This window comes from Gracilinanus agilis, chromosome 2 (genome assembly GCF_016433145.1).
Source record: "Gracilinanus agilis isolate LMUSP501 chromosome 2, AgileGrace, whole genome shotgun sequence".
Taxonomy (NCBI): domain Eukaryota; kingdom Metazoa; phylum Chordata; class Mammalia; order Didelphimorphia; family Didelphidae; genus Gracilinanus; species Gracilinanus agilis.
Window position 1 is genome coordinate 651360343 of NC_058131.1, and position 72089 is coordinate 651432431.

The window sequence follows — 72089 nt, forward strand, 5'->3', positions numbered from 1 at the left end:
TTTTAAAATCTCTTTGATTTTCAATTTTCCTCTGAGTTTTTTAATTTGTTGCTTTTCTAGTTGTTTTTAGTTGTATTCTTTTTTTTTTTTAAACCCTTAACTTCTGTGTATTGGCTCCTTGGTGGAAGTGGTAAGGGTGGGCAATGGGGTCAAGTGACTTGCCCAGAGGCACACAGCTGGGAAGTGTCTGAGGCCAGATTTGAACCTAGGACCTCCCGTCTCTAGGCCTGTCAATCCACTGAGCTACCCAGCTGCCCCTTTTTAGTTATATTCTAATTAATTGATTTTTTCTTTCTTTTATTTATGACTATAATTAGAGATGTAAAATTTTCTGTAACGATTGTTTTTGCTATATCCCAAAAATGTTGGTATGTTGTACCATTGTTGTTTTCTTTTTTGAAACTTTCTTTTGTTTCAGTGATTTGTTCTTTGGCCCCTTAATTCTTTAGGATTAAATGACTTAGCTGAAATTAATTTTTTAAATTGTTTTAATTTATTTTCAGGGTCATAGTCTCTCTCCCTCTTTTTCCTTCCCACCTCCCTATATTAAGAGAGCAAGAGGGGGCAGCTGAGTGGGTCAGTGGATTGAGAGCTAGGCATACATAAAATGGTTCTAAGATAGAAGGTAAGGGTTTTTAAAAAAATAAAAAAGAAAGAAAAACCAAATTTTTTACAAACATGAATAGTCAAACAAAATAAATTCCTATATTAGCTATGTCAAAAAAATTTCCAATTGATTTTTAATCATTTTCTCAAAAATTCCTTATTGAATGTAATACTAATTGTATTGTAGTCAGTAAATTATGTTTTTATAAAAAGTATTTCTCCTTTTCTGCATTTGTTTGTGTTTTCTACTCCAAATACATGGTCAGTTTTTGTCAAGGGGCTATCTCTAGCTGAGAAATATTTTAACTCCTGTTCTCATTTAGTAATCATCAGAGATTTAGCATGTCCAGTTTCCCTAAAGTTCTTTTCCAACCCATAATCTCTTTCTTCTTCTCCCTTTTTTAAAAAACCATTACCTTCAATCTTAGAATCAATACTATATATTGGTTCTAAGGCAGAAGAGTGGTAAGGGCTAGGCAATGGGAGTTAAGTGACTTGCCCAGGGTCACACAGCCAGGAAGTGTCTGAGGCCAAATTTGAACCCAGGACCTACTGTCTCTAGGTCTAGCTCTCAATCCACTGAGCCACTCGGCTGCCCCCCTTTCTTCTTTTTCATACCCACCCAAGATTTGTCTACGTCTGAAAGGAGTACATTAAAGTTCACTGCTTTAATAATAATAACTAGCATTTATAAAACTCTAAGCTTTGCTAAGCACTTTACATATATTAAATCATTTGATTCATACAACAACTCTGAAAAGGAACTGCTATTATTATTCCTATTTTACAGAAGAAGAACTGAGGAACAGAGAGGTTCAATGACTTTCCCAGGGCATCCCTCACTCTTTCCTTACTTTTCATCCCCTTCATCCTCCACTGTCCAGTGCTAGAATTCCTTGTACTTAGGAAGGCTCCCTCACGCTTAAGCATCCCTCTGTCCTCTCTTTGTCCCTGAAGATTTTTCTGCTGGACTTAAAGTATTTCCATACCAAACTCATTGTGTATTTCTATGTGTTCAGCTTTCCCTATTCAGATGATCCTGAGTTTCATGAGATGCCCATTCTCCCCACCTCTTCATCCATTTTTGCATACTCTTCATCCTTGATATATAAAATAGTAAATACTTTCTCCTTCCTCCTCCTTTCCTCCCCAGTACCTCCCCCCTTCTAGCCCATTTCAGTATGTCCATGTCATTGGAACCCAACAACATCATGTTTCCTACCATTGCAGGCCCTCTGCCTTTTTCTATGGCCTCTATAAACCTTAGGACTCTGAGAAGACTGTTGTTTCTTCTCACTGTTAGAATGGAAACCATTCATCATCCTTTATAGCTTCTTCTTCTTGATCAAAGTATTTACCTTTCTGTGTTTCTCTTGATTCTTACCTTTACATTTAAAATTTTTTACTTCGTTCTGGCCTTGTCATCAGGAGTACTTAGTAGCCTTCATTTCATTCAAGATCCATTTTTAATTCTACAGAATTATTCTCAATTTTGCCAAGTTGGTGTTTGGAATATCTTCCAAAATCTTCTGTCCTTTATAGTGGTAACTACCAATTGTTGTGTGACCCTGACTGTGGCTTCTTGGTACTTGAATGAGGGGTTGGGACAGGGAGATTTTTAAGATGTTTTTTCTTGGCTTAAAAGTTCTGGATTTTGGCTCTGAGATTTCTAGGGATTTTCATTTTGGGGTTTCAGGAGGTGACTAATATTTTTGTTTTTACTTGACCCTCAGATTTTTATGGATCTAGGAGGTTTTTGTTTGATTTCATGAAATACAGTATCCAGATGTTTGGTCAGAGTTTTGTTGTTTTTTGTTTTTTTGGATACTCTTATCATTCTTAGATTAACTGTCCTTGACCTGCTTTTCAGGTATGTCGAGGTAACAGGCATTTATTTCTTAGATTCCCACTGGCATCTCATTTTAATCTTTGATTTTTTTGTTTTGTCTTGTTTTCTAAAAACCTTACCTTCTATCTTAGAATCTATAGCCCGTGATTCCCAAAGTGGGTGCCACTGCCCCCTGGTGGGTGCTGCAGCGATCCAGGGGGGCAGTGATCGCCACCGGTGCATTTGGGGGTGGTGAATAACAGTAAGGGGGCAGTGATAGTATGTGACAGGGGGTGCTAAGTAATATTTTTTCTGGAAAGGGGTCGGTAGGCCAAAAGAGTTTGGGAACCACTGATCTATATACTAAGAAAGATAAAAACTAGGCAGTTAAGGTTAAATGACTTGCCTCAGGTCGTACAATTACAAAGTGGCTGAGGTCAGATTTGAACCCACGACCTCCCATCTCCAGGCCTGGCTTTCTATTTGCTGAGCCACCTAGTTGCCCATCTTTGATTTTGTGTTCATGTTTCTTGTTGTCTCATGGAGGCATTGCTTTTTATTTGATCCATTCTAAGTTGGGGGAAATCAGTTTGGGGATAAGTTTTACTATAATTTGCCATTCACTTTTTTTGCATTCTTTCCCTGCTGGCTATCACTTCCTCCACATTACATTTTGTGTTTCTGTTACATTTTTTTGTACTCTTTAAGGCCAGGACATTGTTTTTTCCAAGCCTCTTCTAGGAATTATGGAGTTATTCTATTTGTTTTGGTCTGCTCTCTTGCTTTTGTTTTCTCTCTCTAGTGAATTTCCTTGTTTTGGGTGATTTTTCTCTATTAGGAGTTTGTGCTCAAGTCAGACTTGGCTCCTTTCCACTCACTTGGGTGGTGTGGGTAGGTCTTTATTCTGATCATGGTAGTTAAGACTCTGCTTTTTCTTCTTAAGATATTTTTGGGTCTTGGCTCAATCTCTTGTTGGTTCACCTTGGGTTTTGATCTTAGCTTGTTCTGCATTTCCTTCTCCTTGAAGAACCCCAAACTCAGAGTTGGCTCTGCCCTTTGCATCTGACCCTGATAGGTCCTAAGCAGATATTATTATGTTCCTAGTGGGCCTTCCACAAAACCCAGGTGTTTTGCTTCCCAGGTATTACACTGGCCCTATCTCTTGATGAGGCTCAAATGTGGCTACCTTAATGCCAGGCTTCCCAGATAATGGGACAGGCTTGTTTCCTGCCAAAATTGCTGCTCTGGCTCTGGATTGGGCACAAGTTACTTGGCATTGGCCCAGCTATGTTTCCAGTGTTGGTTTAGATGCAGACTGCCTGGACCCTAAGCTAGGTTTTGATATGTCCTTGTCACCTGCAGTTGGGAAAGTAGGCATATATTGTTTGTTAACTGTTGTTATTTTGAGGCAACTCCCATAGCACAGTAGGTAGAGCATTGGATATATTTGAGGCAGGAGAGCTATTGGGAAATTTTCAGAATAGTTCAGGCAAGAAATGATTGATTATAGAGTATTGGGTGTACATCTTGAGATAAAAGAAAAAGGAAATAAACCTATATATGCAAAATTATTTATAGCAATCTTTTGAGGTGGCAAAGAATTGGAAACTGAGGGGGTACCCATCAATTGGGAAAAAGCTGATTAGGGTATGATATATGATTGAATGCGATTATGTTTTAAGAAATGATGAAAGAGGAGGGTTTTGAAGAAAGATGGGAAGATTTTTGTGAAATGATACAGAGTAAAGAGAACAAAACCAAAAAGACAATTTTTACAATAACAGCAATATTGTAAAAACAAACAACTTTAAGAAACTTGGGAGCTCTGATCAGCAGTGACCAACTACAATCTCAGAGGACTTAAGGTAAAACAAACCACTTGATTGAGAAGTGATATACTTAGACTACAGATTAGGACTTGGGGGTGTGGATGGGAAATATAGCCAATGCAGGAATTTGTTTTACTTGATTATACATGTTTATTACAGGGTTTTTGTTTTTTCTTGCTTTCTCAATTGGTGATACAGGTGGAGATGGGAGGCTTGTTCTGGCATTTCCTTCTGAAAATAAAATAAAATTTAATATTAATTTTAAAAAAGACAATTCTAGATTGAACTAGAGGGGTAGGCATATGAGTAGGAAAAAAGGGATGAAAATAATCTCTTACTAGACTATTTTAAGACAGTCAATAAATATTAATTAAGCACTTATAATGTGCCAGGCTCTGTGCTACATGCTAGAGATACAAAGAAATGCAAAAAATAACCCTGTCTTCAAGGAGTTCCCATTCTAATGGGGGAGACAACACATTTTTAAAATGCTGAAAATTGAGGGAATATAGTAGAGTATGATGAAGCCAGAGGAGTGCAACTGAATAGGAAATAATGAGATCCTGCCCTTCCCCTCTTCTAAACTTACCTGGTACTGTCAAGGTCACATCCATTCTCCTCATCCACTTCACTGTTGCCAAGTCCAGACATTTCTCCCATGACCTCTCTTGTGTAAACTCCACTAACAGCCAGTACTCAGATGTAAGCTTCATCACCTCACACATCTAGACTAGCCTGCTGGTTTTGATCTCCCTTGGCTGCCAAAATGATCTTCCTAAAGCACAGAGCTAACCTCCTTACCCCAATAAACTCCAGTGGTTCCTTATTCTCTTCAGGATCAAATATAGTAATTTTTTTTTTGCATAAATTTTTTAAATGTGCTTTCAAAAATATATTTTATTTTCCCAATTACATGTAATAATTTTCAACATACATTTTCTGAAATTATAACATCCCAATTGTTTCCCTCCCTTCTTCCCTATCCTCCCTAGAGATGGTAAGCAATTTGATCTAGTTTATACATGTATCATCATGCAAAACATACTTCCATGTTGGTCGTTGTTATAAGAGAATATTCATATAAAACAAAAACCCTTAAATAAAAATATAAATAAACCAATGTGAAAAAATCATAGGCTTTGATCTTCATTCCAGCTCCAACAGTTCTTTCTCTGAAGTTGGATAGCTTTCTTTGCCATAAGTTCATCAGAATTGTCCTGGATATTGCTGAGAGTAGCCAAATCTTTCATCGTTGATCATCATACATTATTGTTGTTACTATGTACAGTGTTCTCCTGGTTCTGATGATTTCACTTTATATCAGTTCATGGTGGTTTTTCCAGCTTTTTCTGAAATCATCCTGCTCATCATTTCTTTTAGCACAATAGTATTCCATCGCCACTATATATCATAATTTGTTCAGCCACTTGCCAATTGATGGATATCCCCTTAATTTTCAATTCTTTGCCACCACACAAAGAGCTGCTATAAATATTTTTGTACAAGTATATCCTTTCCCCTTTTTTAGAGCAAATATAATAATATAATAGCTTTTATACATGCCTACTATGTGCTAGATACTATACTAAGCACTTTACAAATATAGTCCCTATATTTATAAAAACAAAAATCATCTCTTGGACTTTTAAAACCCTTCAACAGCTTGGGTCCCTTCTTATCTTTCTCTTCTTATATTTTACTCTCCTCTATATACTTTATGATCTAACATCACTGGCTTTCTCTTTTTTCCTTACACGTGACCCTCTCCCTCCTATCTCTCTGCCTTTCCTCTGACTGTTCATCATGCTTAGAATGTTCTCCCTCCTCACCTTCACCTCTTAGCATCCTTTAAGACTCAAATCCCACTTCTGCAAGAGAACTTTCCACTTCCCTCCATCCCCTACTGCCTAATGCCTTATATGTACATAATTGTTTGCAAGTTATCTCTCTCATTAGAATGGGAATTTTTTGATAGCAGAGACCTTTTTGTTTTCCCTTTATCTGCATCTTCAGCACTTAGCATAGTGCCTAACATGTAATGTTTGTTTAATAAATGCTTTTTAGCATTGAGAATGTTGATAGATAGGTTTCCCAGCCCTTTCTCTGATGAAGATATGATTAGTTGATCCCTAAAATGAAAAAAAGACAAAGCTGAGAAATAAAATCAGAAGCATGATAATAGAATTGAGATATAGCAACTGATTGGATATGTGGGTCATTTTTCACCTAAGTGCACTGCTTTGGGGTGGTGTCTCTGACATTGCCACCATGACCCATGAAGCTCACATACAGACAACTTCACTGTCCTGTAAGATCCCAACATCCTTGGTACTCCGCCTCATCATTACTCTCTGCCTTTCTGATTGGAGGTTGGAGCCATGAACTCCAAGCGTCCATTTAAGAAGAAAGCTCAGCTCAACCATCTCCTCATATCTTACCTGGCCGCAATTTGGGACTTCTCTGATTGATTTCATCACTCCCCTGGGAACCCACTCACTATTTTTCCACTTCCTTTTGTGTATTGTCTTTTCCCATTAGAGTATAAGCTCATTGAGGGCAAGCACTTTCTTTTTCTCATATTTTTATTCCTAGCACAAGGCACCTAAGCAGTACAGTGAATAGAGTGCCAGTCTGGAGTCAGGAGTACTCGTCTTCCCAAGTTCAAATCTGGACCCAGATACTTACTGGACAAGCCCTGTTTAAAAATATTTCCTTGTCTGTAAAAAGAGCTGGAGAAGAAAATGGCAAACCACTCCAGTATCTTTCCCCAAAAAATCCTAAATGTGGTCACAAAGACCAAAAAATGACTTAACAGCAAATCCCTCGCACATGCCTGCTATGGCAGACACTTAACAGATGTTGATTGAGTGAGGAGGTTAAGGGAGAATGAAAAGGTTGAGATAATTTTGAATTCTCAAAAGAAATATTTATATTTACAAATAGAATTTTGGACAGGAGGTAGGTTTTAGGGGGAAAAGATAATGAGTTCTGGTCTCATTTAATACTAGTGCCATCTCTTAATTGATTATCTCTAACTTATCTTGTTTGTGTTTTAATTATACATGGTAATTTACATGTTGTCTCCCCTCTTAGATTATGAGCTCCTTAAAAGCAGACTCTGCCTTTTGCTTTTTTTTTTTTTTTATACTCAGTGCCTGACAATAGAGTAGGTGCTTACTAGTTGTCTATGGGACATCCAGTTTGAAATGGCTAGTAGGCAGTTGGTCATGCAGAACTAGAGCTCAAGAAAAAGATTAGAACTAACTATATAGATCTTGGAATCATTTTCTTAGCAATGGTAAAGCTATGGGAGCACTCTACATTTATTTCTTTGTGTGCAGAAAATGTTAAATTTGAGTAATTTAAATAAAATTTCAAATTAAAAAGGCTGGAGAAAACAGCTCAAGTAGCAGGCTGATGTATTAGAGATGTTCATAAATATTAGTTTCAATATCTGACCATCATCTGTATTTTTAAATTCACTGAGCAAACTTATAATTGTGTCATCAGTTATAGCAAATACAGATTGTCCCTGTGCTGCTAGGTGCTTTGAATATTTTGTATATTTATATATATTTGTAATCATATAGTCCTCCTAAATCAGGGCGAGTTCTTTTGGTTGGTTGGTGGAATAGGAAAGCATGAATAGATTTGGTAAGAGCATTTTCAGTGTTAGTCAAATGAAAGGGTAAAACCTGCTGATGCAGTTCATCTTGTTTTAATAGATCTTTGACCCTTCAATCAGACTCTGACCATTCTAAAGATAAAGGGTTATGGTTGTATTGGTCTTCCTGAGTGAAGCAACCTTTTGCAGATTGTGAAATGGTATAATTATTAACAAGGATAATGGCTGTGTGCTTACAAGTTTCATTTAGTATTTCAGTGAGCATTAACTCTTTGAACATACCCAAAACATATGGAGATATAGCTGACTTATGAGAGCTGTCAACCACAATGTATTAATCATATTATTTTTATCAAGACAAAAGTATATAAACTTTTTTCTTCCACAAAGTTCACTGTTTCCATTAATAGAATAAAATGAAAGGGAAAACTACATCATCCATAAGAGTTTAAGAGTTCATTGGTGATATAAATCACCTTTAATAAACTTGATTTTAAATGCTTTATTGCTTCACACATCTAGATCAGTCAGTCCTGTATACATCTGGATATAATCTAGTTATATTTTAGGACCTTGCTTCCTCTTGCTATCCTTATCCTCTAAGTTTGAAGGTTTAGTTATACTGCCTATTTTATCTATATCTCTGATAACTTTCCTACTGATTGAAACTGAGAAAGAAACAAGCTAGGAAACTTCTTGGTGCCTGGCTTAGTTGAAGTATGTGGTAAGGTGGAAATGAGTCCAGGTTGGGAGTTCTAGTGTCAACTGACTCTGCACTAGTGTTGTTACCTTGGGTATGTCCCATAACCTCCAAAGGTCTGCCTCTCCATCTCTGAAATAGCAAGAGCACTTGTCCTACTTCCATCACAAAGTTGTTAAGAGGATCAAACATTAATAGAGTGCCCACCACTGTGGGCAGAACCCTCTGCCAGGTTCTGGGCAAGATACAAAGATGAGATAAGACATGACCACTTACTCAGTGAAGTTTACAGTACCATAAAGGGATTTGACACATCTAAAGATCATTCAATTCGAAATCATTCATCCTAAGTGCACCAGAGAGCTTCAGTCCTAGTGCCTACTGAGATTCAAGGAGACAAAGGTAACCGCCAGAAGAGGGAGGACATAGGAAGACCTCCAAGGAAAAGCAGCCTTTAAGAGAGGATTAAAGATGGACAGAAATTCAGCAAATGGAGGGGAGGGCAGATACTCAAGGCAGAGTGAAGCATTGAAGTATGGGGCATGATTGGTAGGTGGCCAGTAGTCCATTTTGTCTGGAGAATAGACTATAGAGAGATGGAAGAAAAGAAAGGATCCTAGAAGGGGAACAGAAGAGTTTTAACTTTATTCTGTAAGCAGTAGGGAGCTTTCATAAAAGAGTGACAAGCTCAGGTCCATGAGCAATCATAGAAGGTAATGGTAGGAAAGCATCTGTACAAAAGCCAGCTATTCTGACACTTGGATGGCTCTGTGGTTCAGTGGTAGAGATGTTTCTTCTGTCTATTCTGTGCCATGCTTGTCCCTGTCTTTGCCCACAGGGGGTCTCCCCAACTTACTGGCAGCCTCTCTTGCTTTCAGCTGACATCATGAGGAAAGTAGTACCCAGGCTAGCCATGGATCTCCTGCCCTCACCACATGACCAACCATCTTTGATCAGGCATTTCTCTAATGACATCTGTCCCTTGATTCTTCTTTGAAGTTCCTCATTTATTATGTGATACCATGAGCCTGCTTCTCCGTGATACTTATTTATGTCCTATAGGATCAGCTCCCCATAGCTTGAAGGCACTTTAGACGTCACTTCAGTCCCCTTATTTTATAGATGGGGCAGTGAGGTGGCACAGGGGATAGAGCACTTGGCCTGGTGTCAAGAAGACCTGAGTTCAAATTCTGTCTCAGATACAAAGTGACCTTTGGCAAGTCACTTAATCTCAGCCACAGTTTCCTCTTCTGTAAAATGGGGATAAAAACAGCACTTGCCTTCCAAGTTGGTTGTGAGGATAAAATGAGATAATATCTGTAAAGTATTTAGTACAGCAACTGGCACATAGTAGGCACTATATGCATGAAGTAATTATTATAAGGAAACTGAGAACCATGGAGGTCAAAGAACTTGCCCCATATTGCATAGATAATAGGAAATAAAGTGGCACTTTTTTTGTCTGAACTCTCTCATCTTAAAGTCTGTAGCATACTATGACTTGGAACCATACAAAAGCAGTAGAATATTAGTATAAAAAAGATGGACCTTAGTTTTGGACAGAAGTGTGGAGTCATTAAAAAACTTTGCAATTTTTCAAATGCAATCTACCCTGCTCCTCTCTTATTTTACTAAGCCCAATTTGATCATTTGTACTATTCAGTATGTAGTCTACTCCCACATTCTTTTCCAGCTAATCTTTCCTACTTGATGTTCTCTGTACATAACATTCTGTCTCTTCTGCCTTTTTTTGCATAGGTGATCCCCTAGGTCCAGAACATACTCCTTCCTTACTTTAGCCTCTTTAAATCCCTAACTAGGGTCCTTCCCAGAACAACTCGGATCCCACATCCTACATAAATGAATGAAGGAATGAATAAAGGAATGAATGCATTTACTATGTGCTAGGCATTGGATGTAAAGGCTGAGAATACAAAAATTAGAAAGCAAGATAATCCTTGCACTCAAGGAGATTGTAAGACAACATACACACACACACACACACATATATATATATATATATATATATATATATAATGGCTAGGAAAGTTTGGGACACTTAAATGCACATTCTCTCTTTCTTTGTCTTTGTGTATCTGCCTGTTTCTCCCCTGCCTTTGTCAGTCTGTATTTGTTTCCCTCTTCTCCTGTCCAGGCTGGAAATACAAAGGCTATTTCTGGGTGTTCTCACTATTGATCAGTCCAGATCTTTGACCAGCACTGTTTCTGACTTGCACTTGTTCCACACTCCTAGGGACACTCTAGATATTGGTGCCATTTAGTATGGACAGTGACCTGAGGAGATCTACCATCCTCAGCCTTCCTGATGGCTGAGATGACAGGCATGCACCACCATGCAAGGCCACATTCTCTTTTGTCTAAGAGAGAGATCCTGGCACTACAATCTAATCTCTTTCTTATAAGGTGGTCATTTTGTTTTGCTTACAAGCATTCTTGAGAATATAGCACTAGAAATTCCACAGACCACTTCTCTTCTACCAACTGTCAATGGGAGTGCTGAAGACATGGGGAGTAAACTACTCTCAAATTGTCTCCTTTTGGCAGCTTTGGTTCTGTGATTCAGCACATAATGTGCATGATATAGAATTAGAATGAGAGTTTTTTTAAAAACTTAGTGTTTAGTGTGGCAGGTAAATCTGGTTCATATGTACCCAGGTTATACTAGCGTTGGCTCTAGTCATTCATAAATGATTCTGGCATTAGGGAAAAAGTAAATTAGAAAAGAAGGTCACCTCTTTTACTCTCTGGACTGGCTCTTTCTGGACATGAAGTTAAGTGAACTGAAATCGTGCATGAAACAACAATCCCAAACATAAAAATGGCCTCCTAGAGCTGGTGATTAACAAGTAATCTGCCCTGGAGGTGCCAAGAAGTGAAGAAACACTTTTCTTTCTTTAAAAAAATACCAGGAGTAGAGAGAAAATCCTGAGTCTGGCTAAAAATGTAAGGCCACAAAGACCTGGGAAAATTTACCCAGTTGAACCCAGTGACTCCTAATGACTCCTTGATAACCATAGACTTTTAATCCCTTCCCACTTTTAACGTGGGGGGAGAGAAAAGGACGAAGTGTCCTTTTATAAGAGTGAATACTCTGAACTCCTAACTCTTTCTTCTTGTGGTTAGGGAAGTTTGTTCACAAGTTTAGTAAATGCCATGAGATTCTTGGGCACCAGCAATGTTGTGAATGATTGTGCAGGCTCCAAAAAAGTATCAGTGGAGAGTCCTTGATTGGCTTATGCATTCTCTGCCTTCTTGCCTCAGTCTGACTTCTTCCTCTTTGCCCTCTTCTTCTCAGCTTCTTCTCCCAATCCCTGATTCTCTTTGTCTCCCATGTTATCAAACATGTCCACTGTCCATGTTTCTTCCAGGTTCTTTTTTACTTTGTGCTCAAGTTCTTCTATCTTCTGACTTCTTCATCACTTGCCATAAATACATCCAGAGTTGTTGGGGGATGTTGAGCCAAAAGTCAAGTTGACAAGCATGTATTAGGCACTTGCTATGTTCCAGGCCCAATGTTGAACATCAGGAATACAGACACAAGACAGTCCTTACATTCAAAGGGGTGCTAAGACATGGTGAAGAATGTCTAGAAAGTCAAGAAGGAAAGGAAGATGTAGCTGACTTGACTTCTTTCCAGCTGCTAAGAGTTAACTAATGATGGATATATAGTGTACTGGTGTGCAGAGCACTGGCAGTGGTAGAGAGGAGGGTTCCTTTGAGACAGTGAGGTCTGCCCTTGCAAATTTCAGGAAAATCTCTTGTTTTCAGATAAGCTCTCTCTGCAATATCAGAAACATTAAGCCTATTTAGTTTATTTTCCACAAAAAAGGCTGTTGAGGCTGGTCCATAGTCTTCTGTGGACATTATTTACTTTATTTCTGGGATGGTTAATCGTCTTAGTAATTGACTTTTTGAAGATGGGTATTGTCTGCCTTATAGGAAGTGTTGTGTTTCACTCCAGTTTTCCTTTGGCTCAGAACAATGATAGGACATCCTCTGCTTGTTCTAGGTCACCTTATTCATGAGCATTTTCCCTGATTGAAAGTCAGGTCCATGGAGCTCCCCACTTAATGGGCTTTGGCTATATTCCATAAATGTTGATATATTGTTTGTCTCATTAATGAAATTATTGTTTCTATAATTTGTTCTTTTACCCCCCCTTTTTAAGCATTATTTAGTTTCCAATTAAATTTTGATTTGTCTTTCCATGGAGCTTCATTGTTTATACTTTTTTGCGTTATGATCTGAAAAGGATATATTTATTATTTCTGCTTTTCTGCATTTTATTGTAAAGTTTTTATGCCTTGATAGATGATCAATTTTTGTGTAGGAGCCATGTACTTTTGAAAAGAAGACATATTCCTTTCTATTCCCATTCATTTCTCTCCAGACATCTATTAGTTCTAACTTTTCTAAGATTTCATTCACCTTCTTTACTTCTTCCTTGTTCATTTTTTGGTTTGATTTATCTAGATCTGAAAGGGGAAGTTAAGGTTCCCCCACTAGTATAGTTTTACTGTTTATTTCCTTATGAAATTAATTTAATTTCTCCTTTAAAAATTTAGAGACTAAACCATTTGGTGCATATATGTTTAGTATTGATATTGCATCATTGTTTATAGTACCTTTTTTAGCAAGATATCATTTCCTTATCCCTCTTTTTTTTTTAAAACCCTTACTTTCCGTCTTGAGATCAATACTGTGTATTGGCTCCAAGGCAGAAGAGTGGTAAGGGTAGGCAATGGGGGTCAAGTGACTTGCCCAGGATCACACAACTTATCACTCTTTTGTTTTTGTTTTTGTTTTTTTTTTAAACCCTTGTACTTCGGTGTATTGTCTTATAGATGGAAGATTGGTAAGGGTGGGCAATGGGGGTCAAGTGACTTGCCCAGGGTCACACAGCTGGGAAGTGGCTGAGGCCAGGTTTGAACTTAAGACCTCCTGTCTCTAGGCCTGACTCTCACTCCACTGAGCTACCCAGCTGCCCCCTTATCACTCTTAATAAGATCATTTACTTAACAATATTTTCTAGGAAAGAGACTATTCATAAAAATGAAATAGCCATCCATTTAGTAAACTGAGACCAGATAAACAATGTTGTACTTGTATGAGACTTAAATATGTTGAGAAATTTGCCCTCATTGATCCATGCAATTAAGTCCTTCCAAGTAAATCTAGCCTAGGTATTCCCTTTATATAGTTTAATATTTAGACCATACATATATTTTCTCTTTACTACATACGTAGCCTATTTCCTTTTCTGCTCATACATGTCTTTGATGACATATCTTACTCTTTGCACAGAAGTCATCATTGATAATGAACACACATTCATTGGTAATGAACACCTATGTACACACATACATTCCATGTATCTCTCCATTATCCTTTTGGTCACCCATAATATAGCCTCTTCAAAAGTCTTGGTGTTCCATAATTCACAGCCACATAGACTGTGTTTGTCTTTACTAAGTCAAAAATTTTTGTTGTTATCAGTAAACAGCAAATAAAGTGGGATCTTACATCTTCATGCTTTTCAGTCAGTTGTGTGACTATGATAGTCACTTCTTATTGAAAATAGTCTATGAAAATGTGTCTGTTCCTCTCCCATATTTTCATCAAGCGTGCTTCAATTGTGGGAGCCATTATCATAAAGATTTTATGGAAGTGATAATGTGTACTAGTTCTTTTATCATTCTTTCATTTTCAGAATAATAAAAATTAAGTCCTCAGATCTTTCTGATTTAAAGATATTTTCCATTGGGATCCTTATTTTGTTTATTATCTTATATAAAATATGAGAACATTTATATTTCCATTACTATTGATCCTTTTTTGTTTGTTTAATATCCTTTGCCTTCTGTCTTAGTATCACTTGTAAGATAGAAGTTCAGCAAGGGCTAGGCAATCAAGGTTAACTGACTTGCCCAGGGTTACAAAACTAGGAAGTGTCTAAGGCCAAATAATTCTTTTTTGAAGCCTGCTGACCCATCAGGCTTAATAACTTAACAGCTTCTTCAAACTGGACAGAATCCTACTAACCACTGGAAGGTAGGTGTCATATCTACATATGGTCATAAGGAGACATGATCACAAAATATATTAAAAACAGCCCTTTCACTATTCCACTGGAAAGCTAGTAAATGGTTGCAGAACTAAAACTGCAGCAAAAATATCACTGAACTCTTTGACCATCTACGTAAACGTCCTTAGGACTTTAAACCTTTTAAAAAATATAAACTAAGCATGCCTGATGGCAATGTGCTTCATGTAAAAAACCCTTTCCCCTTGGTTTCTTGATCAAATTTCAATTTAAAAAATTTCAAAAACTCCTAAAGAAATGTTCTGTGGCTTATTTTGTTGTATTTCTGCATGGCCCCATCCCAAATAAAATATTCAACATTAAGTAAACTACTTGAAGTAGTGTGCAGTATGAGAGAAGACATACTCAATTTGAAATCTGAGGACCTGGGTCCTAATCCAGTTCTGAACTTAATATCTCTGCGACATTGGGCAAATCACTGACTTGTCTACCTCCCCACCTGTCAAATGAAGGGTGAGATGCGCTTTTCAATTCAAACCCAAAGAAGACTTTTATCGGATGCTTTGGTGACCTCTAATGGTCAAACGAGAAAGTTATATTTTAGAAATAAAACTATTTGATGAAGAATAGCATAGAGCTTCTCTTTATTGATGTAAAGTTGTGTAGCAATCCAAAACAGTATTTATTTAATACTTAAATTTACTTTTTAAATGACTATTCATTCTTCCTTGACTCATAGCAGGTCAAAAACTGAAATTTGTTCTCTCTAGTTTTGCTGACATCTTGAGATCATTTGTTTGAAACTTACATGTCTTGATTATCAGAACTGCTGAAATAGAACAGCTGCAGTGACAACTATCACATTAAAACTTTTGCTCTGAAAAGATTCAAGGATGTGTAATTGTTTCAGGAACACATCAATCTTGAAGACTATAAAAGCAGAGTTTGAATTCTTAGTTTAATTTTTCTTAAAAGCATATTCCCTCTATTTGTTTATAATTGATTATCTATTTCTTCCTTCACTGTTTTCCCTTTCTATGAAGACTAGTATTTCCTGTATCTAATTCCTTAAAATTTTGAAAAGTTTAATGGCTGTCTTCAGATGCCACCATTACTGTGATTAAAATCAATCACATTGACAAGTTATAATAAAAATGTTGTGCTACCCATGTCATTGTCCTATTCTCAATTCTATTTGCATTCTTAATTTTTTCTGTAGAAGCATTTGCAGATCAAATTTTATAAGAACAAGAGTCAACATTTGATTATGCTAAGTGGTTATTAAAGACATGAATCATATATTCAATAGAACAGATATTAAGCATCTCAAAGGCATAAGGCACTGGGCTGGAAATAAAAAGATAAAAATGAAGCATTCCTTCACTACAAGGAATTGGTTAAATTCTGCTATGAAGCATAACTTGTGTAAATACTATACAAGGGAAAATGAGGTATGGACAGTTGTTGAAATTCATGAAAACAAGAGATTGAGTTGAAAGTTTAGGAAATAGGTAAGACTTCTATTTGGCTGCAACATGACATTTCTTAAAAGTAGAATAAACAAAGCTAGAAAGACAGGTAGGAGCCAAGTAATTCCATTTTTAATCCTTAAGAAATAGAGGGGGAAACCACTAAAAATTGCTAAGCAGGACACATAAGATAACCCAACAATTTCTGAGGGATTTATGGTAAAGAATGCTACCCACATTCAGAGGAAGGACTGAAGGAGAGGAAACATATAAGAAAAACAACTGCTTGAACACATGGGTTGGGGTGGACATGATTGGGGACGTAGACTCGAAACTACCACACCAATGCAACTAACAACAGTTTGGTAATAGGTCTTGATCAATGACACATGTTAAAACCAGTGGACATGCACATCGGCCATGGGTGGGGGGAAAGTGGGGGGTGAAGGGGAAAGTAGGAGCATGAATCATGTAACCATGTTAAAAATGAATATTAATAAATGTTTTAAAAAAAAGATAACCCAACAATGAGGACATATGGATTTAGAAATAGTCAAGATTACATCTGTATAAGGCTCTAACTTTTTGGTTTGGTTAATATTTTGAGTGTATTTGAACTACTTGAGTTTTCATGAATAATCTAGATAAATAATCTTTGTGCATCATCAAGTTGTTTATACTGCTAATTGAACAAATGATGTATTTGGTAGTCAAAACAAAACTAACCTGTTACTAAAATGAGATTGAGTTGTACAACATGAAACTGAACAAATTAAGATTTAGCAAATAATACTTTATTTGCCTACTGCATCTCTAAATAAATATTAGCAGTGATTATTTTCAAGTATAAATATATTAGTTAGATAGTTATGAACATTAGGATAAAGTTGAGACATAATATATATAAATAGTTAATTTACTATTCTTATTTCAGTTGAGATCAAGTGAGATAATATTTATAAAACATTTAGCAAACCTTAAAGTTCTATTAATCCTAGCTATTGTTTTAAATTTATAATTAATTGTCTTTTGATTTTTGTGACTCTGAAGTTAATATAATGTTAAATGAATCAGTATATTCATACATTTTAATTTTTCCCCTCAGGAATCATGAGTAAAATACCTCAAATCCACATTTTCTTTGGAGCACCAGTTATTCCATCAAATACGGCTGTATCATCAGAACAAAAATGTTCAACAACCGATGTGAATCCATGGAAAATAGCTCAGCTTTTATATGATCACCAATCCTTAAATGTTAGTGCTTTTAAAGCATGTCAGCATGGTCATCTTGAAGACCACAATACCAGTCTTCCAGGTCCACTCAAAGAAAATATCATGATGAGTGCCATGAAGACTAGATCTTGGCATGGTGAAGACTACTTAACATGTGTTCCTGAAACACAGTATATACAATCCCAGAATGATGAACCTTCAAGGATAATTGACATAGCCTACTTTAATGAGCAAATATCTGGATTTGAAAGCAGAGTTCAACAGTATTTAAATGACAGAAAATGTCATTATTCTGGGAATGAAAATAACAAAATCACAGACCAGCAAGAGAAATTTCAATCAAGTTCCTGTTTCCAAAATCTCTCAAGAAAAAATTCCCAACCAATAAATCAGGATTATTCCGAAATCTGGGATTTGGTGTGTAGTACTAAGCATATTAATATAGAGCCAAAAGCTACAGAAACTGATCGTGTGCCTTCAGAAAGTCATGACACAATAAACCATGGCATGGGACTTCCTCCCTGCCAAACAACAGATGAACCAAAGTCTGAAGAAATAACGAAGATCTCAAGCTTCAGTACATCAGCAGACATTGAATTTCTTAGTATTACGACATCAAGTAAGATAGCTTTTCTAGCCCAAAGCCTGGAAAAAGAACAGAGTTTTCTAAATAAAGGAACTACAGGCATGAATTCAAAACTAAAGGAAAGTTGTAGGGAAAAGAGGCAAGGAGATTCCAATAATTTTGTGGATGGATCAAATCAAACAAACTCCTTGGAACTTTTTAGCCCTGATTGTCTTGAGACAATAAGCAATCTCACTCCCTTAAACAGTGACAAAGGATTTGAAGAAAATAGAGGATCTCAAGAACTTTTCAAAACTCTTAATGAACAGCCTACAGATGATTTTTATGTTGATTCATTTAACACAAGGAAAAGTTGTTCCCAACAAAATACTTTCCATAAATTATCTATTAAAAGAAATTGGACCTCCGAAGATAAGTCAGGTCCTTTTAACACTGTATCAGAATCCCTCCAGGGACCCAAGAGAGTTAAGTCAGTTTGTTCTTCAGATGCCTATCAAATCTCTTCAGAAACTCCTCCTGAAAAAAATGTATCTAGATTTGGCAAGTTCTTAAAGAAAACATCTCTGCTTAAAAATTGTGTTTGCAAAAGCCAGAGATATAATTGTTTGGTTATGGCCTTACATCCATGCCATGTGAAGGAAATACATATAAGAGCAGGACCAAATTCTGGCTGTAAAGTTCCTTTGGCAACTATTACAGTGACTGACCAATCAGACATTAAAAAAAAGGTTGTGCTATGGCGGGATGCTGCCTTTGGTATGCTAACAGTATTTCCTGGAGATGTAATTTTACTAACAGGTGAGGGCTTTGTGCTACTAGCAGTTGTTTATTTCACTAAAAGTATTTCTCCAACCATGTGAACTGAACATTTCATTTCCCATCAGCTCTCTCTGTTGAGCACAAACAAAATTTCTTTTTATTTATCCATTTATGTTCCTACTCTGTGTAGCACAATGCTTAATAATGGGAGAAAAACATTTTAAATGGTCTCTGCCACCCTAGAGTCCTCAAAGAGTAGAGAAATAAACCACAAACATGAATAACTGTAACATATAGTACTATGTAAATTCTTTAGATAGTTTCAACACAAACTGCTATATGAAGTCAGGAGACAAGGTTTTCTCCATTTGGGAAGATCAGGGAAGGATAAATGAAAATGAGGCATGGCATTTGAGATGAATTTTAAAAGATGGTTTGAAATTCTGCATATAAAGGGATAAGAGAAATCATTTGGGACATACAAGCTTGAAAGGAGGCATGGAATGGCAAATGTATGAGGTGATAACAGAGTAAGAGAAGAAAAAACCACATGATGACTGTATCAATGTAAAAATTTTTTAATCACTAAAAGAAGCAAAACTGATTTTAAAAAAATAAATAATTGGAAAAAATCAGTAAATGGTCTTGGGGAACAGATCATAAAACACAGTTCCTTCTTCCTAGTGAAGAACCTGTGGGCACCCAGGACAGAATGCTCTACATATTATTAGATGAAATCACTGTAACTGATGGTTTTGCTTAATAGCTTTTCTTGGTTATAAAAGAAAATTAATTCTAGGAGAATTTTCCTCCAGAAATAAGTATGATATTAAGGCAAAAAGACATCAATAACATATTTTGTGTTTTTATTTTAAAAAAAAAAGACATGAAAATGAGAAGGGTGTAGGGCAGTGATGGTGAACCTTTTAGAGATCGCATGCCCAAATGGCACCTTCAAGCCTCCTGTGAGCCCCCTACATTATCCCAGACAGGGGAGGGAGGAAGTGCTCACATTGTGCTGCTGGGCAGAGGGGTGGGGCATGTGAAAAATGTCCTCAGGCATGGTGGAGGTAGAGAGGGGAGCAGCCCTCTCCAGCACATGGAGCACCAATGCCATGGATTCGCCAACACAGGTATAGGATATGTTCTGTAAAAAAAAATACACAGATAAGAATGGAAAGGGTTGGAGTGGCCTTTAATTCCAAGCAAAGGAATTCGAATTTTAATCTGTAGACACTAATTGTAAGTAACTACCATTTATATAGCATCTTTAAGGTTTCCAAAGAGTTTTATGTGCATTATTTAATTTGATCCTGACAAAGATCACCATTGTATACTACAAGCAGCATTATCACCACTTGGGGAATCTAAAATATGGACAGTAAATCTTTGGGCGTCATTGGCACTGATGCATTCATTGAACTTATGAGAGCAGATGAGATTACCTACAGAGGATGTGTAGAAGGGACCTCAGAACAGAGTCACTCTCAGGGTGGGAGATGGAAAATGATCCAGCAAAGGAAACTGAAAAGTCACAGCTAGATAAAAGGAGAACCAGTATAAAATAAATAATGTTATGAGGAGGAAATGAATGGTGTTAAGAATGACAAAAGTCAAGTAAGATGAAGTTTGTGAAAAGACTGTCAGATTTAGCAGCAGAGAGGTTTTTGTGTATTTGTTTTTAAGAACTGTGGAGAATTTGGTTATTTTAGACATACAAAGAAGGCAAGGAATAAAGATTAAAGATAGTGGTCAAAAGGGCAGTTATCAAACTGATACGAGGGAAAAGGAAAGAGAGTTAGCCTTGGCAAGAAGGGCTGCCTCTTCATCAGATTGGAGCAAAAAAGGAAAAAAAAGAATGGGAGACAAAGTAAAGAGGTTGTGACCTGAATTAATACTCAGATGGTTATGTAATTTCCATTAGATTATGAAAAGCATAGTTGAAAAGTTAACCATACTTTAAAAGATTGCTCTATAGCAAAAATGAATAATATGGAAATAGGTGTCAAGTGATAACATTTGTACAACCCAGTGGAATTGCTTGTTGGCTCTTGGAGGTGGAGGGAAAGAATCATGTAAGCATGGAAAAATATTTTTAAAATAAATACATACATTTAAAAAAGTTAACCACAGATTAAGGGTTTCTAAGTGCACTCAGTTGCTGTTCTTTTCCATTTCTTTTTTCCCAGATGTCACATTACATGATGACCAGTGGTATAGGGAAACAGTACTTCAATCTACATTTATAAGTCAGGTATTGAATTTGGGGAGTTGCTCATCTGTCCAGCCTAAAGAATGTAAGACATATTATGAATATAATGGTTTGTTAACAGGTTCTTTATAGTTTTAATTGGCTAAAAAATGGTACAGCAGTCTGGTCAAATGCATTAGTGTTAATAACATAACTTTCAGAGTTAAAAGACATAACTCAACAGATAAACTAACTTTTTCAAGGAATGTGCTTCATAATGGGGTTCATTTGGATGCTTGTTGGAAATTGTACTAAAATAAAATGTAAGAAAAAAAGTTACTTTAAAAATGCAAAGTATATAGTAACAAATTGGCTTCACTATCATTTTATGCTCCATTTTGGTTGGTAGAGATAGAAATTAACATTTTTACAAATTTGTTGGAATCAGGCTAATTTTAAAAAGGAATAATAAAAAAGAAGGCAAAGAAAAAATATGGATTAATGTGTGCTAACATTTTGGTGATGTACAGTATTTAAATCTGCTTTTTCATATGAACTTTTAGACATGTTCTGCCTTGAAAACAGCCTTGGGGGTTATTGATGGGGGCATCTAGGTGGCTCAGTAGACAGGAGGTCTTGAGTTCAAATGTGACTTCAGATACTTGCTAGCTGGGTAACTCTGGGCAAATCATTTAACCCCAGTTGCCTAATCCTTACTACTCTTCTGCCTTAGAAGCAGTACTGAATAATGATTCTAAAACAGTAGGTAAAGGTTTAAAAAAGAATGAAAGTTATTGGCCTTTGATGCAGATCATGTATCTTATGTATGGTGTCTATTAGTATCTATGACTGGTTTTTCTGCTTTGTATAAACTTTTCAAATAATGAGTTTTTTGGAGAGAGGTGATTAGAATTAGTTGGTCAGAGGTTTTGAAACTTTAAAGTCAACAATTTTTTATACAGGATGTGCCAAAAGACTTAAGTCCTAGTTTTTTAAACTACCAAAACTTAAAACCTGCACTAAGAATTTTGGGACACCTTATATATAAATTGTTAAAAAATTCACAGAACTGTAATCATGAAGTAATACTTTTATTATATATACCATATTAGTCCCTATTTAGCCCACCCCAAATATAGACCCCCAAATTAGACCTCTTTGAAAGGGGGAAAAAGTCTTTAGGTGTATTAGCATAGTACTTCAGTATCCATGTTTTTGTCATTTTGTTTTATCACCTCTACCAATAGAGATTGCAGCCCTGCTATAATTTAGTAATAGTCTTCAAAAGTTAACTATAGCTAAAAATTCATTAGTCCATTGGCTGCCTTGTGATGAACCCCTGAGTCATTAGTGAGTCACATTTTTAGAGGATACATATCATCTGCCTCTAGGTTCCTATTTGAAGTCTTTTGAAAACCCAAAGTTAACTTCTTGGTGGGGCATAAAAGTAGGCTTTTAGTGAAGCATATAGATATTAAATAGAAAAAAATAACACTGGGGCCTATATTTTATTTTAATTTTAAATAAACTAAATTTAAAGGGGGTGTATATGTAGCCTACAAAATATGGTAATTTTCTAAAAGGCAAGATTTGTACTGGTTTTTAGTTAAAAATATGTAATCATTATTAAATAAGGCTTTTTTTAATAACAAAAGAAATGCTAAAAAATTATGAGGGCAATAAAGTTTACTCTCTGTAGTGTTCTTTCTCCAGGCCAAACCAATTTTATAAATTTTCCCTACAGGTGGCAGCACTTGAATGGTTTGTTTTGAACTCAAAATTTTGGCATTTAGAAATACACTGTGGCAGAGTAAAATTAAGTATAATTTAGAGATATCAGAATCATAAAATCTCAGAAGTAAGCAGAAAGGGATGGATATTCAAGGCCATCCAATCCAAACCATTTCTGAAAAGGAATTCCTCCTATAATATGTGACAAATATTCATCCAACATTTGCTCAAAGACTGGTGAGGGAATTCACTACCTCTCAAGGTAGCCCCAAATCAAAATAGCCCTAAGTGTTATCTTGGATTTCACTTCCTCTTAGCCAATTATGTTCTGATGTTTCTTGTCCAAAGATTATTCTCCAAGAAAATAACTGGATTCATGATGAATATTCTTACACAAATTTAAGCAGAAAAAAAACACTTAGTTCACAAAAACTTTAAATAGCTCCATTTGCAGCATCCTTACTGGATTTTAGAATTAGAAGAGACTTTAGAGGTCTTCTGGCCCAGCATCACATCTCTTTCAGGAATCTCTTCTATTATATCCCTAACAGTAAACTCTTATTTATTTAGAAAAGGTCCTGAAATGAGAAAGAAAGAAATGACAACTAAGGAAGTGCTATTTCAGTGATTTTCTTTAAAGGCAATTTCCAGAGTATTTCATAGGATCATCTACACTGCTATGCAGGAATTAGTGAGAAGATGCTATAAAGGCCTTAAGTGCCTTCTGTAGTGCCAGATAGCAATTGCAATGTGTTCAATAGAGGTTCTGCTCTGTGGCTTTACAAAAAAAAAATCCATTTATTATTTATTCCTTGATTTACCATCAAAGAACAATAAAAAGTAATTAAGATTTTGAGTCCGATTGTGAGTTAAAAGAAATAGGAAAGTGAGGATGATAAGCCAATTTTATTTGTTTTAAGTTCAAGGTTCTGTTTTCATATTTAAACTAAACTAGATATTCTGTGGTAAGAATACTAATGTAGTCTAGAACATAGAAAAAGAATTATTCACTCTCTGACTATTATTGCACAAAGTAGAGTTCTCCAAATAGACTGATTCTATAATTTTTGTGGGTTTTTTGTTTTGTTTTTTAGATTCCGGTATAGTCAGTGTTACAGTTCTGCAAGATTTATTAGTGTATATCTCTTCAAAGCATTCCTATGTTGTAGATCTCCCTTTCAGACATCCTCAGAAATTGGAAAGAATACAATATGTAGAACTGGACCAGCTTCAGCCAAACACATTAGTCCATTCAGTACTAAAAGTTGTCAATATCACAGTGCTAACAGGTAAGTAATTTTGTAGTCCTTTTTTAGAAAAATTGAAAATGATGCTTCATGAAGAAGCAAAATCTTTCAAGCACATGATAGAAGTCTAGATTAAGGAAGCTTTATGGTCATGTGGCATTAAAATATAGCCTTTAAAAATAGAACTAAAAAATGAAAATGCAATATGTGTCTTTTAAAGTAGATTTTTGTTGATATCTTTTTGTTTTTATATTACCTTTCCTCTATATCCTTCTTCTTCCTCCTGTAAGAAAGCTATCATTCATAGCAAAGGTTTTTTTTTTTAAAAAGAGAAGGAAAAATTAAATAAATATACATCAAAAAATCTGCTTATGCAGTGTTCATTACTTGTGCTTGCTCCAGTACTTCTGCAGAGGAGTGGGGGAAGTACCTTTTCCTCTCTCTCCATATCTCTTCTTTGGGCTTAAAGCTTACTCTTTATAATTTTCTAAATTTCATTTTAAATTGTCTTACATTCTTTCAGTTTACATTGATGTTTTATATATCCTTTTCCTGTTTTGCCTCCACTTTTCATTAGTTCATGTAAGTCTTTCCATGCATTTCGATATTCATCCTGTTTGCTCTTTCTTATGGCACAGTAATATCTCTTTGTGTTTATGTACCACAGTGTGGTTTTTGTTGGTTTTTTTTTAGCTATTCCCCAATCAATTGCATCTACTTTGTTTCCAAATTGTCAAGTCAACAAGTATTTACTAAGTACCCACTATATGCCAGGTAATAGGCTAAGAGCTGAAGATAAAAAGAAGGGCAAAATATAGTCCCTTTTCTCAAGGAGCTCATAGTCTTAATGGGGGACCCTCCATACAAATGAGGTATATACAAGATAAATGTAGGTAATCTCAGGGAAGGTACTAAAAGTAAAGAGGACCAGGAAAGGTTTCTTACAGGAAATTTGAAAGAAGCCAGGGAAGCCAATAGGTGGAGAGAAAGAGAGAGAGAGGGAGTTCTAGACATGTGAGACTGTCACTAAAAATCAGCTAGAAGATTAATTGTCATTCTAGTTCTTTGCTATCACAAAAAGCACTGTTATTAATATTTTAAGTGTGTATGGAGTCTTTCTTTTTATCAGTGACCTCCTTGGAGTATATGCCTAACAGGAGAATCTCCAGGTCAAAGGGTATGGACATTTTAGTTACCTTATATACAAAATTACAAATTACAGAATGGTTTTACTAACTAACAGTTCCACCACCAGTGCATTAGTATGGCAGTGTATGTATGTCTAATCTACTTTTGAATTAATTTATAGACTTAGGAAAATGAGAAGATTTTCAATTAAATCAAATAAAACTAATATTCATTGCTTTTTCAGAGGCAGTGTATGGTTACAGAGGACAGAAGCAAAGAAAAATTATTCTAACAGTGGAACAAGTCCAAGATCAACATTTTATACTTGTATTATGGGGTCCTGGAGTAACCTGGTACTCAGAGCTTCAAAGAAAAAGGGGTAATTGATGAACCAGACTTTTTTTTTAAACTTAATAACACTATTTGAAAGATTAATCCTTCCAATGTGACTTAAAGAGTAGCACAAGGATCAGAATGCATTTAAAATTCACTTGTTAGTATTTAAATATTCTATAAACATGCCCTATTTCTCTGTTTTAATTATAAAGTAGAAAAAGTAATTGTCTTAAAAATCCTCTTTATTTAGTACTGTTGATAAAATAAAAACTCTAATTTATTTATAGAGGCATATAAGAGTGTTATGTCATCTCTTTCTTAGTGAGAATTATTCAGCCTCTAAATTACATCCTTCAAAGTATTTAAATATTGAAACTGTGTCTCAATATTCAGTTGAAATGTGTTAAAATATAGACTGGTTTATTTCTCTTTATTCTGTCACAATATGCTACACTTTGTAAGTTGAGCTTTTTTAGAGTACATGCATTAACTTTCAAAAAAATTCTGAACTTACACAAATAATGAACATTTCCTTATACAAAATAGAATAGAAAAAGAATTATATGTAGTATTATGTTTCTATTACATGTGTTATATTCTATTACATGTTGCTTTTTTAAAAGTATATAAGTTCAAAGTATTATTTGAGAGGCATTCCACTTGTGTTTCTTTCTGAACTTCTCTGTGCATTTTTAAATGCTTCCATGGCCTTTTCTTTCTTCTTTATTTGTCGTGGGATGCTATCACCAGCTTCCTTTCCACCACCACCCGTCTGTCCTTTCTCCCTATAATCCTTCTAACAAATAAACATAGTTAAGCAAAACAAATCCACCAGTTGGCCATTTCTATTTTGCATGTATGTCTCATTCTGCACCTTGGGAGAATATGTTACCCACCTGTCAGGACAAGTATAATATGCTTCATTATGAGTCCTCTGGTATCATGGTTGATCATTGCATTGATCAGAATTCAAAGATTATCTTCTTGGTGTTGTTCTTCATTGTATAAAGTATTCTCTTGGCTCTCATTTTACTCAGCATCATTTCATAAGTCTTTCCAGGTTTCTCTGCAACTATTCATTTCAGCATCTCTTGTCATTTAGTAATAGAAAATATTAAATCTTTATACCATCATTTATTCAGCACTCTCTGACTGATGGAGAATTAATTTGTAGATCTTTGCCACCTCAGAAAGAGCTTTTATAAATATTTTTTATATGTGAATTGTCTTCATCTCCCTTTGATCTCTTTGGGGTATAGACCTAATAATGGTATCACTGGGTCAAAGGGTATGCACAGTTTAGTGACTTTTGGGGCCTAGTTCCAAATTGCTTTCCAGAAGGGCTGGCTTAGTTCCATAGTTCCACAAAGAGCATAACAGTATTACCATGCATTAACCCTTTGAAGCTACTGAGATGACTAAAATTTTTTCCCATACACGAAGCTAGTGGTTTTCAAAGTGAAGTAATGTTTAAAATAATATACCTCTATTTTCTGTTCTGGTGTGAATGAATTATATTTAAAACAATTCTTACTTCATTAACATTAAGAGCAATACTTTTCTTCCTTTTATTTCTCTTGAAATTTTTCTGGTTCATAATCATTAGGAATGGTCAGTACAGGTGGCCTGTCCCTTCCTTTGGTCCACTGAAGTGTCTAGACTGAGACAGTTTGCATACCATTGCATCATCCCACTGTCCCCCCTCTCCAAATACTGATTGTATGCTCTATTGAGTAGTTACACAGAAGTAAAGCACTGGCTCATCTTTTAATCATTAATAGAAATACCTAGAATGTTAGATATCCAGTTTCAATTTTTTTGTGTGTGTATTGAGATCAAGTGTTCATGATGTGTCAGTGAGAATTGTTTACCAGTTGTGAAATCAGACAAATATCTGACACAGATAAACAATCCCTGTTTAACAGCCCAGATCATGAGTCTAATGGATGCTCTCAAAATGTTGGTCACAGTGGCTTCTGGCTTCCCTCAATATGGCTAGATCACAGAGCAGATTACAACAGGATGGACATGCTTTTAAGGAAAACAAAGGTTAGCATTATTTGTCCACAAACCTTTTTCCAGAGGAGAGTCCCTCTTTGGATTAACATTAAAAAATAAGGAATCAGTTGAAATGCTAATGTTGTCCAAATATTCATCAAATAAGAATTTATGAAGAATGTACTATTCAAGACATTATGCTCTTATTGGACAATTTTAATCTTTAACAGATTCAAGAGAACATTCTTCTTTCATAGTAGGAATATGCTAGTTCTGGGACTTCCCTGTGAAGATGTTTCTATTTTCAGAATTTTTTAAAACTCCTGCTTTACTCCAAGAATACAAAACCCATCTTCATATAAAATATTAGGTTTCATTGTTTATTAGGAAAAGTAGACCAGCTGATTATTTAGGAGAAAAGGATCCAAAATTTAAGACCTTTTTTAGAATACACTATTGAGAGGACAAACAACATCCTCCAGAACTAATGTTTTTTTTGCAAATATGTGCACCACATGGTCACAGTCAAAGTCCTGATGGTGGATAGACTATTGACATAAATGAGATCTTTTGCTGAAGTAAACAAAATAAGTTTTTGGATTTTAACGATGACAAATGTATACCTTGCAAAAAGACTAATATTATTAAACCTAATAGCCTTGGAAGAAACTTACTTTTGTAATGTTGCAGAATGAGTGTAGATCAGGGTAAATGAGGCAATAAAGATAATGTATATGTTAGAAACATCATTGTACTTGTTATCAGAATACCTGAGTTTGAGTCTCAGCTCTAAGAATTCCTAGTTGTGTGACTATTGACAATTCACCTTATTTCTAAAAGCCTCTCTTTTCCTCATCTTTGTGATAATTGTTTTACCTACCTCATAAGATTGTGAGGAAAGCACTTTACAAGTCTTAAAGAGCTATTAAAAAGGGCGATTATATTTTATAGCTAGAATTTAACTATGTCTATATGTGGGGGTAAAATTGTACCTATCAAAGCTCAAGCTGATCACACACACACCCTCCCCCACACCAACTACCTGGCCAGAGAGAGTGAGGGCTGGGGCAATCTCTAAATTCTTGGGAACTGACTAAGGGCACCACAATTTTATCCCAGAGGATAGTGCAAAACCTTGGCAGAAAGACTTGGAACCTGAGGCTGAAGAGCACGGAGTGTGGGAGCGGAGATAATGCAGAGACGGACTACCCACAGTAGACACTACAGACACTTGAAAAATAGCCTCAGGGCAAAAACCGCTCTGTAGCTTGATACACAGAAAGTTGACTACCCTCCTCATGCAGACTTCTGGCTGGGAAGGGAAGAAAAAACTTTCTTGGAGTAAAGCAGAAATTTTAAAAAATTCTGAAAATAGAAACATCTTCACAGGGAAGTCTCAGAACTAGCAGGGATTGGGGAAAGGGGTGAAGGGCAGAGGGATTTTGGGGTGCCCTCTTCTCTATTTCTATGGGGTCTATCACTTAGGAGGGAACCTTTGGGGTTCCCACTCCTAAGCTTCTTCCCCCGCCCCTTCTCCTTTTTCTATATCTATCCTTTTCTGTTTCTATCCTTTTCTATAATTGTAAGTTTTGACTGAAAGGGGGGCTCTCAGCAAGGTTGGGTAATGGGAAAAGGAGACTAAGAGATCGCTCCCAAAATGAAGTCCAAAAACTTGGCTCACTTAATGGTTGAAGTCTTGATGGGTGGGATGTGATGGAATGGCTTTGATCAGGGAATCAGGGTTTCAGTTTCCAAAGAAAGATCCTCAGGAAGCCCTCAGGACTGGATCGGAGCTGGGATGCCCACCTTCTCCCTCTTCCCAGGCCTCCACCTGAAGATCTCTCCTCTCCCTCTCTTCTCCAGAGAATCTCCCAGACTCCTCTCGGTCTCAACTGTCAGCAACTGCCTTCTCTGGTTCCTTTGGTCCCATCCCCCTTGCACAAATCCCATCCCCCTTGCACAAATCCCATCCTTACAAGGGCCAGATGGATTCACAAGTGAATTCTATCAAACATTTAAAGAACTACTCATTTCAATACTACACAAACTATTTGACAAAATAAGCAAAGAAGTTCTACCAAATTCCTTTTATGACACAAATATGGTACTAATTTCAAAGCCAGGCAGACCAAAAACAGAGAAAGAAAACTACAGACCAATCTCCTTAATGAACATAGATGCAAAAGTCTTAAATAGAATACTAACAAAAAGACTCCAGCAAATGATCATAAGGATTACTCACTATGATCAGGTGGTATTTATACCAGGAATGCAAGAATGATTTTATATTAGGAAAACCATCCACATAATTGACCGTATCAACAACCAAACCAACAGAAATCATATGATTATCTCAATAGGTACAGAAAAAGCCTTTGACAAAATACAACACTCATTCCTATTGAAAACACTAGGAAGTATAGGAATAGGAGGGCCTTTCCTAAAAATAATAAATGGTATATATTTAAAACCATCAGCAAGCATCATCTATAATGGGCATAAATTAGAAGCTTTACCAATAAGATCAGGAGTGAAGCAAGAATGCCCTTTATCACCTCTATTATTTAACATAAGAAACACTAGACCAAGCAATTAGAGAAGAAAAAGAAATTGAAGGTATTAAAATAGGCAATGAGAAGACTGAACTATCACTCTTTGCAGATGATATGATGGTCTACTTAAAGAATCCTAGAGAATTAGCTGAAAAGCTAGTGGAAATAATCAACAACTTTAGCAAAGTTGTAGGATACAAAATAAACGCACAAAAATCATCAGCATTTCTATATATTTTCAACACAACTCAGCAGCAAGAGTTAGAAAGAGAAATTCCATTCAAAATCACCCGAGACAACATAAAATATTTAGGAATCTATTTGCCAAGACAAACACAGGAAGAATTATATGAACACAACTACAAAATGCTTTTCACATAATTAAAACTAGATCAAAACAATTGGAAAAACATTAATTTCTCATGGGTAGGATAAACTAACATAATAAAAAGTACAATTCTACCCAAATTAATTTACTTATTCAGTGCCATACCTATCAAACTACCAAGAAACTTTTTTATTGAATTAGAACAAATTATAACAAAGTTCATTGGAAGAACAAAGGATCAAGAATATCAAGGCAAATAATGAAAAAAAAATGTTAAGGATGGGGACCTAGCAGTACCAGATCTTAAACTGTACTATAAAGCAGTGATCAGCAAAACAATATGGTACTGTCTAAGAAATGGAAGGGAGGATCGGTGGAATAGACTTGAGGTAAATGACCTCAGCAAGATATTGTATGATAAACCCAAAGATCCCAGCTTTTGGAATAAAACCCCACTTGAAAAAACTGGGAAAATTGGAAAACAGTATTGGAAAGATTAGGTTTAAATCAACATCTCACACCCTACACCAACATAGATTCAGAATGGGTGAATGACTTAAATATAAAGAAGGAAACTATAAATAAATTAGATGAACATATCCCTGTCAGATCTATGGGAAAGGAAAGACTTTAAAGCTAAGCAAGAGATAGAGAATATTACAAAATGTAAAATGAATAATTTCAGTTACATTAAATTAAAAGGGTTTTGTACAAACAAAACCAATGGAACCAAAATTAGAAGGGAAGCAACAAATTGGGGAAAAAATCTTTATAGCAAAAACCTCTGACAAAGGTCTAATTATTTATAAGGAGCTAAATCATTTGTACAAAAAAAATCAAGCCATTCCCTAATTAATAAATGGGCAAGGGACATGAATAGGCAATTTTCAGATAAAGAAATCAAAACTATCAATAAGCATATGAAGAAGTGTTCTAAATCTCTTATAATTAGAGAAATGCAAATCAAAACAACTCTGAGGTATCACCTTACACCTAGCAGATTGGCTAATATGACAGGAAAGTAAAGTAATAAATGTTGGAGGGGATATGGAAAAATTGGGACACTATTGCATTGCTGATGGAGTTGTGAATTGATCCAACCATTCTGGAAGGCAATTTGGAACTATGCCGAAAGGGCTTTAAAAGACTGCCTGCCTTTTAATCCAGCCTTACCACTGCTGGGTTTATACTCCCAAAGAGATAATAAGGAAAAAGACTTGTACAAAAATATTTATAGCCATGCTCTTTGTGATGGCAAAAAATTGGAAAATAAAGAGATGCCTTTCGATGGAGAATGGCTGAATAAATCTGTTGGTGATGGAATACTACTGTGCTCAAAGAAATAATGAACTGGAGGAATTCCATGTGAACTGGAACAACCTCCAGGAAGTGATGCAGAGTGAAAGGAATAGAACCAGGAAAACATTGTACACTGAGATGGATACACTATGGCACAATTGAATATAATGGACTTCTCTACTAGTAGCAATGCAATTGTCTAAGACAATTCTAAGGGACTTATGAGAAAGAACGCTATCCACATCCAGAGAAAGAATTGTGGGAGTAGAACACAGAAGAAAAACACCTGCTTGATGTAATGATAAATTGCACGGCTATGTGGAAATCAAGATGATGGACAGTTACCTGATTAGAAAATAGAATGATCTGAGCCTGGCAGGTGCCAAGGCAGTTGAGGCTCAGGTATAAAAGGAAGGATTTGAACTGAGAATAGATCTCAATTTTGAGATTAGGATTGGAGAAAGTGGGCTTTAGAGTAAGCCATAGGTGAGCTTATTCAACCAGCAACCTATACCAATCAATTTCATTAGTCCCTGATGCTGAGTCAACCTGATTCTGAATTGACTTTCAAGAAGAAACACCAACATCTATCAGCAGAGTAACTTTGATATTGGTTGGGGCCAGTCTGGCCCAACCAGACTGGCATCTGGCAAACCTGATTAACATCAGTCCAGATATCATCATCAACATCATTAGTCTTAGATATTTAAGGACTTCCTGTTTCCCTTCTTTCCAGCCACTACCCTGCTTCCCTTCCTTAAGACAGTTAGCAATAAATCTTCAAACTTACCTTAGGTTTGGTTTCATCTATAATCCTAGGGCTTAGTGATTATATTCTTGGAATATTTGAAGGGAAGAGAAGTATATCATTCATAACAAAGTTTAATTCACAGTCAATCAAGCATTATCCAGTTAAGGCCACAGTGTCAGTTAGACAAGTATCTATATAATTCTAACAGCAGATTTTTTTATCTGACTGGTTACTCTGGGACATTGTTATATCTGGAGTTTGGGTCCAGCAGATTCACTATATTTAATAACAACTACTGCTGTGGGGGTCCTTTGAGATTCACTACTACAATGTAAGTGTTTCATTTAGGATTCTCCCACTTTACCCAGCTTCAGATCCTCAAACCATCAGGATTATCATAACATTGATCACATGGTTCGATGGGGATGGGATTGGGGATGTAGACTCTAAATGATCACTCTATTGCAAATATTAATAATATGGAAATAGATCTTGATAGATGACACATGAAAAACCCAGTGGAATAGCTCATTGACTATGGGGAGGGGATGGGAGGAGCACATGGGGGAGGCGTCCTGGGATCCTGGGATTCCCCCTCTATGCCCTCAGAACTGACATGTCGTTCAAGAATTGAAGCCTTTTTCTTGGCATACCTCTTTAGTTATGCTGCAGTAGGGTTCCCCCTACTCTGTCTCGTTATTAGATTTGGTCCTCTTTCTTCTTGAAGTGCATTGTTTTCTATCTTGGTGTGTAAGGGTGCGGAGGTTTTAAGATTCACTCCATCTAAGCCGCCATCTTCCTGGAACTCCGCAGAGTTGGAAATGGATTTTGAACAATGATACATGTATAACCCGGTAGAACTGCTTGTCAGCTTCAGGAGGGGAAAAAATAGGGGGAGAGAGGATCATGAATCATGTAACCATGGAAAAATATTTTAAATTAAAAAAAATTTTTTTCCTCTTTACTCATCCCTGCTTTTTCCCCTTTAAGTCTAATATATTTCTCCACCAAACTGTGTGTGCAGGTGAAACTCCTTTTTCAAGTTTTGTATGCAAACGAGGTTTATCTGATGTCCATTCCCCATCTATTCCTCCATGTTTATTAGAAGTGTCTCCTTATGTACCCCAACGATCAGAAATAACAAATTCTGCCCTCTTCTTTCTTTTTACAATAATGTGTTCCCCTTTTTCCTCTCCTTTTCTCTTTTCAAAGCCTCACAGCCAAGACTTTAAAAAAAATGTGTTCCTCAGTATTGTTTGAAGACCCTGAAGTTCTGAAAGAAGACTTGTTTCTTCCTTACCTATTAGAACATTAGTAGTCCATCATCCTGCTACCCTTTCTGCTGTTCAAATTAATGTCCCTTTTTAGGTTTCTCTTGAATTTTTTTTTTTTAGAATACCAGCCCAAAAGGCCTTTATTCCATTATATATTTGTTTTTCTTCCTTGCAAGATTATAATCAACTTTGCAGGTTGTTATTCTCAATTATAAGCCTCTATCTTTTGCCTTTTGGACTATTGTATTCCAAGATGTCTTCTCATTTATAGTCTTGTGTGACAAGTACTGTGGTTCTTTGGGGCTTAAAATACTTCTTTCTTGATGCTCATGTTAAAAGAAAATCTTAATTTGGACCTTGCCCTGGTCAATGTGGCAAACTCAGAAAATAAGACCAAGGTAGTTTAGTAGCACACCGAGACAGCAAGCAGCTGAAATGCTGCCAGCCCTGATTTCAAACTGCACTGCTTTTATAGACAGGAATAAACAGCTTCCATATAAGGAGAGAAAATGCTGATTGGTACATGTATGGCGAGGGCATGGCTTCTGAACAGCTTGGCCTTTTCCGTGTCTCAGCACACACGTTCAGGCAACATTCGCAGACAGCCATCTCCTTCAGGCTGGCTGCACATGCACCACACAGCTTCCCTGGGACTGACTTTGCACAGTGTCCCCTTTGGTGCTAGCCATACTCACAGTGGAGCCCCAAGGTGGACCTATTTCTCTTACTAGATTTTTAACTATATCAATTCTAACCTTGGCCTCCTGGAGTTTGTGTGGAGATAAGGGAGGTGAACAATGGAAGTAGCACAATAGGCCTACCAGCTGTGAGAAACTGGAGGCCACAAATAAGCCTTTCAAGGAGGAGGGGTCAGGAAGTCAGGAGGCTAGCCCTCCCCCAAGGTGAAAAGCCTGGCATAAAGGGGTGGGGGAGGGAGGTGCATGATAGATTACAAGTGAGGGATTTAAGCCCCAATTATCAGAGTCTACAAGCAGCCCAGCCCCAGGCCACTGATTGTTGTCAGGGTTCTTTCTCAGCTTAACTGGGGTCAGTGCTGATCAGGGGTTGCTCCTTTTGCTGGAGTCATAGCAGACTTCACATAGCAGTGATGTATTTGGGTCATCTGTTCAGCAACCTATGATTGATCAATAGGTCCTAGAAAGATCCATTCCAGAAATGAACCCTAGATGGCTTCCTGAAGTTTCAGACCCACACGTCATCTCCTAGTTCAAATGGATGCGCCATTGCTTCCAAAGGCAGTTTGCATCAAGGTTTCTTCTTCCCATATTATAAATAAAGAAGTGGACAGAGACATCACATATCTTAGCAAGTTTTCATCCCCCATGGCCAGGCTCTGGCTTCAAGGATTGAGCCCCCAGAAGCAGGCGGCCTCAACAAAATTTCAGAAGTGATCATCTGCAACCTGCCTACTATAATCTCTAAGTTGTAATAACACAAGGGAAAGTACCTGAGACCATTTTAACTATGTTTCCTGTCATATTCTGTTTCTCTTGGTGGTGGTGAGTGACAGGAGCATACAGGCCAGGAGAGTTGCTTGTTTACTTCTTTGGTAAGGTGTAGCTCTTGGTCACAGTAAAATAGTACATGGCAGACCAAATCTTGGTATTATGTCTTTGATTGCTTCTTGTTTGCTGTGGCATGTGTCATTGAAAAGGCCTCTACCCAGTGGCTCCATTGGGCTTGGCTTTAAAAAACCTTTTTATAGCCCATTGACTGGCAATTCAGAAAAGGCATTCTGCATGGGTTGGAATGGTAGCTTCACCCACTTCTGTTTTGTCATAGTTTTCTTCAGTGAATTGAACTGTTGACAAGAAAGGCAGCTAGAAAACACACAGTGGGCCCCTGCATGAACATAGGGGGAAAACCCTGTCTGATAGACTTGCAGAACAAGGGCTTTGGTTCCCATAGGTCCCTGCCACATCAAGTGCACTAATATAATGGTTTAGGGACAATGGAGTGCCCATCTTTATGATCCATAGACTGCTTCATAGTCTGGTCACGCAAATATTGATTTCCGTATAGGTAAAAGGAAGGCTAGTCATTGGGTGGACTAGCAGATAGCATTAGCAGAGTGTTTGATGACTCTTGAGGACCCCCGCAGGAAGCTCCTTTGGCTGTCTTAATTGTACCCCTCTGGCATGGCCTGGGCTACCCATCACAGAGATGGCTGCAGAGAGCAAGATAGAGAGCAAGATAGATAGCTCGAAGGACTTAAGCAAACAATGAGACCTGGCTCACTGTTTTCAATGATAATGCTATGTTGCTTCCACATGGCATCAGTGGCATCCATTTTTGGAATTGGTGTAAATGTCAACTTGGAGGCCCTCAGTCAGTGCCACCAACCCAGCTCCCCGTGCCCCAAGTCCATTGAACAATGCAGCCACAGGGGACACAGCTGCTCCCCCAGTCACTGGCACCCCATTTTCATGAAAGGAGGAGCCATCTGTGACCCACCTGAGATTGAGTTCCTCCAAGGGGCCATCCATGGGCTCTCCCTGGCCTCAGTGACCCCAAGGCAGTTATACAGCAGGAGCCTGTGTTATTTAGAATTTCTGGGGTTTTATTTAGCAGTATTAAGCCTCAAGATATGTAGATATATGACAACTTCGTGTGTACATGTGGGGGACTTTGAGACTACAATTTCTGTGATGCAATGGGTTTCCTGTTTTGGACGTGATGATGTCTTCAAAGCCCGGCTTTAAGGATTAGCCAACCGGGCTTGATGCTCTCCCTGGTACGAGGCAGACAAGATGGAAAGAGATACGGACAGGCGGGATTTTTGAAGTAGTCAGGCGTGGTCTTATATATTTTACCAACATGGCCATGGTAATTAAAATATTACTTTTCCTCATAATATCAGCGTTTATCATTTTTAATCGTTACAAGCCTCATCTCCATTCAGTTTCAGGAAGGAGAGTAGCTGGATGCACGACTTTACATTGCTGAATAAAGAAGTTAGAGTCAGACCGAAAGCTTACCTAATAAGCAACTACTCACTAGTGGGAAAAGGCTTGAGTCAGATTGAAGTAAAATGGCAGCAATACTGTAGGACCCACAGGTAGTCAGTGAGTGGTCAGGACACAGGACTGGCCTTTTTACAAGCTTACCAATGGCCACACATCACCCCACAGCACTGGATCAAGTTGGTAAGAGTAGTAACAAATAGGCCTACAATGGCACCCCAACTTCTGATTGAAGACTCCGATGCAGCCTCTCTCCATTTGTGCACAAAAAAGAAAAAGGACTTATTATAATCAGATAGTCCCAGAGATGGTGGGGAGGCCATCACCTCCTTCACTCTCCTAACCACTTCTTTCAAGACTTCTGAAAGTATAAGGGTCTCAGAGACCTCTTAGACCTCTTTATTTTTTATTATTTAATAATATTTTATTTTCCAAATTACATGCAATAACAATTTTTAACAGATATTCTCTAAAATTAAAAGATCCAAATTGTCTCCCTTTCCCCTTCCTCCCCCTTCCTTGAGATTGTAAACAATTTGATTTGGGTTGCACATGTATTATCATGCAAAGCGTTTCCACATTGGACATGTTGTGACAGAATACCCATATAAAACCAAAACCCCAAAACAAAAGCACACAAAATAAAGTGAAAAATAGTATGCTTTGATTTATATTCGGATTCCATTAGCTTTTGATCATTGTATTTTTAAGAATAGTGAACTCTTTTATAATTGATCATCTTACAGGATTGCTGTTACTATGTGCAATGTTCTCCTGCTTCTGCTTAATTCACTGTGCATTATAGTTCATGTAAGTCTTTCCAGGTTTTTCTAAAACCATCCTGCTCAACATTTCTTATAGCATAATAGTACTCCATCACCAACATCTATCTTAATTTGTTCAGCCATTTCCCAATTGATGGACATTCCCTCAATTTCCAGTTCTTTACTACCACAAAAAGAACAACTATAAATACTTTTGTTCAAATCAGTCTTTTCCCCTTTTTTAAAAATCTCTTTGGGATATAGATCTAGTAGTGGTATTACTGGATAAAGAGAATGCCCACTTTCATAGCTCTTTGGGCATAGTTCCAGATTGCCCTCCAGAATGGTTCGATCAGTTCACAACTCTACCAACAATGCATTTGTGCCCGAATTTTGCCACATCCCCTCAAACATTTATTACTTTTCCTTTGTTGTCGTATTAGTCAGTCTAGTATGAGATGATTCTAAAGAATTTTAATTTGCATTTCTCTAATCAGTAGTGATTTAGAACATTTTTTCATGACTATAGATTAGCATTGATTTCATCTGACAACTGCCTGTTCATGTCCCTTGACCATTTGTCAGTTGAAAAATGGCCAGTTTTCTTATAAATTTGCCTCAGTTCCCTTTGTATTTGAGAAATGAGACCTTTATCAGAGAAATTTGCTGTAAAAATTTTTCCCAGTTTGTTTCCCTTCTAATCTTGGTTGCAATGGTTTTATTTGAACAAAACTTTTTAATTTAATCTAATCAAAATTATTTATTTTACTTCTTCATATGTTCTATATCCTTTATTGGGTCATAAATTCTTCCCTTGTCCATAGATTTGACAGGTAAACTATTCCATGTTCCCCTTATTTGCTTGATATCATTCTTTATGTCTGAATCATATACCCATTTTGACTGTATCTTGGTATAAGGTGTGAAATATGGTCTATATATCAATTTTCTATAATACTGGTTTCCAGTTTTCCTACCAGTTTTTGTCATATACTAAGTTCTTGTCCCAAAATCTGGGATTTTGAGTTTATCAAACCCTAGATTGTTATGGTCATTTACAAACAGTATCAAATTGTTTTGATGATTACTACTTTATAGTACAGTATGAGATCTGGTACAGCTAGGCCACCTTCCTTAACATTTTTTTTTCATAAATCTCTTGATATTCTTGACCTTTTATTCTTCCAGGTGAATTTTTTTATTATTTTTTCTACCCCTAGAAAATAATTTTTGGTAGTTTGATTGGTATGGCACTGAATAAATTAATTAATTTAGGTAGAATTGTCATCTTTATTATATTGGCTTGGCCTACCCATGAGCAATTAATATTTTCCAAATTGTTTAAATCTGACTTTATTTGTGTAAAAAAGTATTTTGTAATTGTGTCCATATAGTTGCTGGGTTTGTCTTGGCAAGTAGACTCCCAAGTATTTTATATTGCCTAAAGTTATTTTATTTTATTTTTATTTTTAAACTCATAGGGTACTATTTTTGAAACTAATTTGTTTATTTAGAATATTTTTCCATGGTTACATACTTCATGTTCTTTCCCTTCCCCTCTTCCTTCCCCCCTCCTGAAGCTGATGAGCAATTCCACTGGATTATACATATGTTGTTATTCAAAACCTATTTCCATATTTTTAATATTTGTAAAGGAATATTCATTTAAAGCCCAAACCCCTAATTATATACCCAACAAACCATGTGATCAATCATATCTTTTTCTTCTGCGTTCTAAAGTTATATTAAGTGGAATTTCCCTTTTTATGTCTTACTACTGAACTTTGTTGGTTATATATAAAAATGCTAATGATTTATGTGGGTTTATTTTGTATCCTGCAACTTTGCTAACACTATTAATAATTTCATATAGTTTCTTAGTTGATTCTCTACATATATCATCATATCAAATGCAGAGTGTGAGAGTTTAGTTTTCTTCACTGTCTACTTTCATTCCTTCAATTTCTTTTTCTTATTGCTAAAGCTAGCATATCTAGTACAATGTTGAATAACAGCAGTGAAAACAGGCATCCTTGCTTCATCCACTGATCTTATAGGGAAGGCTTCTAGCTTTTCCCCATTAGATGATACTTGCTAATGGTTTTAGCTAAATAGTACTTATTTTGAGGAAAGCTCCATTTATTTCTCTGCTTGCTAGTATTTTTAATAGGAATGGTGCTGTGTTTTGTCAAAAGTTTTTCTGCATCTTTTGAAATACTCATGTGATTTCTGTTGTGCTTTTTTAATTGATATGTCAATTATGCAGATTGATTTCCTAACATTGAGCTAGCCCTGCATTCCTGGTATAAATCCTACCTCATCATAGTGAATAACCTTTTTTTTGTGATATATTGCTATAGTCTCCTTGCCAATATTTTAAGTAAAAATTTTACACCTATATTCATTAAGGAAATTTGTCTAGAAATTTTCTTTCTCAGTTTTTGCTCTTCCTGGGATGGGTATTATTTGTGTCATAAAAGGAATTTGGCAGGACTCCTTCTTTTCTTATTTTTCCAAATTGTTTATATGGCATTTGAATTAATTGTTCCTTAAACATTTGATGGAATTCACTTGTGAATCCATTTGGCCCTGGTGATTGTTCTTAGGGAGTTCATTGATGACTTCCTCAATTTCCTTTTCTGAGATGGGTTTAAGTATTCTATTTCCTCTTCTATTAATCTGGGCAATTCATAGTCTTGCAAATATTCATCTCTTTTGCTTAGATTGTCAAATCTATTGGCATGTAATTGGGAAAGAGGCCTTTTTAACCATAAAAGCAACTACTTCCTTGGTGAGTTCCTCCTCTGCTAGAATCCAAGGGCAACACTATCCCATCGTCCCCAACAGGACACACATCTGACTTTTTTTTTTGGTATTGGCATTTGAAGGATACCCTGAATACTATCATTTGTCAAGGTCCTAGTGCTGGGCTTTAGCTCATATTCCAAATGCTGCACAGGGGAAAGGCAAGCTAGAACTTTAAAGGAGAGAGACTCAATGACCCTTTTCATAAAGACTGTGTAGGAAGAAAACAGTTTCTTTTCACAGGCTCACTGGAAAGGAGGGGCAAGAAGTAAATCATCAACATATGGAATATTAAGGAAGACCTCTAGGCCTAGTCCAAGTATATTGCTATTCCTTCCAAATTAAAGCAAAGCAGCACTCCTAGTCTAGATCTACCATAACACTAAAAAAGGCAGCACACAAATCAGTAACAGAATATATTTTATATTATGAAAATATTGGCGATGGTAGAAACAACATGGTTCAGGACCACTGGGGCTCTCAGGATGACAAAATTATTGACAGCCCTCAGATCTCGGACAAAGTGGTATACAGGCAGACAGTTATCATTCATCTTGTTTTCCTCATTGACAGCAGAGGGGCATTGCAAGTGCTTGGTATGGCTCTATCACCCCCAGATGGACTAAAGCATCAGTGAATTTTTTAATACCTTCAGTAGCCTCTAAGTCACTATTATATTGTTGCCCACAAGAGGGCAGTCCATCCTTAGTACACATCTGCACAGGTTCAGCTGACTAAGTGGTGGATTAATTTCCTAACATTGGAGGTAAATCAGACCGTAGGGGCCCCATAAACTTCTTGGGTTCCTTTAAAATTGCTCCATGATCCCAATCAGTTCTTTTGTACTCTAACCTAACCCTCCTGGATCATAGTAAATAATAGCTTCAAGTTTACATATCAGGTTTCTTCCACACAGTGAGATAGGAGTCAGGCATTAACAGAAAGAATGAAAACATTTCAAAGGTCTAATAGCAACTTTAAACATGGTGGTTAAGGCACGAATCTCATTTTTTCCCTGAGATGCCCATTACCCTTTCAGTCTTTAACACTGGGAAGTCTTCAGAGGGCATTTAGGCCCTTAGAAAGTTACCCGTGTCCTCAATCATACCCGTGCCCCCTTCAGCGTGCCAGAGAAACACCCTTGGTTTCCAACCACTTTCTTCCTCATCCCAGACAGTACAGACTATTCGATGGCCTTGGCAGTGGCAGGTGCCAAGGAGACAGTGACAATGCTGGTTCCCATGACAGACTGTCCTTTATGGGGTCTTCTGGATAAAAACGGAGGTTGTTTCCCTCTGCCAGAGGTGATTCGTCCTGCTCAAGTTTCCTAAAGTCTCTCTCAAAGTACCCCCCTTTATAGTGAAAACATTCCAGCCTCCTTCTTGTTTTCCAAGTCTCTTTTAAGGTCCTGAATTCCTTCTCTGCCTTCCCACATTGCTTCCTTCATGGCAGCTGCCAAAATCTTTACTTCCTTTCCTTTCCTTTCCTTCCCCTTCTTAAGCTCCTTCTTCTCTGATTATTTCCTACAAAAGAAGTTCTTAAGGGTGACATGATCTTTGATTCTGAGAAATCCAGATTCTATGGTGGTAGACCAGCACCTCTAATGGACATGGTAACGAGGAGCAGACTCCATCCAGTCTTAGGCTGAAAGGAGGCTTCCTCTGTCCTGGTCTCATAACAATGCCTTGACCATTCTGTCCCTTGTGGTCTGACATCAGGTCAGGTCCAGTTAGCACGGCCTTTTCTTTCTTGTGGGACCACTCACATATCTTCATGCACAATGAACTGTGACCCAGGACTTGTTTCTCCTTACCCTTCTCAAGACCAAGGAGTTTAATTGCCTGACTCTATGACGAACTGACCTCTGAGAGAGTCCACTCCCACCCACAATCAGACAGAAGTCTGTGGAGGCAGAGAAGCTCACCAAATGAGAATCATGTAAACAAAAGCTCCCATCAGGAGAAGCCAAATTGTGGAGAGAAAATCCTGAGGCAAACTCAGGAAATAAAACAAAGGTTTATTCTATTCTATTATTATAATAATATAATATATTATAAAATCTATTAGCACACCTAGGCAGCAAGTAGCTAAAGTCCCACTTAAAAATGCTAATTAGTATACATGTCATCAGGGGATAGGTTTTGTGTCAGCTCAGCTTTTTCCATGTCTAAGTATGCTTGTACAAGAGTAATTTCCAGACGACTCTCTCTTGCAGGCTGGCTGTGAATGTGCCCCTCATCTTGACGTTGTACACTCACAGTGTTTCTTCTTTGATACGAAAGCTCTATATTTTGGCTGTAAAATTTCTGGAACTTTTTCATTTAGTGTTTGTTCCTTCCAAATATTGGTAGTCATTCTTTCTTTACTTTGCCCTCTATTTCTAATATATCCAGGCAATTCTAAGTTATGATTTCAAATATAAAGTTGTTTGGTTTTTTTATAAACTGTAGTTTTGAAGGAAGTCCGGATTCTTAAATTATCTCTCCTTGATCTGTTTTCAAGGGTAATTGTTTTTTATAACAGATATCTTAAATTTTCTTCTTTGTTTTCAACCTTTTTATTTTGTTCTAACATTTCTTGCTTTCTCATGGAATTATTGATTTATTTGGTCTATTCTGGTTATCAGGAAATTCTATTCTTAGGTAAAGTATTCTCTAAGGTACTTATTCTCCATCTACTTTTTTATTCTAAAATATTTTAGTTCATTTTTCACATTGGGTTTTTTAATCTCTTGCTTCATTTCTTCTAGATATTAAAGTACAGTCTTTGTGCAAAACCCTTGAGTTCTTGCTTTTAGTTACTATGGACTTAACTTCTTCTAGTATTGATTTTTGAGCATCTCTAGATCTGCAACAATTTTTTGTACTGATCAGTATCTTCTTTGCTTTATTCATCTCTCTAACTTTAATTCCTAAAGTGGGTCCTATTGCTAAGGTCAGACTTTGCCCCTTGCTTGGCATTTGAGTGGGTGGTTGAATATTCTTGGTCTCACCCTGGGTCACCTAAGTTGCTGCTCTGGCCTCTTCTTTTAGTTAGGACAGGGATGCTACTCACTGGGGCTTCCAGACTCCCTCTTAGAGGATTCTGGCCACCATGGAGTATTCTAGGCAGAGACCTCCACTCTTGCTAGTTCTGGACATAGATTCCTGAAGACACACTTGTCTCCATCTTATATCTGGTCACTCTGGGAGATCAAGGGCTTGTGTGCCTGCTCTGATGCTGGCTTTGCTGGCAGTCCTCTTTCTAATTACCCATGGGCTTCTGGACAACTCTGGGAAATTCTAGAGTAGAAATATTTACTTACTGTAGTTGCTTATTGAATTTCTTGATCATTATTCACTCTGGTGTGAATTCTGGTGTTTTGCTATTCCAGGTATGTATGTGGGAGCTGAACAGTCTCTCCCAATTCCAACATCCATTCATCTTGCCTGGGAGTCCAGCAAGTTATCTCTAAAAGAACACACCTCACAGCCTCATTTTGATGCTTAAATAAAGCATACATATTTAATTATAATTATTTAATAGATATTATATGTGCTGAAATATTGGAGTAGAACTGAGAAAATTCAGGTTCTAGTCTTGTCTCTGTTCCCTATTAGCTTTTTAGCCATAAGCAAGGAACTTAAATTGTGAGCCTTAGTTTAGGATAAGATTGCATTTGCCTCTCTGACAAATTAGATTTTGTATTTGAAAAGTATTTTGAAAACTTTAAAACTTTATACAGATATGTAGTGCTTTTATTTGATTCCCATAACCATTAAACTGAAGAGTCTAATACTGTTCTGATTCTAGATTGTTTTCCTTGTACTGACTTTTAATTTTCTTGTTTTAAGATCATCTTTGGGAGTTTAAGTATCTTCTTACTCAGCATAATTCCATATTAGGAAACCTAGAATTACATACAACCCCATGGTCCTCCTGTGAGTGCCTCTTTGAGGATGATATGAGAGCAATTGAATTTAAAGCAAAATTCCAAAAAAGGAAAAGTCACTTTGTGAAGATTTCACATTTATCTGCCCTTCTGGAAGAGAAGCACATGGGTAAGAATCCGTGCATTCACTGTTTGTGAACTGTTAATGAAGGGAGTGAACTCTTTGGGAATAGGCAGAGACTAACTGACTTGAATAGAACCCTGCAAATGAGCTGCTTTTCAATTGCAGTCTTGACTGGGCCCCAACAGGCTTAAATACTATAGTTGATAGACTAGGCCCTTGGAATTAAGTTTTATTTAGTGAGACTTTACATTTTGTTTTTAATTTTTAATTTGTTATTGTCATGGAAAATACACTTCAACATTGGTCATTATTGTAAGAGCAAATTCATATATAACCAGAACTCTAACATAAGACCATAAATCCCCTGATGTGAAAGATGACTCTAACAGTTCTTTCTCTGAAGGTGGATAGCATTTGCCATCATAAGTCTTTCAGAATTATCCCAGATCATTGCATTGCATATGTGGTTAAAAATAAATCAGATTATAGTTTGGCTTTAACGCCAAAACAAATAATTTTATTGTTATTACATCTGTAATATAGTTATTTTATTTACAGCGATTAAAGTTATATTTATATTCATTATTATATATTTAATTTCATATGTTTTATTAATATATAGTTATTGTTTTGCATTTTAGTATAAATAACTAGTTATAACATTTGAGTAACTCATTTTCTTAGCTGATTTTTCTCATATCTTAGATTTTTTGAGATTATTTATATTTTTCAAGAAAAGAAAAGATTATTATAATCTTATGAAAAAAGTGAATGAATATAAAGTTATCTAACAATAATAAATGAAATAATGTGGGTCTCAGTGAACTTCTTGCTCTTATATTACAGTGCCCCCTTTTGGTAATCTAAAGGATTTCCAATTTACATCATTTGACATATCATTGCCTGGAAATTTTCAGGGGCAACATTTTTTAAGTGTTGAGCTAGATGGACGAGTTCAACATTTTAAAATTACAACTGTTTCTAGCTTTGTGCCATGGACTCTGGAATTATATAAAGAGTTGAATTCAAAGGGCTAGTAATTAGGAAAACACCATGATCTTTTAAGACAATTTAGGGGGGCCCAACAATTCTAACTCTATTTTTTCTGTCTTCCATAGGAATGGTTCAAGTAACAGCCCAGATTTTAGTGTTAGTATTTCCTGTTGCTGCCCATGAGAGCCGGCAGCTTGTCTTAGATGCCAACACTTCTCTGGAGGGTATTCTGTCATGTCTACCCACCATTACATATTCAGGCTGTGGAAAATGTGGACTGGAATTAGAAATAGATGAGAACAAGATCTACAAGCAGTGTGTCAGCTGCTTGCCATTCACTATGGTGAAGCTGCACTACAGGTAAATAAAGCCAAAACCCAGGTTATCTAAAAGAGGACTATATTTAGAATGATGGGGCCAGAAATAACCTTAAGGAGTCACTGTTACCAGTTTTTGAAATCCAGAAATTGTAACTAATCTTCCAAGGAAGGAACAGTCAATTTCTTTCAAAAAAAGAAAATATTAGAATTTGTAAAAATAATTAAAATGGTTATGTCTAGAAAGAAGAATAGGTTGATAATTAAAATGAGAAATTTTCCTATCCTCCACCACAGAGTTACTGTGGATATTATAAAACATCTTAAGAATCTAAATTTTTTTGCTTTTAAAATAATAATATGTATGTTAAAGGATATTGGTTAGCAGTTTAATGGCTACAGAACTTTTGTGGGTTTGACATACTTATGCCTTTGTGAAATAGCACCTTGCTTTTTTTTACTCCCTTATCAATTTTATAACACCACCTATAAACTGTCAGTAAATGTCGAGGAGGTTGCTGTTTTGTTCCACAGCAGACCCTGTTCTAGAAGTAGATTACCTGCAAATTGTTTACCACTAAATTATACTCCAAAATCTTTCTTTGAGGCCTCATTGTATGTGGGCATGGTCGTGTCCTTTTAAAAATTATTATATATATTTTCCACTTATTAAGATTTTGTTTCCTGTCTTGTCCAATTTTCATATTAGTTTTTGTCAAATAGCAAAGCCTGGTCCCTAAGCCTAGAGTTTTTGAATTTATCAAACACTAAGTTAGGATGTTTGTTTGCTTCACTATATTATATATCTAATCTGCTCCGTTGGTCTGCTTCTCTTTTTAACCAGTACCAAATTGTTTTGATAATTACTGCTTTGTAATGTAGTTTGAGAGCTGGTTTTATTAATCTCCCTTCCTTCTTTTTCATTATCTCCCTCTCATTAATTTTTCCAGAATTATAACATAGCCTCTTGGTAGTCTTATTGAAATACCAAATAATAAATTAATTTAGGTAGTATTGCCATTGTTATTGTATTGATATGGCTTTACTCATGAGTAATATTTTTCCAGTTTTTTAAAGAACCTTTACCTTACTTCTTAGACACAATACTGTATATTAGTTCCAAGGCAGAAGAGTGATAAGAACTAGGCAATGAGAATTAAATAACTTGCCCAGGGTCACACAGCTAGGACATGATGACTTAAAGCCAGTCCGAAGCCAGGACCTCCCAGCTCTAGGCCTGACTCTGTAGCCACTGATCTACCTAGTTGCCCCCTTTTTTCTAAAATTTTCAAGACCGTTTTCAGTTATATAAATAGTGTCTTATAGATTATTATATTCATATAGCTTTTATATGCATCTTAATAGGTAGACTTCCCCAGGATTTAATACATTGGTAGTTATTTTATGTGGAATTTCTCTTTTTCCTCTCTTCGTGCCAGGTTTTATTAGTAATAAATGTTGATAATTTATGTGAATTTATTTTATGTGCAAAATTTTTGCTAAAGTTGTTATAATTAATATTTAGTTGATACTCTATAAACTACCATATCATCTACAGAAAACAATAATTTCATTTCTTCTTTGGCTGTATTTATTCCCTCAATTCCTTTTTCTTATGTTATTATTATAGCTAGCATTTCTAGCATTATATCAACTAAAAGTGGTGACATAGACATCCTATCTTTTCCCCTAATCTTACTGGAAAAGACTTTACTTAATTCTCATTGCATATATTCTAGCTCTTGGTTTTAGATAGATAACATTTACCATGTTAAGGAAAAGTACATTTATTTTTATGTTTCTTGGTTGTTAGGTTGGGGTTTTTTCCTTTCACAGAAATAGATTTTTTTTAATCTTTTCCTGCATCTGTTGATATACTCATAATATGATTTTTATTGTTCTTAACAATATGGTCAGTTATGATCATATTTTTCCTAATGTTAAATCAACTTTGCATTTCTAGTATAAATACAACCTAGTCATAGTATATGAGCTTTATGATATATTGCTATAGCAACTTTATAAATATTTTATATAATTTTTACTTCAGTGTCAGTTAGTTATGTTATTTTATATTTTTCTTTCTCTGTTTTGACTCTCCCCAGTTTGAGTTTCAAAACCATTTTTGTATTATGGAAGGAATTTGATATTTTTTGCAAACAGTTTGTATAATATTGGAATTAATTGTTCTTTGAACATTTGGAAGAATTTACTTGTACATCCTTCTGGTTCTAAGTTTTATTTTTTCTCTGAGGATTCATCTATGGCTCATTCAATTTCTTTTTCTGAGCTTGGGTTGTTTAAATTCTCCAATTCTTGTTCTTTTTATGTAAATATTCATCCATTTCATTTAAATTATGATTTTGATTGGCAGATAAGCAAAGTAATTTCCAATACTATCTTTTATTCTTCATTTGTTTTGAATTCTCTTTTTTCATTTTTAATACTGGTGATTTGGTTTCCCTTGTATTTTTAGTAAAATGAGCTAATAGCCATCCATTTTTTTTTGTTGTTTCTAAAAGTTCCTAATATTATTCACTGGGGTTTTTTGTTTGTTTGTTTTTTCTTCTTTTGCTCTTGATTTTCTAAATCTCTTCTTTGATTTTCAGAATTTTTATTTTGGTTTAATTGTTCTTTCAAAATTTTGTTGGTTTTCTGAGTTGGAGTTTTGGGGTTGGTTTTGTTGTGGTTATTGCATAGCCAATTCAGGGATCTGTTTTCTCTTTTGTTGCTGAAAGTAGTTAGAAATATAAATTTTTCTCTAAGGACTTCTTTGTCTGAATCTCCAAAATTTTAGCATGTTGTCATTGTTATCTTTAGTGAAAATAATAAACATTTATGTCCCATGCACTATGTAAAGTGCTATACAATTATTATCTCATTTGATCCTCACTGTACTAGGAGGTAGGTGCTATTATCTTTTCCATCTTATAGTAAAGGAAATTGAGACAAATGGAGGTTAAGTGACTTGCCTAATGTCACACAAGTAAGTGTCCAAGGTCGGATTTGAAATCTGGCCTTCTTAACTACCCTAAGGGCCAGTTCCCAAGGGATAGAGGCAAACTTGGGGCCTCCAGATTTCAAAGTGACACTAATTTAGGCGGTTTTCTTTCATTAGTTCTTGAAATAGGATATCTAAGCTTTCCATTAGCCCAGTGATTTTCAGATATTCTCTCTTTGATCTTTCTTCTAGGTCAGTTGTATTTGTTATGAGGTACTCTGCTTTTTTTCCCCAATTTTTTCAATTTTTGACTTTGTTTTAACATTTCTTATTGTCTCACAGAAGCATTAACTTGCGTTTAACATTCTGATTTTCGGAGTGTTACTTGGGTTCAGTTTTGTAATCCTTGTGTTATGCTTTTAATTCTCTATCACTTTCATATCCTTTTTAATTATTGCATTTCCTCCAGGAATTCCTGCTGATCTCATGGGCAGGCTATGTTTTCCTTTGCAGCTTTGCCTAGAAGTGTTTTGTAGTCCTTCTCTTATGAGTTTGGACCTCGGTCATCCCTGACATCATCAGTGGAACCCTGTGCTAGGGTACAGCTCTTCTCATTCCTAGTGGTAGTGTCATGGCATTGTATGGCCCTGGCCTCTCTTATCTGTTGTCATGCTACTGAGGTTAGAAATATGCTGCTGTGGTCTTGTTCTTCTCCCAGGGTCTGGCTCTGTGATGCCTTCCCTTGGATTAGAGAGACCGGTGACCTGTGTCTGAGAATCCCCTCCCCTAAGCAGAACAAGAATCCCTGGGTCACAGAGGAGCTGAGTCTTAGATCCCCATCTCTGCCCCTGGCCAGGGGCGCAGATCTCACTTCTGGAGATTGTATCCAAGGCCATCACTCCTAGGTGAGAAGAACAGAGCTGTTACCCCTGCACCCAGGGGCAAGATCCCAATCCCTGTGTTCTGCCCAGCCCATCTCTATTCTTCAATCACTACTCAGGTCACTTGTATGAGGATTGAATCTGTAATCTTGAGTTGGAAAGATAACCAACCCACTGTGGTTTCTTGGATTTCTGATCACTACTTAGGCACTAATAAGAAATTTTTGTTCATATACAGTTCATATACAGTGGTACCTTGCCACACAAGTTTAATTCATTCCATGGACAAGCTAGTAACTCAATTTACTCATGTGTCAAATCTAATTTCCCCATTTAAATTAATGGAAATGCAATTAATCTGTTCCAGCCCCCCAAAACACATGAATTTTTTGTTTTATATGCTTTTATTTATGTTTTTTAAACCTTTACCTTCTGTCTTAGAATCAATACTGTATGTTGGTTCTAAAGCAGAAGAGTGGTAAGGGCTAGGCAATGGGGGTTAAGTGACTTGCCCAGGGTCACACAGCTGGGAAGTGTCTGAGGCCAGATTTGAACCAAGGACCTCCCATCTCTGGGCCTGGCTCTCATTCCACTGAGCCACCCAGCTGCTCCCTTTTATATGCTTTTAAATGAAAATGTACTTTATAAATAACAAATAAATATTTATATTTATAGATAATAAGAAAGAATGTAAAGAAATAAACTTGCTTATGAAATGTTATTTACCTTCAAGGTCAAGCAAATATGCTGGTGGAGAAAGTTTTCATTTCATGTGCATTTAACATAACTTGCTCTCTACACATGTACATTTAAATGCAAAATTGACCTTATACATTACTTATGATATGTAACTTTATTGCTAAACTTAATTGCTATTTTTTCACTTTTATTGTCATTTTTTTTTTCATTGAATTTTGGCTGTTTTGCCACATTTTCCTCGATTTCACTTAGAGGCCATTTCATTTTTTTTTTAAATTTTTTTTTAACCCTTACCTTCTGTCTTAGAATCAATACTATGTATTGGCTCCAAGGCAGAAGAGTGGTAAGAGTAGACAATGAGGGTCAAGTGACTTGCCCAGGGTCACACAGCTGGGAAGTGTCTGAGGCCAGATTTAAACCTAGGACCTCCAATCTCTATGCCTGCTTAGAGGCCATTTCAACAAAAACCTTTCCAAGGAAGTTTGTTTCATCCTCCCTTTCAGAACATTTCGATAGTGTGTGAAACAAGTGTTATCACACAGCTCTAACACATGACCTGTTGCAACTTTTTCTGGGTGTGTCTTTTCAATAAACTGTTTAATTTTTTCCCAAATACTCAACATTTCCTTAATCTCACTTATACTGATCACCTCATCCACCTTGGGCTCCTCCATGGGTGGAAGCTCATAATTCAAATATACACTTGTGACTTAAGCAAAAAATCCCCATTGTGACTGCTCCTATCTCAAATTGCTCTTGACTTAAGATGCTCATGTATCAAGGCACCACTGTAGTTGTTAGGAGAGCTGAACTGTACCAATTCCTTCTATACCACCTACCCTTAGACCTGTGCATACCTCTGCCTCTTCTGTAGTCATGGTGGTAGAGTAGTAGATAAGAGAACAGATGATGCTAAGAACCTCATCATTTTTAGACTGTCTATAAATGGTAACTTAGCTGTTCATACTCCAGATGTAAGATCCTTGGCCAGTGTCCAAGTAGGCTTATGTCTGAAGGAACTAAATCACATCAGTCTTGACATTCTCTCTGTGAATAAAGCCAGAGTTCAAAGAGAGGGACAGCTCACAGGCTCTCCTTGCACAAAGATACTGGCAGAGTTGGCTTTCTCAAAAGGCCAAAGGTAAAAAGAAAAATCATTTCATAAGATCCTTGCACATCTCATATTGGGGTACACATAATGTAAGCATTTGCAGTAGAAAATCAAGCTTCTATGAGAATAATTGTAATGTATGCTATAATATCTATGGCAGAGGATAAGAAGATAAATTCAGTTAAGAATTTCCCAACAATTTCACAATAGCTGCCTCCAAATTAAATGAAGATATATTCAGTGACACCAGTGCAAAGATGGACATATGGGAGAATAGTGAAAAATGTGTTGAAAAAGAGTACAGGAGTAAGAAACAAGAAAGACCAAAGGCTTGTAGAAAGTATTGATGCCTCACAGCTACATAATCAGGAATATTTTCTTCAAAGAGAATAGGTCAGACCCATAAGGTTGAGGCCCGTGTTTTCAGGAGGTTGATGTTGAAACTTACCTACCCCTTGGCAGAGAGCTCAGAGGTACAGAATGAGACACACATTTTCAGACATGGCCAAGATGTGGATTTTTCTTTATTTAATAGTACTTATTTGTTTTAAGGGGAGGGAGACGACTATTAGTGCAAGTGGAGTTAATGAACATATACACACACACACGCGCGCGCGCGCACACACACACACACAAAAGAAGAAGAGCATCTAAGTACACAGAAGTACTCAGACCTTTTCCTCTAGTTTCTCTTTCATTACTGTCTGTGATGAGATGGTTCTTCTCCTTACCGAGGCAAACCTTTCTCTGTGTACCCTTGATCTCATCCCTTTCCATCTTCTCCAAGATAGTACCCCTTTTATCATTCCTTCTAATCTTTAATCTCAAGCTATGTATTGACACCTTCTCTGCTGCCAACAAATATGCCCATTTTTCCTTCATCCTTAAAAAAAATCTCTTTGTCCAACCATCCCCCTAGATATTTTCCGGTATTTCTCCTCCTCTTCTTGGCTAAACTCTTTGAGAAAGCCCATCTATACCAGGAACCTCCTCTTCACCTCTCCTTCACTCCTAAACCTTTATCTGACCTTATCACTCAACTGAAACCCCCCTCTCCATGTTACCACTGATCTCTAAATGACCAAACTTAATGATCTTTTCTCAGTCCTTTTTTACCCTGACTTCTCTTCAGCCTTTGACACGGTTGATCATCTCTTCCTGGATATTCTCTTTCTAGGTTTTCATGATTCTTATCTCTCCTGGTGCTCCTCCTACCTCAGATAAACCATTCCTCAAATATAAAGTTCTCTGTCACATAAAGCCCTTTACTACCTGTCCTTTCCTACTTTTCCAGTCTTCTTTCACTTTATTTCTACAGACTCTCTGCAATCATTCCATCTCCCATTTCTGTTATTTCAGAGTGGCTCTCCCGATGCCCAGAATGCTCTTCTCCTGCACTTCTGTCTCTTAGATTCCCTGGCTTATTCCAAAATTCAGCTCATGTTGCACATTCTGCATGAGGCCTTTCCTGGTCCCCTCGATAGTAGTGCCTTCCCTCTGAGATTACCTTCCATCTACAACAGGATATATGTTTACATAAAGTTATTTACATGTTGTTTCTCCTATTAATGTTTGTTGAATGACTCCTGATGGGTAAATATAATCTTATATTAAAATGGTCTGCTATAAAGTTAATAAACCTCCATTTTGCTTCTTTCTCATGGGTAGTATTATCCACAGTATTTACAGGGCAATAGGATATTAATTAACAAAAACATTTCTCTGCAGATAAATTAACTCATTCGACTGTATTCCCTGCTAGTGCTTCTGTTAAATAACTAAAGCCAATACTATAATTTTTTAAGTTAATTAGAACTTGATCTTGGAAATGGGAAACTATGCTTTTCTCTTACTGTTTATCAGAATAACACGGCTATAGTTTTTCCAGAGGCACAGAGTTTTCTTCTGTTTGTTGGCTCATCCGTAAAACTAAGGGTAAAAGTGTACCACATGGGCACTCTCAATTGTTTTTAGCACATTAAAATCGTCTGGACCAGAAAGTGATGCTTCATAACATTGATCACACTGAAACTTTGCTTCTTTTTTGACTTTTACCTTTCCTGGCCTGTCTTCTTTTTTAGGCCAGCTCTGATGACTGTATCTGATGGCAGGAATGAGGTTCAAGTTCATGTGGGATCTGAGATGATACAGAAGATTCTTCTCAATATTCCACCTGATTGGTTAAGCAGAGTTGTAGGTATTGTATCAAAAATCAAAATGTAAATATTGCTTAGTATGTCTAGGTCTCATTAGAGAGTGGCTTCTAGATAAGAGAGATGTTTAATCTTTGCTCACATGTTTTGTACACACAAGATTTTTTAAATTGGCAAAAGCTCTACTAAGTATATGTTAAATGGTCTCCTGTGGTCTGAAAAAATTAGTACACCTCTGGGGGCAGCTGGGTAGCTCAGTGGAGTGAGAGTCAGGCCTAGAGATGGGAGGTCCTAGGTTCAAACCCGGCCTCAGCCACTTCCCAGCTGTGTGACCCTGGGCAAGTCACTTGACCCCCATTGCCCACCCTTACCACTCTTCCATCTATGAGACAATACACCGAAGTACAAGGGTTAAAAAAAAAAAAATTAGTACACCTCCACAGTCCCAGATCATTCCGATTAACTTCCTCTCTGGTAAGATGGGTGCTCAGCAGAGGTGAATGATCAGTGACGGCTGACACTATGGAAGAGGGAGGCCTGAACCCCAGAAGCTGTAAGTGAATGAGATTGAATCTTCATCTTTAACCTAGAGAGAACCATTCTGGTCTTCAGGCAAAGTCAGTTGTGCTCACATTCTCCACTGCCGAAAGAGTGCCGGGCAGCAGCTGAAGCATGCAGGCAGTGGCCAAAGAGAGGCACCCTCGTGGGAGTCAGGAGCCACGGCAGTCCCATGGAAGCCAAAGCATGTCAGTTAGAACAAATACATGGGAATCGTGAGGAAACTGAACAGTAAAGAAAGAGCTTTAAAAATGAATCCAAGAGGGGCAGCTAGGTCGCAGTGGAAAGGACACCAGGCCTAGAGAAGGGAGGTCCTGTGTTCAAATGTGGCCTCAGATACTGCTAGCTGCATGACCCTGGGCTAGTCACTTAACCTCCATTGCCTAGCCCTTACAGTTATTCTGCCTTGGAACTGATACTAGTATCAATTCTAAGACAGAGGTAAGGGTTTTCTGAAATATATTAATTAAAGAAGTTTCAAGTCAATTCCTACTAAAGACCAGAGTGCCCCCTGTAACATGGTGTTCATTGTGGGCATAGGGAATCATCCCACACACTACCTTGGCTGCATCAGAAGGTTGGTTCATTCCTCAGAATGGTTTATTTTTCCTTCTTTTTTTTATTTTTGGCATAAGATACGGCTTTTGCACACATCAAGAGATATTTTGGAATTCAGATGATAATACAACAAAATGTATTAATAGCTTGATCTCTAAAAGAAAGAGAGGTTTGTGTAGCAGTTAAGAAGCATAAGATCATTTAGAGTGCTAAAATGTTCCCAAAATATAATCCAGCCAGTCCCCTACTCTGGACTGGGCCCAGCTTATTGTCCCTCCAGTGTGTCCCCAAAGATTAATGGCACATCTGTTCATAATCTCAGTACTTCAGAACACTTTCAAGGAATTCATCTATTCATCTAGTCACTTAACATACAATGAGTTATTAGTTAAATGCAGAATTCATTATAACCACAGTGGTACTTTTTAGATGTTAACACTCACAACACTTTCAGTTCCAAATTTAGAGTAACAGTAGCCACATCTTCTACATGTCGCTTAACTTGTAGTTAACAATGGAATAAGGAATCCTCCATATACCATAAAAGCGATACCATTTCTTCAACAGGAATGGAGTATCTAAATTCTAGGGTGCCCTCTCTTTGTTATAGCTGAAAAGAAGGTAAGGAAATGAGAGTCTTGCTTTGAGCAGGAGAAAGGAACAGAAAGAGGAGAAGTAGAAATGCTATTGGGAACCTAATTATTATGCTTTCTTTCTTTCCCTCTTTTTTTGGGGGGGCGCAGTTCCATCCTCCGGTATCACATATGGAATGGTTGCAGCAGACCTGTGCCACTCGTTGCTAGCGAGTAGAGAAAAAGCGTACACGCTGAAAATCCAGAGCCTTTTTATTCTAGATGAAAACAGTTACCCTTTACAGCAGGACTTCTATCTGCTAGATTTTCAAACTGACTTTGAAGCATGACTCTATAATCACGTAAGTGATCAGAAGAACACACCACTGGTAACTAAAGTAGAAACACAGTGAAATAATTTGCCTTTTGAAATAAAGTAACAAGACTTAATTCTCAGGTATACACCCCCTCCCTAAAAGAGTAACAAAAAGAACTGTGCCTGTTGGCAGGCTCCAGAAATATTATGCTTTTTTAAATAAAACTTTGTAATCTGAAAGAATAAATTATTTTTTCATCATATTTCTCTGTTTTCCTTTTGAAATATAATCTAGTGGTAATAATAGTGTCACATATCTCTGTGGCATTTTAAGGTTTACACCTCTTCCCACAAGAAAATGTTATGAGGTAGATGATTCTACAGGTATAATCCTGACTTGACAGATGAAGATAGTGAATTTAAAAGAGGTTAAGTGACTTGCCTAGAGTCACACAGCAAGTTTTGCATCCAGAATAGTTATAAGATAATGGGAATTTGCTATATGAGTCAGAGTTTTCTAAATAGGGAAAATTATATTGAAGGAAAATGGAGGAGGCAGCTATTGGTATAATAGGTAAGAGAACTAGATTTGGAGGTAAGAAGACCTGAATTCTAGTCCTGCCTCAGACACTAGCTGTTGTGTGTCCCTCCCTGGGCAATTCACTTTATTTCTCTCTTCCTCAGTTTCTTCTTCTTTAAAGCAGAGATGATAATAATAGCACCTGCCTCCCAGGGTTTGAGATCATATTTGTAAAGTACTTTGAAAACCTTAGAACACTACAAATGCAAGCTATTATTAAAATTTGTATGAACCAAAGCAGAATGAAATGAGTAAAACAAGAAGAATGATATATACAATTACTAGGTACAGCTTTGTAATCATTATGTTTATCATTCTTCTTGTTATACTCATTTCATCCTACTTTTGTTCATATAAATTTTAATACTACCTAGTACTTACATGGTACTTTAATCCATCTAAGCACTGTGATTTAAAAGAGAATAGGGATTCTGAAAGGTGGAGATGGAGATGAGGTTAAGAGTTCATATGTTATGTTATGGCATGTTGAGGGCAAGGAATAGCCCAGTTTGGTTTAAATTATAATGTGAGGACAAATGTGAATTAATAGAAAGGCATATGGCCAGCTAGATGGTGCAGTGATTAGAGTACCAGGCTGGGAGTCAAAAAGACCTGAGTTCAAGTCTAATCTCATACACTTATTAGCTGTGTGCCTCTGGGCAAGTCACTTCACTGTTTGCCTTAATTCCCTCATCTATAAAATGAGCTGGAGAAGGAAATGGTAAACCACTCCAGGATCTTTGCCAAGAAAACCCCAAATGGGATCACAGACTCAGACATGACTGAAGTGACTAAATAACAATAAAAATGTGGGAGGCAGATTGTCAATAATCAATAAAAAATTTATTAAGCGCTTTCTGTGTGCCAGGCACCATGCTAAGTGCCAAGGAGACAAAGAAAAACAAAAGACAATCTCTGTGTGTGCTTGTGTGTATGTGTGTGATGCATATGCGTGCATGTATATTTATATGTCCGTGCACATACACATGTGGTTGACATTGGTGGGTTCACTTTGTAGCCTGCAGTTTTGCTTTAGCTATTGTCTCAATTACTATCTCTATTTTACTCTCCAATATTTTTTCTTTTTTTTTTTTTATCTTTACCTTTTGCCTTCAAAGAAATATTTGGTATTACTAATGGTTTGGCAATTGTGGTTAACTGACTTGCTCAAGGTCACACAGCTAAGAAATGTTTGAGGCCAGCCCCAAGCTTTTTAAAATAAAATTTGCTGTCATCAACATATAGGGACAGCTCTATCTCCTATTTTTTTCTTTAATTTCTTTCTTGTTTTATTTTGCTAGAATTTCTAGAACTATGTCAAATAATGGTAAGGAGAATGAGCATCCTTGCATTATTCCAGTATTTACTGGAAGGCTTCTGCTGTATTCCCATTGCATATAATGCTTGATTTTAATCTAAGTAGATACTTTTGATGATATTTTTGAAAGGTCTTTTTATGCCTAGACTTTTTAAGTTTGGAGGTTTTTTTGTAGCATAAATTAGTGTTGTACTTTGTCCAAGTCTTTTTCTGCATCTGTTGAAATGATCATGTAATTTGGGAATATTTTAAAAACACGATTCATTATATTGTTTTCCTAATGTTGAACCATGCTTATAGTATAAATTCAGCAAGATCATAAGAAATTATTTCTCTGATGTTTTATATTTTTATATATATGTATATATATATATATATTTCTTCATTTGATGCTTTATATTTATATATATATATATATTTCTTCATTTGAACCTCACACCAGTGCTGTGAGGTAGGTCCTATTATTATTTCCATTTTATAGGGACAGACACCCAGAAGAATTGAGAGATGATGGGATCAGGGAGACAAGTCTAGAGGGGTTGGCTTTGTCTAGGACAAAGATCCTCTCTTCATCCATGACAGGAGCAAAGTGGGAGAAATGGGACAATGATGTTAAGATCTGAAATACACAATTGGGGAGAAGAGGGAGCTGTTGGTAGATGGCCTCTATTTCCTTTGCAAGGTATGAATTGTTAGCACTTTCCTTTTCTAAAATTACTTTATATTTACTTTTTTTATATACTTTCTATTTACTTACCTATGTATATGTTGTATTGCCCCACCCCACCCTGTGAGAATGTAATTCCTGGTTAAAGATTGTTTAGTTTTCTCTTTGTATCTCTAGTAGTTTATACATAATAGGTGCTCATTCAGCAAATGCTCACCAAGTGGATAAAAAAGGGTCTTTATTGAGAAGGCAGTGTGGAATTAGAGAAAGCTTTCTTTGGAGTAAGGATCATCAGGGTTCAAGTCCCACTCTTAGCCCCTACTGACTACATTGATGGGCAAGGCTCTAAATGTCTCAGGGCCCTTGGCAGTTTTCTGTAACTATGAGTAGCAAAAATGGTGCTGACTTGCACTGGTGGAAGGAATCTCCTCCTTCAGGAGTATCAGTGAAATTACAGGGCCCAGCTGTGCTTTAGGCTGTGCCAAAGAATATGCAGGGTGGTTTGGTCTAGCAAAAGTGAGGAAGCATGATCCAGTCAGTCAAGGGAAAGTGAAAGGATGCAGCCATAGGACTCAGTTAAGCCCTGAAAGCCAACACTGCCTCTCTGCCTTTTAGCAGATAAGATCTTGGCTTCCTTTTATGCCTAGAAGAATGGAGCCCATTCATGCTGAGCTCTTTTACCTGTCCTGCACATCTCTGCCTCTTCTCTCATTCTCTCCTCTGTTACTTTGTTCTCTTTGAAAGAGATAGTCCTTGCCAAGGCTGGCCAGGTCTTCTTCTGTGCCTGTTCCCATCCCTCTCCTCCAAGGGCTTACCTTATCCATCATTTTCTCTCTCCCTTTTGTGTTTTGTTTCCCTTTCTACTAAGAAACCACTTCCTTCTCTGCTGTCTCTATATAAATATTCTCCAAGCTCCCTCCTCCTATAAAAGCTTTTCTCTTTACCCTATCAGTATCCAACTTTTTTTTTAAGTGGGATCTTTGTACCTAAGTAGACTTTGTGATTCATAGGATGATTAGAAGCCATACTTTCTATCAGATGAAAAATGACTGACCCCTGCTCTGGTTTATAAGGAGAAAAGCTTGTGACAAGAAATGTAATTTGCCACATTAATTTCCTTTAGCTCCATCTTAAGAGGTCTCGAACCTGATTTGTGGTCAGTTACATCAGTTCCTCCACACCTAAGAAATATGTTTGCTGAGAGCAGCTTCTCTATTTCCAGGCAGAAATGGAATCAGTAAAATCCTTGAAAGTAATCAGTTGCTTAGAAAAGGAAATATTTGATTCATTGGTAAATGTGAATTATATAATTTATGCTTTAAATGTGAATTATGCTTTAACTCACCTAGTTCCCGTTCCATTAGTCAGGGCCCCAGGGCATCAAAACCATAAAACTAGCACAGGAACTTCTTTAGTTGCTAAAAACTGATTAAGCCTCGGTGTAAGAGTGTTTGCTACAAATGCCAGTGGAGAGATCTAAATACCTGATTCAGGAGTTGGCAGCATTCTCAGAATACTGATGGAAGCCCTTTTTTCACCTCCCATGTTGGAAAGCCATGTTAGCTCCCTATTCTTATTGCTACTTCCAAAGGTATGAAGAAGAAAACTCAGTGGCCTCTTAGCCCACTTATCATGAGCTAATGACCCTTGACAGTGCCTCTCCACTGAAGCAATGGGCTAATGTGCTTTAAGAAACCCTGCCAAGAGATAAGTGAAGTGCTAAGACTGTATTTAAAAGGCAAAAATTGATCTTGCAGGAAAGTTGTTTCTAAAAAGATGAACCTTAAAAAAAATAGAACACAAAAAGAGAATAACTGCAAAGCTAGAAAGGGTTTGAGAAACCCAGCCTTGCTTGGTTTGGGTTTGGGAAAAACCACAAAATTAATGTTCCTTTTGGCTGGATACTGAGCTAGATAATAGCAGGAAATATGCGACGTCTCCAGGGAGACTTGAACTAATTTACAAATTCTCTCTCCATTGGGCTGTTTTCCAGAATCCAAAGCCAGCTGTTTCAGTCACTGAGCTAGAGAGGTAAGTAGGATAGGAAGCCTCAGCGCTGCCCAGCAGGCAGACTAGCCCTTTTAGACTTCTTCATCACCTGTCTAGCTGAAGCTTAGAGCTGGAGCAATCAGCAACAGAACCTGAAGGGATGCTTCTAACTTCTTTTCACCAATAATCCTAATTGTTTCTTTCTAGTACCACCTCCTTCCCTCCCCATTCTTGAAGAACCTTGGTAAATAGGACTTAGCACGGGGTTAATGCAGATTTATCTATAAAAGACAACAGTGACTTAAAATTCTATTTGAAAGTCTTTCTCAGGCATCAAACAGCATAATGGGTAATAAACTTTCAAAATGAAAACACCCCATCCCATCTCCTATTTTCCTTCCTTCCTTGGTAACTTGGAAAAGTGACACAAAAACTATACCTCAAAACTACTTCATATAAAATATCAAAGAAACATTTCTGTTTACTTGTTTTAACACAAGGATAAGTTTAATCGAATTGCCAATTCTGCAGGGTCATTCTAGTGGATTTCTGCACACAATTGGAGCTAAATAAATGTTCTCTGCCCGGAACCTTTCCCTCCAAACATCAAATTCTAACATGTTGAATGCCAGGTGCCTTCTAGTAACTAGTAAAGAAAATGAGAATCAGTCTTGGGTCACAAGAGTTTTAATGGCCAGAGGAGGATAGGAATACAGGATGGCTTAAGATAGTCAAAGTATGAGAAAGCCCAGAAATCACCATTTTTGACTACACCCAGCCAGGGAACACAAGAAGAGTCCTACTTTCTCCAACAGGAATTCCACTGTAGTCGTCCAGTCCTATTTCAGTCCCTCAGAACAGCGCAGCACGTGTCCCCTCCTCCAAGTCTGTCTAGACTGCGATGGCCAATTAGATCTCCCCGCTAGTTCTGACGCTTGTAATGTGATGTCTGCTTTTCTTCCAATGACGAATCTCATTGGAGCTTGGGGTCACTGTGTGCCTGGGATGAGTCCTAAGCCACAGTTCCTGAGGCCTGCATCTAGAGGGAAGATTCCCACGAGGTTCAAGTAAATCAGGCATAAGTCACGGGCCTCCTACTGGGATTGATAGCTCCAGGCCAGGTGTCATTTTTTTTTAACCCTGACCTTCTGTCTTAGAATCAGTACTGTCTATCGGTTCCAAGGCAGAAGAGTGGTCCTTTGTTCTTCTAATTGACACAATGGCCCAAGTACACTGGACAATATTTCCCTAGCTTCTTCCTATTCCTGACCCCTTAAAATGACATTCCTTTTGTGGCCAAACACAGAGACCAACTTGCCTCTAAGAGTGTTCACATTTGCTGGTAGGAATTTAACCTCAGAGAAGTTTGTTCCAATGACATACTATTCAGCAGTCTGAATGTCTGAAATTCGAATTTAGCTTCACAGTGATAAAGGCCCCCAAAACAGGACTCAACAATATTCTACAAGAATGGAGCGCCAGAGAGGGGCAGCTGGGTGGCTCAGTGGATGGAGAGCCAAGCCCAGAGACAGGAGGTCTTGGGTTCAAATGTGGCCTCAGACACTTCCTAGCTGTGTGACCCTGGGCAAGTCACTTGACCCCCATTGCCCAGCCCTTGCCCTTCTGCCTTAAGAGTTGTTAACAGGTCAGAAAGTAAGAGTTTTTAAAGAGCAGTATTCCACTGGAAGGAGAAGGGGTCATTTTATTAGGACATTTCCTATGCTAACCAAGGAAAGACAAGGCCCTCGTTCTGACACAGAGCCAGTGAGGACGTCCTCCCTTACGAGCCTGCAGAGTCCGCTCCGTGTCCACACTGCGCTAGGAGGCCAGTCGGGAAGTGTCCTCGGTCAGCGGCGTCCAAGGGAAGGGGGTCGGCCGTCCCCGCAGAGCAGGCCCTTCAGCTACTCGGAGAGAGCGCGTGCCACCTCTTCACCAGCTCCTTGGGCTTGTTCAGCATCTCATTCCAGTGTTCCAGTTCTTTCCCCCTCGTGTACATGAAGGGTCCGACGACCACCCGGCCCAGCTGGTGGCTTTCTGGAAGAGAAGAGGGGGTAGGGAGGAGAAGCGGCAGGTTATCCCACCCACCCTGGAGAGCGGCCCTCGGGGGCATCGGGGCAGGAAGTGCTCCAGAATGGGGGGGGGGGGGGAGCTTCTATGCAATCACCACTGTGGAGAATCCTCCAGAATTCAGGGAAGCCCTGCCGGCCTCCCGCCCTCGCCCTAAGCTGCGGAGGCACCCTCGTAGGGCCCTGGAGGCTCGGCCCGTCCTGGCTTCCAGGCCCTCCTCAGACGCCCTGTGAGGCAGCCGGCCTCAGACACCTCCCCACTGTGTAAGGTGAGGCCGGCAGCAGCGGCCTCCCTGTGGGCTCCTTGTGAAGATACAGCTCGCCTGGCTCTAACGGGCTCCCCGAGCTCCGGGCAGGAAAAGAAAGCTCCTCACTGGCCCCGTCCGTGCTCTGGAGCACCGCCACACTCAGGCTGGCCGTGTCCAGCTCCTCGGGGTGCGCCTTGAAGCTAAACGTCTCGTTATACACGGGGTTGGCAGAGCCCAGCACGGCCGACGTCTTCTTGCACTTGACGAATCTGTTGTGGTTCATCAGCGACACTTTGACAAACACACCTGAAGAAACCAGAGTGAGAGTCACCAAGAAGCGGCCAAGGATGCTGAGAGAGCCCTGTGAACCTCCGACCCAGGGCTGGCCTCAGGCCCAAGGCTCAGCCTCTCTGGCCCAGGGCTGGCCTCGGACCCCGGGGCTCAGCCTCTTGGGCCCAGGGCTGGCCTCAGGCCTTCTCCCTGGGAAACCTCTGAGGAAGCGGCTCCACAGAAGAGAAGCCACAGGCCTGTTCTTCCCCGTGAACCCGCCGAGGCCTCTCCCAAGGCCAGCAGGACAGGCCCTTCCCCGCCTCCTCCACTCCCAGAGAGGTCTCTTTGGCAGACAGGCTCCTGCGCCCTCGGAATGGAGGCAGCTTGCCAGCAGCCACCACAGCCACCTCAGCCAAGGCCATCATCAGAGGAAACGGGTTCATTATTTGGATGTCTTTCTAGCCTGACCATCCATCTTAAGGAAAGGCTTCAGACAGCTTTTCCTTCCTCCCAGGCTTCCGAGAGAGCATTCATTGTCCCAGACCAGATTCTGCTCCTTTGAAAAGAACCCCTGAACCTAGCGGCGCCCCATCTACCCCAGCCCCAGACAGTCTCGTGATGGTGGAGCTCAGCTTCCAGGCCGGCCTCTGAGCCCTCTCAGAGTCCTGACCTTCCCAGCATTCCACTGCCAGAGTCTGGCCCGATGGGGGCCTCTGGGCTGAGGTGTCTCTGGAACCCTGAAGAGAAGTCCAAAGAGAAGTGAGAAAGTTGGCCCCATTTCCTGAGGGGCCCCTTCCCAGAGAGATGTTGCCTGATGCAGAAAGGACATGTAAAACGCCCCGTGTGTGTATATATTTATATTTAATGTTCATGGACCCCTCCGTAAAGTCTTTCCTGACCGACCCCCACTGCCTAGCGCCCTCCATCCCCAAGTGCCTTCTTGATTTGCATTTATTATCTTTATTTCACACACACTTTTATTCACAGACTTCTCTCCTCCAATGGAACGGGAGCTCCTCCAGAGCCAGTTTGACTGCCTTCTTTGGGCCTAGCAATAAGTACACTTAATAAAATGCTTGTTGAGGGGACTGCTGGGTGGCTCAGCAGACACAGAGCCATGCCTAGAGGTAGGAGGTCCTAGGTTCAAATCTGGGCTCAGACATTTCAAATATTTAAAGGGCCATCATGTGGAGAAGGGATAGATTTTCTCTGTTTGGCTCAGAAAGCAGAATGCAAGGGTCTGGTGGAAGGAAATGTTACCTAATTAAAGGGGACCCAAAGCAGAAGGGAAGGGCTGGGGGCTCCCTCACTAGTGGTCTTCACAAAACTGGGATGACCCCCTCAGGAGGGGCACCCTAGAAAAAGTCTCATCCCATATAGATGGGATTAGATACAATCTGGTGTTGCCTTCTCCTCTTCCCCCACTCTGAAAAATAGAAAAAGGGAAGAATGAGAATGTCCTGAGCGTGACCACATCACGAGTCAACTTTATTAGTAGGAAGTCGATCTCAGGCAGGAATTCTTAAACTGGGGTCCTCAGACCATCCCCTCCCCCTGGGCTCCAGGGCCAGAGACCAATTTCTGGGAGTCCATGAACTGGCAGGGGAAAAAATCCATCTTCCTTTTCACGAAACGCTATCTGAAATGGAGCCTTTCCTTCCCTTATGAACGTCACAACAAAAGAGCATTTTGAAAAACGGAGCTGCAGGCTTCCCCAGACAGCCAACAAGCATGACAACAAGCCCCCGGGGAGGCCAGACTCACCCACCACGTTCCTGTCATCCTGGACCTTCAAGCCCTTGGCGCGGAGCACCACCACAGTGAGGCGGCCCAGGTAGTCATTGTAGCTGAGAGAGAACTGGATGTCCCCAAACTCAGAAGGCGGCTGTAGAGAACGCCAGAGAAGAGACGTGGGGCATGAGGAGGGGGACGGCGGAGCCGGGCGTCTCCATCAAAGCCCCCCCTTCTCCAACAGCCTCCTCCCTCATCACCTCCCCAGCTTGCTTCAGAGAGCGGTTCGGACACTCCCATTATCACTGTGGCCCCCCCACAGCTTCACTAGCTTCTGTCTGCTTAGATGTGTAAGTGTTGTTTGCCTGGGCAAAACGGAGCTCTGGGAGGACAGAGTGCCTTGTGTCTCTGTGCCCTGAGGACCAGCACGATGCTCAGCCCACAGCAGGCTGGCTACCGTGTCAGTGGCAGCTAAAGAGCTTTGCAATTCCTTCTAGCACCACCTAGGTGAGCTTGTCATCCCCAGTGACTGAACAGTCACCACGGTGAGAGCACGTGCAGCTACGCCGTCCCCTTGTGGAACGGCCCAGAGCTGTATATTCTTTACAAAACATCTGCCTCCAAGAAGTAAGTCTTGTTGATAATGAACATCGGGTGACTTGTTGGCCATTTCCTAGATGGGGGATGCCCTCGTCACACAGTTTCCTGGGCTCTCTACAAGACTGTCTTGTAAGCGAAAGCCAGGAATTTGTCTCTTTTTTCCCACTGTGTCACACCCTGACAAAGAGGGCAAGAGAAGAGCGCAGGGGAAGATGTCTTCTTGTGTCTCTTCTATGGAGCCACAATCGTTCTTGGTAATTTTGCAGCTTTCTATTGTTTTCTGGTTATTGTTCTTTCCGTTTACCCCAAACTGATTCATTTTTTTAAAACCCTTTCCTTCTGTCTTAAAATTAACACCAAGTATGGGCTCCAGGGCAGAAGAGTGGTAAGGGTTAAGGAATGAGGGTTAGGTGACTCACCCAGGGTCATCCAGCCAGGAAGTGTCTGAGGCCAGAGTTGAGCCTGGGACCTCCCATTCTCCGGATCTGGCTTTCTGTCCATTAAGCCACCTCACTGCCTATCAAACTAATTCTTAATATCCAAAAAAGTAAATTGGAAGGAGCTTTCTTAGCTAGCTAGATATGTGGCTGGAGTGGTCTTCAGAACAGGCACTCCCATGACAGCCACCCCTTCCCCACAGCAGTCAGTTACACATCTGTCCAAGGCAGCAGGCCTGGTTCACTGAAAATGTTACTGCATTTAGTCAAAGGGGCCTGAGTTTGGGCAAATCATTTAAGGAAAAAAAACTTTCTGGGCCTCAGTTTCCTTCTCTGTAGAACGATTTGCAATATCCCTTTCCCTAGCTTTGGTGATCCTTACAAAATCCATCCCAGCATTCTCCTGAAACCCTGCCATGGTTTGGGAAGTCCCTACTCCAACAAGCCTTGGTTTCCTTATCTGTAAAATGATCTAGAGAAGTAAATGGCAAACCACTCTTAATCTTTGCCAAGAAAACCTCAAATTGGACCACAAGGAGTTAGACACTACTGAACAAGGACAACCCTGGGCACATCACTTAACCTCTGGTTTGCCTTAATCTACTGGAGAGAAAATAGCAAACCACTTCAGTATCTTTGCCAAGAAAACTCCATGGACAATATTGAGGTATGAAAAGCTGGAGAGAGCTGAAGAACAACAACAACATGTAGGGTACTGTAAGCATGGGATGGATCAGGGTATCTCTGATCTGTTTACCATTTATCTACAAAGGATGAATAGCAATATTGAGAAAAGTTAAAGAAACAGTCAATTAAAGGCAAAGGCATGAGGTCAAAGATGTTCATTCTTTATTTTTTTTCTTTTAAATTTAGAATATTTTTCCTTGAGAGGCAGCTGGGTAGCTCAGTGGAATGAGAGCCAGGCCTAGAGACAGGAGGTCCAGGTTCAAATCTGGCCTCAGACACTTCCTGGCTGTGTGACCCTGGGCAAGTCACTTAACCCCTATTGCCTAGCCCTTACCATTCTTCTGCCTTGGAACTAATACATGGTATTGATTCCAAGATGGAAGGTAAGGGTTTAAAAACAAATAAAAAGAATATTTTTCCATGGTTACATGATTCACGATCCCCTCCCTTCCAGCTCTTTTCCTCCCCTCTTCAGAACATTCCTTCTTTTAAGGCTAAACTAATTATAAGTTAAATGGAGATTAACTAGTTGACTAGTCAAAAGTCAACTCCTGACTCCTGGGGGATGCATTATTGTCAAATGGATTCAACTCAGTTAAAAGATTATTAAGTGATTTCTGATAAATACTGTTTTAAGCACTGAGAAAAAAAAATATAAATGAAATGAAGTCTTTTCTCCAAAGGAGTTTATGTTCTACTACATTCTACTGAGGGGATTTTTTTTAGCATTATTTTCATATGAAACTTATTCATTGTGTTTTTCAGCCTTAACTTACCTTTAATTAATCACCTACCTCCAGGCTCTCTGGTTCTAAGTCTCGCCAAATAATGTTTCGGCTGTCGCTCGTCAGCATCTCGTCTTTCAGTGGGAAAAGCACTTGGCCCAGGAGGTGATGCTTCCTTTGCTTGTCCACGTGGAACACTGAAAATTTGAGCATCCTCTGTGTGATGCTTCTGCTGGATACCTACATAGGGAAGGGAGAGAACCCAGGATCCACGCAAGTGTCAGAGAGAGATCTGAGAGACAGCTTTAAGTTTTCAATGAACAAGCATTTGTTTTCTCTCGAGACGCTTTCTGTTCCTCATCTTCGTGATATAAGAAGAGCCCACGACATTCATGGGCCACAGTTTGTTTAGCCACGGCCCAGCGGATATCGGCCGCGTTTATCCAACTTGTCCACAAGAGCATCATGTCAGAGGCCTCGTTAAAACCTCCACGTTTCCCCTCTGGCACTGCCATAATCTATCCGTCTGGTAACTCAGCCTCCCCACACTCGAACAACACTTTTCCTTCTTCTTACTACTCGGGCCTGGCACCATACAAAAGCCAAAGCTTAGGGAGGATGCTGGAGCCTGGGGGGCGCATCACTGAGGGAGCCTGGCTCGGTTCTGCTCCGAAAGATTGTCTCCAAACGAATTTGCCAGACTGAGGCTGGAGACTCTGAAAATGGGGTAGCCAATTGTGACTTCATTGGACTTATGGTGAAGCATGTCTCCTGCCTATCAGCAGAGGAGAGACAGAGTGAAGGAGGCATAAGCTCACAGCCAATGTATTGGTTTGTTTTGCTTGAATTAGAGATTCAAGATTAGATTAGAGACATATAAAGGAACAGGGACGTAGGGAAAGCCTTGCATTTGGGTTCCAAAAAACCAATTGCACCAATGCAGGGTAAGAAAAATGTGGCCAAACTAGAGCTCATCTTACAGAAAACAACGACAACAAAAAAGATTACTGTCATTTACAGACTCCATGGCATCAGAGATTTAACCTTGGCCCACTAGATTCCCAGTCCTGACTCCCAGTAGTTCCTTTCCTCATAAGGTCTTGAAACTCTTCTGGACAGGGTTTGGGAAAGGAGTTAGCCCTGCCTACAAAGTTTCAAGTTCTATTCAGTCAAGAAAAACAACTTTTTAGTCAATAATGTGATGAAGTTGCCAGAAAAATTATCCAATCTTAGGGAGCACTAATGGTGTCTAGAAAAAAAGATTTCGGTGCACAATTGCTTTTTTAACGAATTAATAGAAGACTATTAGACTTATTCTATCTTGCCCCAGAGGACAGAACTAGTGAATAAAAATTACAGCAAAAGAGATTGTTTTCATTGGAAAGCAAAGCTTCTTATCAGAGCCCATAAACTTGTTTTTAAAACACTTTGATAGCTGCATTTCAATATAATTGGAATTGCTTTGTAATTCTAAGGATCTGCAGGCTTCACCAGACTGTGCAAAAAAAAAAAAAAAAGTTAATAACCCCCTGATATAAAGGAATCTCTTTTTAACAACCAAACTTTCTAACAACTCAATAAGGGAAGGGGTGTTTTGATTGATGGGTGTATCTATAAAAATAGAAAGGCAGAAAACTGGGTCCTGAGTTCATCTTCAGAGCACTTTCTGAGCCAGGAACAAACTACAAAGAGGCCATCCTATGTCCTCTGTATTTTTGTAATGCCAGTGCTCAATAGTGTTTTGCACATAGTAGACACTCCTTTAAGTGGTAGTCTATTGGTAGCCTTGAGAGCAAGGCAGGTTGTCAGCCCTTTGCATAGATCAGTGATTCCCAAAGTGGGCACCACCGCCCCCTGGTGGGTGCTGCAGCAATCCAGTAGGGTGGTGATGGCCACAGGTGCATTTATCTTTCCTATTAATTGCTATTAAAAATTTTTTTAAAATAATTTCCAAGGGCTCTTAAGTAATATTTTTTTCTGGAAAGGGGACAGTAGGCCAAAAAAGTTTGGGAACCACTGGCCTAGATCTTGGACATGGCAAATGCATTAGTGTTATACATGAGCATAAGAGGATTGAGTTTTTTGGTTTGTTTTTGTTTTTTGCTTTATCAGTGCAGGGGAGGGGCTGAGAGGGAGATATGGTGGATCTGAAAATAAACTTGAATTTAAAAAGAAAGGCGTAATGATGCCTACCTGCCAGGAATGTCATAGAACAAATTTAGAAGAAAATATTTGGTACTTGAAAAGAAGTTTGACTAGATTACTTCTCAAATCCTTCCCAACTATAGTTATTGATTCTATGATTGACATTTAAAAATATAAAAATTAGGGGCAAAAGATTTGGGGTAAATGAATGAAAAAAGCCACATTGCTCTAAATTGATTAAATGGAAAAATATGAAGCCTCAATGGACTGGAAGAATAGAGAGTTCACTTACATAATTCTTATATATGTAAGTGAATGAAAATACCTGCAACAAATTATAACACTAGTTATTTATTTTTAAATAATGCTAATGATCCTAGAGATCAAAGCTTCAGAGTACATCACCTCCATGATAGCTAATGCTCCTAGCTCCATTATTCCTGAAGATGCTTATTCAAATAAAACCTGGTCCAACTCCTTTCCAAACATTGTGAGCTACTTTCATAATAACATTAAGACATCTTAATTTCTAATACTATAATTCAAGTGAACAAATACTTGAGTGTTTATTGTATTAAATACTACTTATAATTTTTTTTTACCGAGCATTGGTGCTTTAGGTGCCATTCCTGGAGAACTCCATTCCATCTCTCCCCCAACCCTGCCTTTTCTCTAAGATGTCCTTCTTTCTACTTTGTATATATCTTATATGTTAACTAGTTATTTACGTGTTGGCACTTCTGTCAGATGAGAGCTTATTGATGGTGTGATACTGGAAATTTGGGGTCCTTGAGCTTAGCGTTGAGATCCCTGATATAAACTTCCTGTGGACATTTAGGGAACTTGAAAACTACATTTCCCATGATTCCTCTTGTGTAATACAGGTGGGCAGGAAGTGTGATTATGTAGGCAGAGATATAAAGTCTCAGAACTTGATTGGGACACTCTCTTTCCTAGGAAGCCGCCAAGGGGAAGGTATGGCGAGCCCTTTGAATTAGATCTTAGCAGGCATGTGGTTTTCTTAATTATCAATATGGATTACAATAAACCCTTAATATTTTTAAATATATCCTTCTATATTAATTTTATTTGTTACAATGGCAAGGACCCCCCCCCTTTTCTTTTGCATCCTCAATGTGTGTGTGTGTGTGTGTGTGTGTGTGTGTGTATTTTTTTTTTTGACCCTTAACTTCTGTGTATTGGCTCCTAGGTGGAAGAGTGGTAAGGGTGGGCAATGAGGGTCAAGTGACTTCCCCAGGGTCACACAGCTGGGAAGTGTCTGAGGCCAGATTTGAACCTAGGACCTCCTATCTCTAGGCCTGACTCTCAATCTACTGAGCTACCCAGCTGCCCCCTCTCAATGTATATATGCTAAATAAATGCTTGTTGGCATACTGAGGTGCAGAAATGAAGCCTTTTATCAATTGGGAGCTCAAAAGACTCTACTGCACCCCCACACGACCCATTCCTAGGCATTAGAAGGATGTGGGGTGAGATGGACAGAAAGAAGGAAAAACAAGCTCCCTTCCAAACAAGTAACCCTTCCCAGAATGGATCTCTGGTCTCCCCTATCCTGTTCCCTAAGGAGTCAATACCTGGAAAATGAAGTTCTCATCAAATTGCGGGTTGGTGGTTTTACGTTTCATTTTGGACTGTAGAAAGCGACGCTCGTCAGGCAGCAGATACAGCTTCACCAAGGGACTGCAAGTCTCCAGTGGGGAAGGGGTCTGCAACTTCCTGGCCTTGATCAAGCCCACCAGGAGCCTCTCTGCCTCCTGTTCATACTCCACTGTGAACCATAGCCTCCCCAGGCAGCCTTCAGGGAAGTCTGTCTCACTCTTGTCTTCTGGAAACTTGTACAGCTCTGGATTGATTGTCCCAACCATGTATGCACCCCCTGCAACAGACATCAAAGGCTTCAAATAGAGGAGGATACACCAATACAAAACACTGAGGAAAACCTACTTTGGGATTAATTTTTTTTCCTACAAGGAAAATAGTTCAGATGAGAGAAAGGAAGCAGATAATGGGTACTCGAAGCTTCCAGTTTCCATGATCATTATGATCTGTAAACTACCGAGGCAGCTAAGAAGGAAGGAACTTCTGTATAGTGTTGCAGATATCGGATAAAGAAGGCAACTCCAGAATTTAGAAGTCACAAGAATTACACACAGGTAGCCAGGTCTAGATTTGGACCTCACATCAAAGTAGAAAAATCCAGGTTCAAGTGTCATCTCCTAAGAGACACATATTGACTATGTTGTGGAGAAGTTACTTTACTAGTGACCATCCCTGGCAACTCTGGCCATCAGTTGCAGGACAACTGCTGATTTGCACAGGGGGATTTCCCAATTGGCATTTTCCAACAACCATAAAATACAGGCATAGACTAAGAAAGAAAGAGAAATGTCCTGTTTCGACTAAATTTTTCTATTCATTGTTTTAAACACATCTCCTGTTTTTACTCTCTATTTAGTCACATCGTTCCTCTTGCCTAGACTGGCCCTGTCATTTCCAGAGATACCTCTCTACTACTCCTCTTGTAATAAAAAGCAACTGATAGAGCAACCACATTTGGCAGCATATATAACATTACAAACCTCTCTAATGAAGACTCTCCTTTTCTACTTAACTAAATCTCAAGTTTATCTTCCCCATGAAAACCTTCTCTGGCCATCTAAGCCCACAGAAAGTTCCCCAAATTTCTATTAAGTTTAAATATTTTAAAGACACTATGTTACTTGAATTTCCTTCATATGTGAAGGTCTTTCTCTAGGTCACTTGCAGAATTTGTGTGTCACTGGAATTCTTAAATTTAACTACCATGTCTCTTGAAGTTTTACAGAATCGTATTCTTTTGTGTATGTGGAAACAATCTGTATATTCTTTTGATTGGCACTTCCAGGTTTTCTCATATTATTTCTTACATTATGTTGTGCTAGTTTTTGTACTGTTGTATTCTTCTAGGAGACCCTTGAGTTGTCTCTGTGCATCCTATCTTTGAATTCTTTTTTTGTACCAAGATCACATTTTATTTTAATGTTATTTTTTTTTTTGCTTCTTCCAAATTGTCCCTCACTTTTGAGTATTTACATTCTCAATCTGTTATTCTCTCTTTTGTTTCTGTAGTAAAGCTTACCACCTTGGATTAAAATTTTTCTGTTCTGCCTGTTACTTCTGCCCTATAGCCAAAGATTCTGCTTTCAGAACTCTTATTTCTCTCTTAAAGCACTTAAGAGCATCACGATGTGCTACATGCTCTCTTGAGAATTCCTAGGATCCCCTGCCTCCTCAATGTTGGTTCATTTTCCTTTATACATTGATGTCTTCGTTTCAGTCTTTTTTTCCCTTATATTCCCTTACTGTTCACTTTATGACTCCTTCCCTTCTGATGATAGTTTCCCCAGATAGCTGAACTTCAAAACTATCTGAATCCCTTCCC

The 72089-nt window shown here is 38.2% G+C and overlaps 2 protein-coding genes across 2 annotated transcripts in view; one reads left to right on the plus strand and one right to left on the minus strand.

Moving 5' to 3' along the window:
- Nucleotides 1-17231: 17231 nt before the first annotated feature.
- On the plus strand, nucleotides 17232-55422 carry SHLD2 (shieldin complex subunit 2). Its single transcript, XM_044662695.1, has 8 exons — nucleotides 17232-18741; nucleotides 20892-20999; nucleotides 23719-23913; nucleotides 25244-25378; nucleotides 43924-44130; nucleotides 45204-45438; nucleotides 53109-53224; nucleotides 55040-55422. The coding sequence occupies exons 1-8, from the start codon at nucleotides 17232-17234 to the stop codon at nucleotides 55216-55218; spliced, it is 2685 nt and encodes an 894-aa protein (XP_044518630.1). The 3' UTR covers nucleotides 55219-55422.
- A 5921-nt stretch (nucleotides 55423-61343) lies between these two features.
- The window catches only part of SYT15 (synaptotagmin 15), an 18204-nt gene continuing 7458 nt past the window's right edge, over nucleotides 61344-72089 (minus strand). The window contains exons 6-10 of the mRNA XM_044660218.1: nucleotides 70243-70544; nucleotides 66572-66742; nucleotides 64087-64207; nucleotides 62179-62358; nucleotides 61344-61772 (exon numbers count right to left, since the gene is read on the minus strand). Of these exons, the coding sequence (XP_044516153.1) occupies nucleotides 61636-61772; nucleotides 62179-62358; nucleotides 64087-64207; nucleotides 66572-66742; nucleotides 70243-70544 (911 nt within the window). The 3' untranslated portion in view covers nucleotides 61344-61635. The remainder of the gene's footprint in view (nucleotides 61773-62178; nucleotides 62359-64086; nucleotides 64208-66571; nucleotides 66743-70242; nucleotides 70545-72089) is intronic.

What these genes read in the sequence shown, in the direction of transcription:
- SHLD2 (XM_044662695.1), top strand. Translation starts at nt 17,232, where the DNA reads ATGAGTAAAATACCTCAAATCCACATTTTCTTTGGAGCACCAGTTATT. An exon ending in AGATGTAATTTTACTAACAG is followed by an intron (nt 18,742 to 20,891) that starts GTGAGGGCTTTG and finishes CTTTTTTCCCAG; the next exon opens with ATGTCACATTACATGATGAC. An exon ending in ATCTGTCCAGCCTAAAGAAT is followed by an intron (nt 21,000 to 23,718) that starts GTAAGACATATT and finishes TTTGTTTTTTAG; the next exon opens with ATTCCGGTATAGTCAGTGTT.